This window comes from Protobothrops mucrosquamatus, unplaced genomic scaffold (assembly GCF_001527695.2).
Source record: "Protobothrops mucrosquamatus isolate PMUCROS unplaced genomic scaffold, P.Mucros_1.0 scaffold112, whole genome shotgun sequence".
Lineage (NCBI taxonomy): Eukaryota > Metazoa > Chordata > Lepidosauria > Squamata > Viperidae > Protobothrops > Protobothrops mucrosquamatus.
This window is the reverse complement of record NW_015386484.1, coordinates 40,116-112,204: the sequence shown is the minus strand read 5'-3', so window position 1 is coordinate 112,204 and position 72,089 is coordinate 40,116. Positions and strand designations below refer to the sequence as shown.

General features: G+C 42.0%; 3 protein-coding genes across 3 annotated transcripts; 1 reads left to right on the top strand and 2 right to left on the bottom strand.

Annotated features, from left to right (window-relative positions):
- The first annotated feature begins 37,611 nt into the window (after positions 1–37,611).
- On the top strand, positions 37,612–46,397 carry METTL27 (methyltransferase like 27). Its single transcript, XM_015812803.1, has 5 exons — positions 37,612–37,877; positions 39,777–39,905; positions 41,353–41,488; positions 41,633–41,725; positions 46,036–46,397. The coding sequence occupies exons 1-5, from the start codon at positions 37,755–37,757 to the stop codon at positions 46,248–46,250; spliced, it is 696 nt and encodes a 231-aa protein (XP_015668289.1). The 5' UTR covers positions 37,612–37,754; the 3' UTR covers positions 46,251–46,397.
- A 7,146-nt stretch (positions 46,398–53,543) lies between these two features.
- Positions 53,544–54,191, bottom strand: LOC107284714 (claudin-4-like). Its single transcript, XM_015812819.2, has one exon. It carries the CDS (start codon positions 54,189–54,191, stop codon positions 53,544–53,546), a length of 648 nt encoding a protein of 215 aa, XP_015668305.1.
- Positions 54,192–58,494: 4,303 nt separating this feature from the next.
- On the bottom strand, positions 58,495–61,091 carry CLDN4 (claudin 4). Its single transcript, XM_015812810.1, has one exon. It carries the CDS (start codon positions 61,029–61,031, stop codon positions 60,402–60,404), a length of 630 nt encoding a protein of 209 aa, XP_015668296.1. The 5' UTR covers positions 61,032–61,091; the 3' UTR covers positions 58,495–60,401.
- Between the last annotated feature and the right edge of the window lie 10,998 nt (positions 61,092–72,089).

The following is a 72,089-nucleotide window of genomic DNA, read 5'->3' as shown; positions in this document are numbered from 1 at the left end:
TGTGCTTCTGAAGACAGATCACCCTATTCTTTCAAATACCATCCGTGCACAGCCTTCACTAAAACAACAGGCATTTCTTAGCAGAATCTCAGAGATTATTCTGATGGCAGAAGATGATGTTTGGGGTGGGTGGGGGGGAGCCACCCAGCAAGGCGAGACGGTCTGTGCTGCATCAACAGGCCTTAAGCTCCAAGCAATCCAACCCGGGGAGGGAAATGTTATGACAAGCCAAAAGACTTGGGTGATGGCTCCGGCGTCTACAGAACAGGAAGGCTGAAACCCAAAGAAGTCTCTTGGCAAAGCAGCAGAAGGAAAGGCAGTGGGGACGGGGGTGGGAGGAAGGTCTCCTAACAGACCCAGTGCCAAGAATCAGGTAGACTATGCTCTCCAGGAATTCTTGCAACAAGCCAAGTTGTAGAGAAGCAGGCAATCATCCAGATGGATGGCTCTGAGCGCAACAAATTGTGCAGCTTTTCAATCTTTACCTTGTTACCAACAGAAAAAAAGTGGAAGATGGAAAAAGGCAAAGCAGAGGGTACATATGAATACAAGAGAGAGTTCCGAGTAAAAAATATCAGCTGACTCCCCTGTAAAATCCAATTCAGGAGACATTGATCACTGAAATCCCATTAAATCCCCATTAAGAGGCACCCCAGGGCTTTACCCTAAAGATTGGAACAATTCCAGTTAGGTTGAATCCAGCACCTGAAAAATGTAGAATTTGAGAAATCAGAGCAGATCTGAGGGGGAGGTGAGGAGTCAGGAGGAATTGGCGGGGTCCGATTCACAGTCCCACATGTACATTAATTTGACCCTAGCAAACTGTGCTGTCTAAATTCAAGATATATGCATGTATATTGAACAATTATTTATTATAAAGCAAATCATACTAGAAATTCTTCCCACAGTCTGCATGCGTTCTGACTAATTACAGAATATTTGTTTCTATGCTTTTCTTGCTACTGAGAAGTCATACTATTTGTTGCTTATTTTCTTATTTCATGGAAGAAGAAGGAAAAATGGCTCATGACCCTAATACCTAAACCAAATATCAACATTCAGGAGTAGTATAACACTCAAAACCAGTTGCTGTATTCACTTGTGATTTTGCCCGATACATCTGGCTGGCCACTGATAAAAACCAGATGGTAGACAAGATCAACTTGTGGTCCTATCGTGCCTTGGGGCTCTTCTTAGCATCTCTAAGTAGAAAGCAGACTTTTCTCTGCTACTCAAATCCCTGCTTTTCTGAATTTCTCACAGCATTTCAGAGACATTATTCTAGCTATTTGGCAAGAAAATAATAGAGCTGGGATCCAGAGAAGGATAGTGCAATTTTTTTGCAAAATTAAGAGAACCTCATGGACAGACTGAGGTCCCCCCAGGTGAGTTTGGTTATAAGGGATAGGGCTCTCGGAACTGGTTTCCTAAATAAATGTGCATGGATGGACCATATTATTCTCCTACTCAGCAAATTTTTTTATTTATTTACACCCAAGATAATCTTTATACCCAAAATACATCTGAAAACACTTTCTGCCTTGTTAGTGGCAGGAAGTCATAGAACCATAAAGTTGGATGGGCCATTTAGACCTTTCAGTCCAACTCTAGTTTGTGCAGGAATCTAAATTACAAATGACGGTCCAACATTTGAACAAATGAAGAAGAACTCATCACCTCTCTTGGTAACTTGTTCCATTCTTGAACTGTTCTTACTGTGAAGAAATTTTTCCTAATGTTCAATCAGAATCTGCTTTCCTACAAGGCGCAAACTATTACTCCATGTTTTGCATTCTGGAATGATAGAAAACAGATCTTGACTTGCATCAGTGGGTGACAATTTTTTCAGATGTTTGACATGCTTTTATACTCCCATTTGGTCTTCTCTAGGCTAAAGAAATTCAGTTCCTTATCCTTCCAGGAGAAGACAAATTGCAGGCATGTGGAGAAGTTTGTCATTGACTAAAGTGGCTATTTGCTGAGGAACGTCTGCTCAACAGTGTCCTGAGCTGACATTTTTCTTTCACCTTTGCCCTTGTGCTCTCACAAGTTATTTCTGTTCTCCTCCCTTAGCTTTCCCTGACCAGGAGCTAAGAGATCAGAATGTTTGGCTTGTCTTGAAAATGGCATTAAAATTTCACCCTAACTCTAATGCTGGCACCCAAGTCAGCTGGGTAGAACACTTTCCCACCATTTGCTTCCCAGAGTTCTACTCAAAAAATGAGCCAGATGATTGCTGCAGTCTTGACATTTCAAGTAAAATAAGATCACAGATCATACCACTTCAAGGAGACTATCAGAAGAGCCTCTTGATCTCACTCTTTTGCTGCATTGCAGGTGAAGGGCAGAAGACTGAAGAGCTTTGACAGAACAATTCACCAGAATTTTAGATGAGTGAATTCCAATGAGAATTCTTCTCATTGGAAAGATGGGTGACTCTATACAAACCCATCTCAGTTGAATGGCAGGGCCATCATTAACCTTCAACACATTGTATTAGCAAGAACAATTATTATTGTTTATTGAATCTTTGTGGAAAGAAGCAAAAAATGGGCTTATGCATGCGCCTCCTTCCTTTATTATGTAGGAGTGAGAGTCAGGTATGGCAGGAGAAACATACTGTAAAGGTACATTGAATGCAGTGGAAATAGGATAATTAAGGAGAGATATAATACAATAAGAAGTGATAGGCTCAAGGATGAATTGATGCTGCATGAATGTAGATTGAATAAAAATAAGAGAGTCCAGTATGAAATAAGAATATTGAAATAATTTAATCATCTAAACAGAATGAATGGGAATTGAAATAGAGTGAATGGGAAGACCGAGAGAGTTGTAATTAGGTGGAGTTGATTAAATCCTCAGACACACACAAAAAATGAAATTTATAGGATAGGCAATATATGGTGAGCATAAGAACGGTTTGCAAAGATCAAAAATTATAGCAAGATTTAGAGAATATTGCTTATGTAAATTAGAGTTAAATTTCCTTTAAACAGCACACAGAATAAGACACTAGTAGAAAAGAGGCTACATTTATTTATTTATTTATTCTTTTTTACTCTTTTAATATTTTACAATATTGATTGGTTGATTGATTGGTTAGTTGGTTGATTTGGTAGCACCAAGCTGGTATCAGCTCAACTGCAATGAGATTAATAGTAATGGTAATAGTAGTAGTAGTAGTAGTAGTAGTAGTAGTAGTAGTAGTAGTAGTAGTAATAATAATAATAATAATAATAATAATGATGATGATGATGATGATGATGATGATGATGATGTTGAAAGGGACCCTGGAGGTCATCTAGTCCAACCCCCTGCTGAAGCAGGAAACCCTATACCATTTCAGACAAAGTGCTGTCCAGTCTCTTCTTTAAAACTTCCGGTATTGGAGCATTCACAACTTCTGGAAGCAGGTTGTTCCACTGATTAATTGTTCTAACTGTCAGGAAATTTCTCCTTAGTTCTAGGTTGCTTCTCTGTTTGATTAGTTTCCATCCGTTGATTCTTGTCCTGCCTTCAAGTGCTTTGGAGAATAGCTTGACTCTCTCTTCTTTGTGGCAACCCCTGAGACATTGGAACACTGCTATCATGTCACCCCTAGTCCTTCTGTTCATTAAACTAGACATACCCAATTCCAGCAACCATTCCTTATATGTTTTAGCCTCCAGTCCCCTAATCGTATTTGTTGCTCTTCTCTGACCAGTTTCTAGAGTCTCAACATTCTTTTTACATCGTGGTGACCTGTTGAAAGAAAAATGTTCATCAGGGTCCAGTTCAAGCCGGGAATAAACAAAATGGAGACTGCTTTAGAAAGAAGGTTGTAGTTTATTGAAGAACAGAGCCAGACAGAGGGCTCTGAGAAAGCTGACCACATGTTGCTGGGAGTGGTGGGTTTTTATACCTTCTTGGGCTTTTGGGGTTGTTTCCTGTTCCCATGGCATGAACTTTGACCTGAGGTTTAGTGTGCCTTTCTGGTATTCTGATGGTGGTGGGTTAATCCTATTATGTCCCAAAGGTCACATCCTGCTTCTCTGGGGCTGGGGCTGAAGGCTTACTTCCTATGTTGGATTTCTTGGGTGAGGGGTTGTTGATTCTAGGGATTTTTGTCTTTCTAATCCCATCAGCTCCAAGCTTCCTGGCTCCAATCTTTCTGAAAGGATTATCACATCTGCATTTCTACAAACCTGGTTTCTGCTTGGGGCAGAGAGACTTGGAGGGGTTGGTTTCTGCCTAAGATTTTCCATTATTCCTTTGGGCAAATATAATATTCTGCCTTTTTAATATTCCCTAAAATATTTCTTTCTCTGGGGGGACTGACTTCCCACAGACCAAAACTGGATGCAGTATTCCAAGTGTGGCCTTACCAAGGCATTGCAAAGTGATATTAACACTTCACGTGATCTTGATTCTATCCCTCTGTTAACACAGCCTAGCACTGTGTTGGCTTTTTTGGCAGCTGCAGCACACTGTTGGCTCATATCTAAGTGCTTGTCCACTAGGACTCCGAGATCCCTCTCACAGTTACTACTATTGAGCAAGGTACCACCTATACCTATGCGTTTGGTTTTTCTTGCCGAAATGTAGAACCTTACTTTTTTCACCATTGAATTTCATTTTGTTAGGTAGCGCCCAATGTTCAAGTCTGTCAAGATTCTTCTGTATCTTAAGCCTATCTTCTGGAGTGTTGGCTATTCCTGCCAGCTTGGTGTCATCCTCAAATTTGATGAGTTCCCCATCTATCCCCTCATCCAAATCATTGATGAAGATGTTGAAGAGCACTGGGCCCAGAACAGAGCCCTGGGGTAGCCCACTACACACTTCCCTCCGTGTAAATGCAGTTCCATTGAGGACCACATGCTGAGTACGGCCAATCAGCCAGCTACAGATCCATCTGGTGGTGATGCTGTTTAACCCACATTTTTCTATCTTATCCAGTAGTAGGTTTATCAAATGCCTTACTGAAGTCCAAGTAAATTATATCCACAGCACTCCTCTGCTCCACTAATTTTGTCACCTGGTCAAAGAATGCAATAAGATTTGTCTGGCATGATCTGTTTTTGACAAACCCATGTTGGCTTTTGGTAATGACTTTGTTTGCCTCTAGGTGTTCGCTGAGTTGTTGCTTGATTACCTTTTCCAGAATCTTCCCAGGTATTGAGGTCAGGCTGATAGGTCTGTGGTTTCCTGGATCATTTTTTTCCTATTTTATAGATGGGAACTACATTAAAAGAAGAAGCAGACAGTAATGCAAATAATTAAAATATCATTAATAATAAACAGAAAACTTTAAGTGCACATTTAAATTAATCTAATAACCATATACCTGCTGGAAGTACACTGCTTTGACTACTTTTCAAAATGCCAGTCAGGTAGCAGTCACCTATAACTCCATCAAAATATTTTTCTGTAAATAGAAGTCATTGGTGACAAGGCTGCTATCTGTTTCACTTCCTTGCATATTTTGGGAGGAGGGGAGGTCTGCAAAAGATCAAATAGGCAGATTTTGGCAAAATTGGTTGCCTAACGTATCCTTGTGCTTAACTGGAAAGCACTTTAAAGGTGATCATTAGCACTATGAATTTGTTCTGTAAGATATTGTAATGACAATGAATTAATTTCAAAATAGGTATTTCCCCATCAGGTTTAGCTACTGCATTTTATATCAGCTGCAGCTTCTAATCATCTGCAAGGACAGCCCTACATTGAGTGTTATTAATTGGAAAAGTTGTTTCAGAGCTAGAACAAAACTTGGACCAACCTTCACTTATTGCTAATGATAAATATGTATGGAAACAATACTGTTTTCAACGGAAGTGTCTGTCTCCGGAAGTGTGTTTCTTCTAATGCAAAAGGCCTATTCCTGAGAAGGCCCTGTCAATCTATTAAACTTCAGCAAATACTGGGATACAGAACAGGACATCTCAATGTCCCTTTGATTCAATGAGGAGGTATCCATTATGGTCCCAGGACTATGCTTACTGGGTTTTGTAAGACAACATATGCTTCAGTGCCAGAGCTCTGTCGAGAAGACAGTAAGGCCTCCACTCCCCAGATTCTTGTCTAGACTCTGCATCTCTAGCTGTAGACACATCTGGAGGGCACTAAGTTGAGGAAGGCAGTTTGAGTGGCTTGGCTTTCTGCCCTTACCTGATCAACAAAGCAGCTCCAGAAAATGAACTCCAGGCCATATTCTGCATTCAGTACAGGACCTTGGCCTAGCTTTGGTAGCAGTCATACTAGCACTATTTGAGCCTGAGCTAGTAGCCAAGATGTCAGGCTTCTCTATCACTGCTGGACTTCAGGGGGGGGTGTATGTGTGTGTGTGTATGTATGTGTGTCTGTGTCTGTGTTTGTGTGTGCCGATTGAACCAGGTGTGTGGCACAGCTCGTGCTGACACAAAGCCATTCCGCTTTCTAAGCAGCTCTGAGGGCAGGAGATGTCAGCTGCCTTTCATTAGCACATCTCAACCCTGCCAGGAGTAGCGCCAGGGGCCTCATTTGTTCCTCAAGCCAGTGGCTACAATTTTAAAAAAAAATGGGGCTTGTTTCCAGCAATGGACATTGGCCAAGGCCACCCCCCAGCAGCTCCCTGCTACAACCTCTTTGGGCGTGAGGAGCAGCCATTTCCTCTGCACAATGAGGGGTCGCACTCAATAACCATAGAAATGGCAGCTGCTGCCTGCTTCTGTGGAAAGGCAAGGCAGAGTGCCAAGCTGGGCCTTTGCCCACAGAACTGCGCCAGGCTGAAAAGAGAGTGGAGAAATGTGGGGGACTGGAAGACTCAGAGACCCTGCAGCCTGTGGAAGAGCCAAGCTTGTCCCCAGAGCAGAAGCAGATGGCTAGGACAGCAGGGGGGGTTCTGGGTGCTGTGGCAGAAGCAAGCCATACCAAAGGGATGAAACCTGGGCTAGGAGAGGTGACCTTTGCTTTTGGGGATCATGCAATGCAACCTCTTGCGCTAGTTACATTTCAGCAAAGCATTGAGGCCTACTCAAATTTTGGTGCCATACAAGAGTAGCTGCAGAGAGTAGGTTAAAAAAAAAAAGCAAGATGGTGCCCACAAGCATATAATAAAAGCCCTGCCCTCTTTTTAGAGCATAGCAAGGGGCAAGCTTTAACTGAAGTTTGTGGCACCATCTTGACTTTTGTGACCTATTCTGTGCAGATACCACTGGCACCATAGAACTGCTGCATCAAGCTCTGCATGGAAAGTCAAAAATGCTATTGTGGAGGTCAAGTTTGGAAAAGAGCAGGCAACAGGAGGGACTTTGTCCTTATAAGACATTTCCAGAACAGAACATTAAAATAAAAAGAAATGTGCTGCAGAATTGATGATAGTTACTTAAGATGGGATTATACAAATCCATGGATGTCACTGCTCAGTTTTTGGCAAGAACAGCTAAACAGAGGCACTCTATTCAAAGTCTGTCTGCTATAGGATAATCTCACTTTTCAGAGATAGAGATGTTACAGTGCTAACAGCTCTTGCCCTTCATCTTTGCCCCTGCTCTCCCGGATGGCCAGGAGATCTTGAGATGTGGAGCTGGCTTCAAAAAAAAGGATTGGACCAATTCATGGAAGTCCTAAGGATGAATGGTTATTAGTTTCTAAAGGCCACCTGCAGGGAAACAAGGACGATTCCTTGTGAGATGGGCTCAGCAAGGCACTGCTGAAATTTTTAGACAAGACCTAGGATTTCCCAGGTTAGTTATTTTTGTCTCTCTTTCTCATGGAATTTTGGGAGTTTTTTGTTTTTGTTTTTCTGTTCTGTTAGCAGTGTAAATACAGCATCACTTCAAAGGTTTTCAAATCCCTCTCTTTCTCATTCTCTCATTTTTTGGATCACTTTCTTTTCTTTCTCTTCTTTCAAAGAACCCCCCCCCCCAAAAAAAAAATATAGAAATCACAAATTACAAATATTGGTTGGAAGTGTTTGCAGACTAATATAGAAGAAATTAAGAGAAAACAGAAACAATTCCACTGGAAAAAGTATCTCATTTTACGGGCATATTTCAGTTGGAGTGAAAAAAAATAAAGATGGTTTCATGAACGTTCAATACTTGCAAAACCAATATTTTGTTAGTTAAATGAAAATTTGGATTAGTTGAGAGGTTTATATTTATAATAATGTTTAATAATACTATATAATATTACGTGATCGTTATTAAAGAATTTAAATTTCAGGGTTTTTAAATTATTTCTTTTAAAATAATACAAACTTCAAATAGGACAGCAAATTATGTATAGAATTGTACTCCCTGTACAATTTTCCAGCTGTAGCTGAAATGAACATTAGATTTGTTTTCATTTATGAAGTTAATTTAGATATTGTTATGAACACACAGTTTAAGTTCCCATTTCCTCTACTGTAGGAATTAAGGGTGGTTTCCTATACAAACCTACACATACTTACTATGGGAAATATGGGCTCAAAAATATTCAGCTATCACTATATTGCTGGGATGATATATTTATTATTTAAAGTTCAATTAAACTTTAAAATGCCATTTTAAATGCTTTGCAAAACTCCTGGCATGCAATCCTACCTATAGGAGTAGTAGCCATCCATGGCAGATAGGTAAGAGAGGGAGGACAGGACCAAGGCTGTCAATTCTGCCAGAAGCTGAGGGAAACACAAGCCTGCTTCAGCCAGTTTGCTAAGGCTGATGCTAAGATAAGCCCTGGATTGACCATTGTTGAAAGCAAATGTTTGACTTGATCAGGAGTGTCCATAGAGCCTTGTTGAAAAAATCAAGATGACAGCTATGATGGTGCAATTAAAGTTCTAACTATATTTTTATGTGCCACCTTGTCATTGCAAAGGTAAAAAAGCAAATTAGAAAAGCAAAGCATGCAAGCTAGTACTACTTTTTACTATAAGGTTATAGTAATAGAAATCTTGCAAATTTGAATGTGCTTTTCCCACACACACACGCACACACACACACACACCACCACCACCACCCCTTTATCTTTGTGAGAACTAGGGAGGGTCATGCCGGAGACACTTAGCCAGGTTACAGATCTGGCCTAGACTCAAAAATGCTCAAATTTTAATCACATGACCATGGGAATGCTGTGATGGTTGTTAGTACAAGGACCAGTTATAATTCACTTTTTTCAGTTGCAATTTCAAACAGTCACTAAATAAAAGGTTGTAAGTCGACAATTACTTGTATTTAGTAACGGGATCCCATTCAGGTGACCCTAGCAGAAGAAACTAAATGGTGTAAATGTGTATTCCCTAATGGAAGGGCTCAGATTTGGTTTCATATTGAATCAGAAGTACTATCCTCTATGGGCTTGAAAGGAATTCTCCATCCCCATCCCACTTCTCCTCATCCATAGTAAGACTGGCATACTTGCAACATGTGGCTTGATCCAGTGTCTGTGTGATCTGAAACTCGCTGCTTTTATCACACAATGAGTTTGGGGAACAGTGAAGCGAATGAAGTACAATTGAAGCCAAAGGTGCTTTTTCGGACTTTCTTTGTTTTTCCTTGAAGATGTTTCACTTCTCATCCAAGAAGCTTCTTCAGTTCTGACTGAACTGAACCATTCTGATTTGGAAAACGAGGCATGGTTCAGCCAGGCTTGTGATTTGATTCATTTCCTCGAGTTCAAAACTGTTTCTAGATTTTGAATTTAAAATTGATGAGAGAAAATATTGACAAATGTTAAGAGAATAATAATACACAGTGATACTTCCTCACAGCTTCTCTTATCAGTAAGTGAGCCTCTTCCGCTTCCATTTATGCTAATCCCCCTTATGCAAAGAGCTGATCTCCTGAAGCAGATGTACGTCCAGATGTTTAATAAAATAGCCAGACATAAATTTTCTGGTCCATTTAATGTCAGAGGGTTTTCTTATTTACCTTTGAAAATATAAAATGGCAGTTTGGCTTGTCTTTATTTTGACGTAAAATATGCCGAAATATGCACTCTCATAGCAGCACAAGCCTCTTCTCCAAGACTAACTTTCCCTTGGAGCTCTGTACTCTTCTGAGGGGATATATAGCCAGTCTGAAATATCATCTGGCAAGCTGTGGTTGGCTCTCTCGAGAAACAAAACAGTAAAAGTATTATCAATAACCCAGAGGAGTAATCAAATACTGAACACACAGGTATGAGGGAAAGGTAAAAGAAGTCTCTATAGACACTTTAACATTAATGTGTTTTCTTATGGTGTAGTATGTTATGCAAGTGTACAGTAGCATTTATGAGTCAATATACTGCACAAACCCGTCAAGTGGGTTAACTCAATAAATAGGTGTGATTTGCAAACAAAACCATGTCCTCAATTTATAATCCCAGTTGGGACCGAAACTTACATTGCTTAGCAATTATACAACCTTTTTTTGCTACAGTTGTTAAGCAAAACAGCATGATTATTAAGTAAATCACCTAGTTGTTAAGCAAATCATTATGATTGTTNATTGTTAAGTGAATCATCTGGTTGTTAAATGAATCCAGCTTCTTGCATTGACTTTGCTTGTTGAAAACCCTCTGAGAAAGTTCCAAATGGTGATTATGTGACTCTGGAATGCTGTAACCTTTGGAAATACATCTTGCAGGTTGCCAAGCACCTAAATTTTGGTCACATGACCACAGGGGCTCTAGGACAATTGTAGGTACGAGGACTTGTAAGTCATTTTTTTCAGCTCCACTGTAATTTCAAATAGTCATTAAACAAATAGTTATAAGTCAAGGATTGTGTGTATTGCTTTAATGTCTTTAAGGAAACTTTTTCTACCAGAAATCTGCACCCTTCAGGGTCTTGTTTTGTTCATGCACACGCTAGTGCATATAGCTGCAGAGCTACTGTAATTCAGAATCAGTCACTGAAGCTTTGGGATCTATAGACATGAAAGAGGTTGGATCTTATCCAGTCTTCAGTTCCCATGAATAAGCAAACAGGAGAACCAGCCTGTGGCACAGCCTTTTAGGACAACATCCTGACATTTCTTTTGGAACAAAACATTTAAAGTTCACAGCAGATGGAGAGAGCCCCCTGCAGCTATGCAGGGGCTTGCTAGCTCAACATATCTGATGGCACCTTTTCCATTTTAAACTTCATGGGTGGATGTCAGTATTGTTCCCTTGTATCAGCTCAATTTTTTTGTTTCATTTCTACTGAAGTTGGTAGATTTGGGTAAGCTATTGTTTTTTAAAATGTGTAGGAAACTCTCCCCTGTCCACTGCAGAACTGAATAAAAATGTGTGCTAGTTGTCAGCATAGGGAGGATCATGTTGTATTTACCTGTCTTGAAACTTCTACAGATGAGAAATCTTGACGGAGACAGAAAAAGAAAACAAGGTGAGAATTTTCATAGAGCAACACAACATGCTTGCAGTACAGAACCCAAGCCCAAATTTTGATAAGCAAAATATTCCAAACCTTCTGCCTGGATAGGTACATGTATTTATTTTTATCTTTAAAAAAACAACCATTCAAATTTTGGCCCATTGATGAAGCAATTAAATTTGCAAACGGTCATGAAGTTCTTAGTATAAAACAAATAAAATCCTGATCCAGCCCTACATCCTAGCAATTATGGGCCACAGATGTATTGGGGTGCAAACAGTACCTTGGATCCCACCCAAGCTATCTTTCCCAACCTCTTTATCTGCCCCCCTGAGTGCAGGATCAGCAGACTTGGCCCACTTAGTGTCAGGCAGAGAGAATCAATCTATCATCAGCAAATATGGGACAGAGCTGGCCTGGGATTGTGTCTTTGGGCTGTTGCTGTGGAATTGATAGCCACTTGGCCTGCCAGAGAAGGAACAAGTGTGGGGCGCTGGCCGGTGCTGCCATGGACGCAATCTGTCTACAATGTTGTTTCTATGACTGGAAGAGATATTTATAGCCAGCCCCTTCTTTTTGTACAAAAGGAAATGGTTAGAATACTTACATACCTGCCCAAGGAGCCAAACAGGGCCAAGAACCAGACATATACAGATGGGATTTGGGCCAAGAATGCTCCAAGTCTCTCCAAGGCTTGGGAATGGGGTTAGGGCAATGTGCCACCACCTCTGGATCCCAGCTGGTTGCACAATCTCTTTCAGGCCTTAAGCACCTCATCACTGAATGCAATGCCTTGGTCATCCTCTCCTAGCAAATATGATTCTGTCTGTCCTTGTGTAGCCTGTATGTGATACTCCAAGAATAAAGCCCAGTCCAAGAATTATTTAAAAAAGAAAAAAGAAACATCTGGCTTTTTTATTGTTCATGGGGATGTCTGAGCTTGGTTGTTTTCTTGCAGATGTTTTATTACCCAAACTAGGTAACATCATCAGTGCCTCGTTTCAACCCTGAGCTACAAATATTCTCCTTTATCAGTATTATTTTGTTCAGTTGGGCAATTGTTTTCTGCTACAGGAGGGGCTGTGCCTTGTGGAACTTGAGAATCCCAAAGCATTAGAAACATGTTGGTTAGGGAACAATACCAGGCAAGTATTTGATAATATCAAGAGTCAAATTCTGCATAGAAAGTATATATTATTGAGCTTCTTACTGAAGTCTGGAAGAGTTAGCAATGAAAGGAAATCAGGTCGCCAAAGAACAAGGTGGCTGGACACCATCAAAGCTGACACCAGCCAGAACATAGAATAACTCAAAGAAGTAGTGCAACATGAAGACTTGGTCCATAGAATTGCTAAAAGCCAAACACAACTGAATGGATAACATCATCATTATCATTACTGAAGTCCTTTTTCCAGGATATTTTCATACTGAAGCTATCAATACTAGGTTTACAGGGCTAAGTTTTCGTCTGTTTGTATGACATATAAGGATCAGAAACCCTTAGAGCTGTTTCAGTATCTTCTCAGAAGTCATTGATGCACCATGCATTGTGATTTCAAGGAGGGAAGCCCAGAGCGTTAACTCATAGAGAAGCCAGTGGACAATCTTCAATGATAATGCTACATCATACCTTATCAGGGATATAACATCAACACGGAGATTCTTCTCCTACCTACGCTCACCAAATAAAACATGGAGTAGAAGAAGCAAGAGTTCAAAATGGTACAATTTATACTGAGCCACAGTGGACATCATCCTCTATGAATGGGGTTTTTTTTCCTAACAGCTATCTGTACCCAAATGTTTCAGAAGCGCTTTTCACACAGTATAAGATTGGGAAGCTAGATGGTCCAGTGCTTGGCCCAAGTTGTAAAGAAAGGTAAAGCTATAATTGATTTGACTGGATTGTATTTGCAAATCTATTCACTTCAGGACAGTGGTGGCGAACCTATGGCACGAGTGCCAGAGGCGGCACTCGGAGCCCTCTCTGTGGGCACGCACGCCATCACCCCAGCCCTGCCTCCCCCTGCAGCCCCCTCCTCACCAGCAGCCCCCCTGAAGGAAAGTCACCCCCGGGTGCGGCCCACACGGAGCAGCGCAGCCAAGCACATGGCAGCTAGGCAGCAGGTGATGCTGCGGGGCACGGGCGGAGGACGTGGCCACTATGGAGCTGCAGGGCAGCCTGGGTGATCTGCGGCAGGCCATTGATGGCCCTGAGGGCGGGCAGGGTGAGAGCGGAGCAGGGCGGGGGTGGGTGGGCGGAGCAGGGGTGGACCGGGCTGGGGCGGTTTTGGGGCACTCAGTCTCAGTGATGGTTTGCCATCACTGGTTTAGGACATCAAAGAAGTTCAGCAGGACCACAGCCCCCTGCCAGGCAGCAACAGATAGATAGCATTTACTGTTTTCTTCTCCCAATGCCACACCATCCCTTATGCTGTGTTCATCTTGTGATGTGGCATCATAAGTTCATCACTGTGTGGGTAAATCTTTCTTGAGGGCTGTTGGACCTCGCTCAGTCAATGGAAAGAGGATGAACCACTCCAAAGAGCCAGCAATTTTGAAGAAATAATGATTTTTATGGTGAATAATTAACATTGTGGTTGTTTTCTTGACACTTAGAGACTTTGGCTGAGATGTAGAGGGTTTGAATTCTTTCCTGGTCCTGGACAGAACTTACCGTGCGGGAGGTTTTTTTCATGCAAACTAGTCACCCAGTCCATGGGAGCAGAGCATAAGGACTTTCTGGCAAAGGGACAACAAAACGGCCCTGTAATACACTGCCCTGAAGCTCCACTCAGCACCATGAGCCCCTGGAGAAGCCTGGATAGCTGCCCACTTTCCCAGCTCATAAATCTAGACATTTCTGCCCATGCCTTCAGCCAGCTCAGCTGTCACTAAGGCATTCACACTGGCCCTGCAAACCCATGGCTCTTGACCAGGTAGCAAGCAAATCAGCACTAAATCAGCCCAAACTAGAGCAGTTCTGGCAGTTCATCAGATGAAAAGCCTTGCTTTCTCAGGCAATCCAAACTCCATCAAGTACCAGACACTCCAGGGGTGCATTCCTACGTATAGCTTCCTCCTAACTCCTCTGCAGTAGCAGACAGTGTCCTCTAAAGTCACATAGTGGTGTCCTTGTTCGTCCACTAGCAGGCTACACAAGAGATTGGGATAAGGAGTTTTGGATGACTTGTGGGCTAGTGTGTGCAGGCCTGAACTGCGCTGCAATCTGCAGCATGCTTATCTGAGAGTAAGAACCATTAAATACAATGGAAGCAGGTATTCGTATGCTTGTACTGACAAATAGCTGTGTAGAGTGTTCGCCAACAAATAAGCAAGACAAAAAGCGTGCTGTTGGAGACACAAAATGTTCCCTGAAAATCTGCTTTCCTTCAACTTGTTTGTTACTCTGTTCATAGCAATTACCTTACCTAATTGTAGCCTCGGTGCCATTTCCTTCCATGCATTTTCCTTCCCCGAAATCCCAGCATTGAGGGACCTTGCAGCATACATGCTTATATATAAATGAAATCACTGCTTCCTGATCTTCATGTAATGGTGAATCCTTATCAAATAAGAATGCCTTACTTTTTTCTAAGCACACAAGGAAAAAAAAGGAAATTGATGACTAGCCACTGAGTTTAAACTAAGGTACCATTTGTAGCAAGTTACTGTTTTCAGTCCATGAAAAGCCAGTTGGTTCTGCCAAGCTAGTGAACTAGAGAGTGGCTAGTTTACATCTGGGAACTGAGTGGCATCCTTGCACTCAGAGAAGGGATGGTAGGGTCAGACAAATTGATTTAATGAGGGAAGGGCAGGGAAGGGCAGGTGGTCACATCTTGGTGATGATGGGCAGAGGGAGAAGGCATACCCTCTGCCTTGTATCAATTCCATGTTTCAGCCTCTAGTTCCAAATCCTGGTCATCAGATCCTCAGTGGCTTTACTTTCAGGCTGTTGTTGCTTAGGGCCAGGTCAGCCTGAAATGAGGAGTTCCTTAGCATGATAACAGAGTCAACCTGGACTGTATTGCTGAGATCTGGATGGGCACTAGGTGGGGTACCTCTCGGTCCCACTAAGCAATCCAGACCAGGAAACTCCACCTGAAACCTAACACTACTTTTATTGAGATTGGCTATAAGAGAATCTTGCATATCTGATTGTTCTGTACCTCCTCCTTATGCTTAAGTGAAAGAGAAGTGTCTGCTCGAGCCACTTTGGAATGTTATCTTGTATTTCTGGACTTTAAAAATGTTTCAACACCTTTTCTTTAGGTAGCGATTGCTGCATATTTGCATCAAGGTCAACTTCCTTTCTACAGACAGGTGCTCGCCAACATTTGAATGTGGCATCAGCTATGACTAGGATAGAGTTAGGGTGTAGTTATTGGCATCATGGAGACAACTGCGACTTTCAAAGATGCCACTCTGCTCAGAACATGAAACTCTGTTTGTGAAGTAAGGAAGAAATTAGAATGCTGCTGCTGCTGTGCTAATTTCCCTTCTCTACAGCAGCTACTCTGCCTGAACTGCTGAATACCATGGCTTGGTTAATAGTGACAATTCTCAAACTTATTGTACTGGGAGACTTTAAACTGCCTCCCTTAGGGACAGAACTGAACTCTGAAGCAGTTTAGGAATCCATATCCATCATGGTGATAATGGACCTGACATAAGTCATCAAGGGACTGACAACACTGGAGGCTATACATTAGGTGTGAGTTTTTGTCTCAAAGCAGTGGCAATATGATCTGGAGTTGGGGATTATTACTCTCTGTCTGACAGGGCAGATTGCTCTTTGCACTGATATTCTTTATACCTGCTACCCACCACAAGAAAATAAGACCCTTTCAGATACTCCAACCCAAGTTCTGATTGATGGGTTTCATACGGTGCTTGGGAAACGTCTGGAGGATCTGATATATACAATAGATTCTGATAATGTGGACATAATCTTTGGAGATGTGAATTGGAGCTGTGAGTGCTGAAATCTGTTATTCAGATCCATATCCCTCTTGGTTGGTTAACACCTTCTGGGATGGGACATGTGGTTAGGTCTAAATAGTGGTGAATTTATCCTTGAGAGAGGGGATGTTTTGCCTGAGCTTAATGAGGCAGTGGCCTGCCTCCTTTACAAGAAGCTATTACTGGACCCACTGGTGTTGGACAATTTCTGACTACCTCCAATCTTCCCTTCTAGGGAAATTTGTTGAGAAAGTATCAGGCTACAGTTTCAGAGAACCCTGGAGGGAAAGGATTATTTGGATCCCTTCCAGTCAGATTTCAGGCTTGGGCACACAATACTGAGATAATATGGGCCATGCTTGTTGATGACCTATGTGGGACCAAAATAGGAGAAATGCATTTATCTTGGCAGTCTTCAGTATCATTGGTATCCTTGTGGACCAGTTCAGGAGGTTAGAAGTGGGAAATCCAGTTCACGCTGCTTTTTCTCTTTCTGCCAGAGCCAGCTCCAGTGTTGTTGATGCTATCCCTCAGCCTTTGCTTCAGGGTTCAATTTTCTCCTCAGTCCTGTTCAAATTCTACATGAGGCCACTGAGGGAAGTCATCCACCAGCATGTGTTTTATATTATCAATATGTTGATGATACCCGGTTATATATTTCAACCTTTGACTGGCTAGCCAAGCAATTCTATTGAGGTTGTTTCCATATTTATAGTCTGTGGCATTCTAAACAGAGAAGAAAAGGCCTTAGCAAGATTGAGTATAGATTTTAAGGCTCCCTGGAGCTGAAGATTTTCTATTTTTGGTTCTGGAGAGGGCCACATTGCCCCAAACATATCTATTGGGGTCCTCTTAGATTCCACCTTAAGAGCAAAGTGGCAACTGTAGCTCACAAATCTTTGCACAAATCCCTCTTATGTGCCAATTGTACTAATTTCCGGATTGGGGGTCCCTAATCCTAATCATTCATGCCTTGGTCACTTCTCATCTGGATTACTGCATGTACTGCAGTTTTTGTCACAGTATGTTTGTGTGTGTTTTTGTCACAGTATGTTTGTGTGTGTGTGTGTACAAGAGGGAGGGTTATATTTGCTTGATTTTAATTGTGTACACCACCCTGACTCCCATGTGGGAAGGAGGCATATAAATAACAATTAATAAATGCAGATGACATAACACAGAAGAAATCTGCCTATAGCATGCATGCCTGTCCTGAATTCACATTTCCTATATAAATCATAAAAGGTCTTCCTGGGTCATCTAATATCTCTCTGCTGACATTGGAGTCTCATGTCCAATAATGAGGTAAGTAGCTAGAAAGGCAGCAGTGAGCAGCAGCCGCCACCAGAGTGCTAATACAAGTGGAAATCACCACTGCATATTTTGGGAAAATAAATCTATATCAAGCTGGTGTTCCACCCTTTTCATATACTGTAGGTGAGGGGAGTCAGTGTAGATCAGTGTTTCTCAACCTTGACAATTTTAAGGCATGTGGACTTCAACTCCCAGAATTCCACAGCCAGCACATGCCTTAAAATTGTCAAGGTTGAGAAACACTGGTGTAGATGGAGTTGAGAAAATGGGATCTGCAATAGGGGCCGACATTAAGCCCCTTATACCTGGACACAGGTATACACAGACTTGAATAAGGTGTTCCTAATGCAATAATGGGGTGAATTAGAGAATCTTGGAAAGTGATAAGCAGGAGGTCTGCAAGGTGTCATCAAAGCTCTGTCCATTTTTCTGTGTGCATTGCACATAAAAGCTTTGAACTTTTAAAGAAGTGTGACTCATAAAAGCAAGCTTTGACATCCCTGTTGTGACCAGTCTAGACTTTTCTTCTCATGCCCTGCAAACACCTCTGATCCTAGGACAGGTGACTAGGACAAGCCCTAGAGACACCTTGTCTGCACCATCTATTAAATGCAAAGAGCGATGGCATTGACTCACCTTGCAGCATCCCCATAGCAAGTGACATTTCCCCCCCCTTAGGATTTTCTCTTTTTACCACACAAACACAACTCATAGTACAATCTAGCAGTGGCAGCACTTGTTCCACGGCTAATGGTGGGATTTGCCCAAACTTTGGCAAGGATCTTAGTTCAGTGGGAAGAGTCTCTCCTTGCCAAATTTTGAGCAAATGGGAGTCACCTCTCCCCCGTCCCACCATTAGCAGTAGAGATTTCCAGCCTCTCTTTATTCATAAGTTCATTCAGGTATTTATGTGAATGTTTTGATTTTTTTTTCTAGAGTTTTTGCAGCCTGGACTGAGATGCCATGTACGAAATAAGGGATTAATGAATTCCATCTCATCTCATTTTTAATGTTATTTTCCCAGCCTGCCCATGGGCCAGGTGGAGGTAAATGTCTGGTAGTAAGTCCCTTCCCTGGAGTTCAACTACTGAAACTTCTTTGCTCTTCTCCAGCTCCAGACCTTCTCCTGGTAAATCAGGACCCTAAGCAGAGTTCTTCTCCCCAAACCGTGGTTCTTCTTTAAGGCATCTGATAAGTCTAAATCATACCACAGAATGCTGCTGAGAGTTATTTCTGGGGCTGGGAGAACATGAAATCATTCCAATCTTATGGAATTCTTATGGTATTTTTGCCCTATACAAGTCTCCTTGGAGCTGTAAAGATTTGAGCCAATGCATGCCTTTTGGATAAAACAAAAAGTCCTTAGAAACTCTGTTACTAACCCAGAGCTCCTGTCTGGAGACTTTTCACCAAATCCTTATTGATGTTTGCAAGCCAGAGGCTCCCTCAGCTGAGGACAGGCTAAGGGCGAAAAGGATGGGAAGGAGTTGGAGAGGTGTGTTGTTTCTTATGGTTTGCTCACGCAAACACACATCTTTTTTTCTCATGTTTCCTATCAATCCAATGGATTCCAGACATGCAACCATCCGTATTCAGAATGAAAATGGGCTGAATGATTGCAATCAAAACCTCCAATCTCTCCTTCAGATCTCACAGCATCAGTTTTGCAGACCTTCTCTCCACCTAAACAAGCTTTAGAAGTTCCCCCAAAATGTCCCTGTTTTCTGGAGTGTTTGCTCTTCTTTTATTAGCAACATGAGCTGGGATAAGACACACTAGCCCTCTTTGTGGTTTCCATAATGAGACTCGTCTATTCGACCCTAGGATGGTACCTGCATGCAGCAATTATATTGTTTTAATCCAAGGTTAGGATTTAACATGTTGTACAAAATCAACCATTGAGCCACAAACTAAATAACTACATTGGGCTAGTGTGTCATGATATTCTATTGAGAATGGCATTCTATTATTCAAGGATTTTTGCAAATGTAGAAAACTGAGTCAGTTGATTAAATAATGGCTACGTCTAGATCTCACAATTGGTCTTTTAATTTAGCATTGTCAGTGTATTGGACCAGGACAGGAAGACCCAGGCTGCAATCTCTCATTTAGCCGTGGAGTTCAATGGGTGACTAGGATGTCTTACTATTTTCACACAATATGCTTAACTACCGTAGGTCAGTTAAAGATCTAACAGCTGCATTTGTGAAGTGTATTGTGTTTGATTAGTACTAACCATGGTTTAGATTTTTGCGGTTTAGTGCCTTGTGTATTTTCCACCCACTTGATTATGTCAAGTACCAGTATATTTTCTGAACCCCAAAAATGGTTTAATTCAATAAAGAGAGTGTTCTGTGAAAATAGTCACTATTTTTTTTTAGGTTTATTCATTTGACAGATAAAATGGGAGGGATATAAATGCAAATCTGAATTTTTAGAGCTGAGATGGGTTGTGATTACTTTAATGTAAAGTTCCATTTGATTGATCAGTTGGATTTTTATATCCATTTTTTTCCTGGCAGCTTAAACAGGCCCTCTCTAATTTTCTCCTCAAACAGCAATCTGTGAGGTAGATAGGGGTGAGAAAGAGTGACTGACCCTTGAGCTCCATAGCAGGCTGGGGACTTAAATTTGGTTCTCGGCCCACGGCAACACCTTAACTGTATATAACCCTGTTTGGAATCTCTACAGACTTTGGAAGAGATTGATTCAGGAAAGCCTATGACTTGCTTCTTCACAGCCTGCTGTTTGGGAAAGAGATGAAGCAGATGTCACAAACAAAGGGATGGAATAAAAAAACAAGAAATTATAATATGAGAAAGAAAAAGGACAGGTTCCCATCACTTCTAGCTGTAGCACTGACTGCTATAGTATTTGCTTCAGCCCTGCTCACCAGGTTGGTTATAAGCTCCCTTCCATGAAAAAGTCTTTGATTGAAAGAAGGTTGCCCATCCTCACCTTGAAAGAAAAGCAGGATATAAATACAATAAATAAAAGAGCACATTAAAATTCAACCTTAAAATTCTAAGTTGCATGTAATCTTGGTTTCTTTGTAGTTGTGCATAGTTTAGCATGTTGATGAACTCAGGCCATTTAATTAATGCATGGTTATAAATTTTGAAGCCAGGTAAGAGGCAGATAATATATCTGGGGAAAAAATGCTCATTATATTTAGGATAACTTTTAATCCCAACACTCTCTGGAAGACCATGTTTCATTGGGCCATCCAGGTTGCTCCCAACCAGTTTGCAATGCACCCATCCCAGATAAATTTGCTTGGCAGCTCTCCCTCTCTTGTACCTGACAGGCGATTAGCCAGGGTTTGCAGGTGCTACAAATGGAACAAGTGAACCCGCCGGCACCTCACCGGGGCATCTGAGACTTCAGCTTAGCTTTGCTTCCAGCTCCCCTCCCAGCACTGACCGAATCCCCAGCCAAATGGCATAGCGGAGCCAAGTGGAGCTGTTTGCACAGCTGTGGCCGCCTGAGCTGAGCGCCAGCCCCTGGGAACATGGTGTCTAGGAAAGCACCAGCTAATTTGAGAATTTCTCTGCAAAGACCCAGCCTGTCAGAGGGGCCAGTCCAGGAATGTCCGCTTGGGAGCTGAGCCAAGAGGCCAGGCCGGTCCAGTGAAGTGACAGATGCAGAAGGGTTGGGCTAGATGGCCTGCTCCCTGCTGTGTCTGTACTGCAAGAGGACTTGTGGCCTTGGTTAGCAATGGAAACAAAGTGAAACGTGTGAAACAGGCTATTAAAGAAATGGTTTTAGAACGCAGCTGAGATTTTGGCCTGGAGGATGATTGCACATTTCAGCATGATCCAAGACAGTGCTGGAAACCCGGCAGAGCTTAGCAGCGGGGTGGGGAAAGAGGACTCTTTTTTATCTCTCTGCCAGCTGCTAAAGTGACGTGGGAGCTGCAGCCTGCAAAAACTCCATCACTAACACGCTTCTGAAATAGAGAAAGCAATAGTGTCTCTTTTCCGTAGAGAAGAGCAATACCTCAAACCTGCAAAGATATACATAGACCACTAGGGGGAGCTGTGCTTCTTTAAACATGTCAATGCAGACGAATAGAATAGAATAGAATAGAATAGAATAGAATAGAATAGAACAGCTTTATTTGGCTATGATTAGACACACAAGGAATTTGTCTCCACTGCAAAAGCTCTCAGTGTACATGCAAAGCAACAGGGTAATGATAATCATAATAATGATACCAATAAGAGGGGTTAGTAGAGAAGATGAGAAGGGTAATAATAATACTATAGCCATACAACATGGGCAAATATATTTAGACATAAGACAGAACTGTGAGGATTAGGTGTTCAGCAGAATGATGGCACAGGGGAAAAACTGTCTTTGTGTCTAGTTTTGTCATGTACTGCAATACTCTAATAGCGGCATCCTAGGGGGAGGAGTTGAAACAATTTATGCCCAGGATGACAGGGGCCTGTAGTTATTTTCTCAGCCCTCTGTACTGAGGGGAATTGTGATATAGTTAACATTTTTTAACTTCCCTGAGCCCTTCATATAATAATGTCTTTTTAATAGCATTGGTTAAATATTCTTCAGATATTTTGTGATTTTGGCATTTTGCCACAACGGCAGAATCTCCATCTGCTTTCTTGTGAGCAAAATGTACGTTTTAGAAATTGGATTTGTTCAGGTATTAAAAGGGCCTGGTTGCAGAGTTTTATCTAAAAGGTATATTTCTACATCAATGTTTTGAGCCTTGTTTCTTCCAGCTGGGAAAGTAAACTCCCACAGTTTGTCTATTTTTCACCGTCCTGGCTGATATCAGAAACCTTTCAGAAAACCCACAAGTACAGTTTATTTCTAAAGTTTGACCCCAGAAACTAAGGTAATCTTGCTCAGAACAAGGAGGTTCAACTCATCATGATTTGGACCAGTGTCTCTCAACCTCAACAACTTTAAGAGGTATGGACCGCAGCATGTAGGCTGGGGAATTCTGGGAGTTGCAGTCCACATTTCTTAAAGTTGCTGAGGCTGAGAAAAACACTGATCTGGACTAACAAGGAGATGTGGCCCCTATTTGATCAGATGCATGACCTATCTCAAACAGAACAAAAATGAGGTCCCCAAAGACTTAGTCCATGTATCCCACAAGTAAGCCTGCGCAAAATGTTCTGTCATGAAATATTCCTATCCCAAAATGGGCTGCTCTTATCATTTATGGCATACTTATCATGCCTTGATTTGTGGTCGGTCACTTTTGGAGCATGTGGAATGTTTAAAACAGCCTTCAAAACCTTGGGAATTAAAACATTAATAAATGTCTTAGAATAGATCCAGAATCCTTTGCAACTTGTATGGCTTCCAGCTGCTTCAGGTCATATTCTGGCTTGGTCCCGTCTCCCTCAGAACCACCCAATATGGATCTGATCTTCACATTCCCATTGCATGGTTGCTTGATCTTCGGAACAGCAACTCTCAAGAGGGCTCCTCTCTTCTCCCTTGGGGACACTGTTCTTCGTCTATTTGAAGTTTGTTACTAAACACAAGAGAAAATTGAGGGTACGTATTATACATATGCATACGGTACTGTATAAGGAGGGCCAATGGGGGAAATGATGATCCTTTCTAAGGATTTACTGAAAGGAGGAACTTCTAGAGATATCTGGAATTGGTGGAAAAGGGTGCCCCCTTATGGCCAGCAAGCAAACTGTTGCTCTTTGAAACACTCCTTTGGGAAATGGAATTGTTAGAATACAGGTAGTCCTCAACTTGTGAGCCCAATTGAGCCCACAATTTCTGTTGCTAAGTGAGAAATTTGTTAAGTGAGCTGTGCCCCATTTTACGACTTTTCTCACCACATTTGTTAAAGCGAATCACTGCAATTCTTAAATTAGTAACAAGGGTTGTTAAGTGAATCTGGTTTCCCCATTGGCTTTGCTTGTCAAAAGGTCACAAAAGGGGATCACATAAACTACAAGCATTTGCAGATGACCTGGTATTTATCCTAGAAGAACCGTTGGAGACAACATCCAAATTATTGAAAAAGATAGAAACATTTGGAGAAATAGCAGGATTGAAAATAAACAGAGAAAAAACCAAAGTTATAGTTAAAAACCTTACAGCTAAGCAAAAAACACAATTGTCAGAAAAAATAGACTTACAAATAGTTAAGACAGTCAAATATTTGGGAACATACTTAACAGCAAGATGAGCAACGATAAAAGAAGATAATTATATAAAATTTCTAAATCAAATAAAAACAGATTTGGAAAAATGGAAAAACCTATAATTATCAGTGCTAGGAAGAATAGCTACTGTGAACATGAATATTTTACCAAAACTCCTTTGTTTATTCCAAACAGTACCTATAAAAATAGAAAAAAAAATTTTTGATGATTTGAATAGATTGATCATGAAATTTATCTGGCAAGGAAAGCCAGAATTAAACTGAAAATGCTACAAGAAGTCAAAGAAAATGGAGGATTTGGACTACCAGATTGGATCCTATACTACCAAGCATGCGCTCTAACAGGGTTAAAAGAATGGATAATCCTCATAAACAGAAGGTTGTTATATCTAGACTTACATGACTTACAACTTGGGTGGCATGCATTTTTATGGTATGAAAAGAATAAAACCCATAGATACTTCCAAAACCATTATATAAGAAACGCATTACTATCTGTATGGGAAAAGATAAAGCCAAAAATTTATACAAAAATCCCAGGATGGCTATCAATGATGGAAGCTTTCATTCACCCAAATTTAGTTAAATTTGAGAAAATTCTAACATATAAGGATATTCTGAATACAGGATGGGAAATTAAAATCTAAACAAGAGCTAGAAGACCAGGGCATTGACTGATCATGGTGGCCTCGATTACAAATGCAATTGAGGTATGATAAAGATGTTAAAATATACAGTTTTTATAAAGACTAGACAATGTTTGATCAGGTGTTGTTGACTTCTGATGAAAAAAATGATTAAAAAGCTGTAGAATTTTTTATTGAATATAAAAAATGGAAGACGAACAAGTGAAAGAAACAATGATAATATGGGCAAAAAATTTTGGATAGAATTAGAGAAATGGCAAAATCTCTGGGAAAGAAACTATAAACTGACAATGGCTACTTCGTATAAAGAAAACCTATATAAAATGTTCTATAGATGGCATTTTTCACCTGTTAGATTAGCAAAAATGTTTAAAAATATGTCTAGTAAATGTTGGAAATGTAATCAAAATCCTGGTACATATTATCACTTGTGGTGGACATGTGTTAAAGCAAAAAAAATTTGGGACAAAAATACATACTTGGTTAGAAAAGATGTTAGGGAAACACATAGACTTTAAACCTGAAATTTTCTTATTAGGCATAATTCCAGAAAAAAATGATAAACAAAATGTATATTTAACATTACATGTATTAACAGCAGCAAGGATTGTATTTGCGCAGCACTGGAAAAATGAGACAACACCATTTGATGAAGCAATAATTAAGAAAATACTGGACTGTGCTAAAATGGATAGACTCATATTAAGAATCAAAGAAAAAGAAGACACAGAATATTTTCAAACATGGAACTTATTTTATCAATGGCTGGAAAAACAAGATAGAGAGTAAGAACTTAACTTTTATGACTAAGCAAAAAGCAACCTAGACCAGGGCTTTTCAACCTTTTCATCTATTGTACCACTTTTAGGATATGGCAGTATCTGAGTACCACCAGTCGCCTAGCAAAGTGTCAAAAACTTGATGACCCAAAAAAAAGGAAAAAACTGATGAAGTACAGATAGTCCTCGACTTACAACAGTTCACTTCGTGACTGTTCGAAGTTATAATGACACTGAAAAAAGTGCCCCCCTAGCCACAGTCGAGCAAGACACCTGCCTGCCCACCCGGCGGCGCTCTTCCTTCTGTCTGAGATTTTCATTGTTGTGAGCATTTCTGTTGAGGATTGGCAGCGGGGGTGGAGTGGGGAGGTGTTTTGTTTTTATTCCCTCCATCTGCTGGGTGGTTGCAGCAGGTTTTGGTTACTTCACATGACCCTGGGACACTGACCGTCATAAATATGAATCCGTTGCCAAGCATCTGAATGTAAATCACAAGACCCTGGAGATGCTGCAACATTCCAGCTGATTGGTGCTTCTTCTGGGCTCAACAGAAGTGCCAGGATCAGCGTGGTCGAAGTCGACCTCGGACCACGACTAGGACTATGAAGGTGACTCGGGACTGTCAGGGCTTCTTCGCGACTAGGACCGCGAAGGCGACTCGGGACTGTCGGGACGTCGAGGTCGGTAGAGAACGAGTCCGAACACGCCACGACGGTGACCAAGTTGAGTAAGGGGAGGGGGTGATGGTGAAAAGATCCTACCAGTGCAACCACCTGCCAGATGCCAATGTACCACAGGTGGTACCCGTACCACTGGTTGAAAAGCCTTGACCTAGACAACACGTTGTTCACTAAGCACTAATGAATTGTAACGATAGAAAATTAATAAAATACTTTTTTAAAAAAAAAGGTCGCAAAAGGGGATCACATCAGTTCGGGACAGTGCAACCGTCATAAATGTGAGTCAGTTGTCAAGCATCCAAATGTAAATCACGTAACCATGGGGATGCTGCAACAGCCATAAGTGTGAAAAACGGTCATAAGTCACTTTTTTTAGTGCCGTTGTAACTTTGAGTGGTCACTAAATGAACTGTTGTAAGTCAAGGACTACCTGTATATCAACCCAATTTTTTTGTAAATGGCAGCAGCAGCTTGGGTCCAGAATGTCCCATGGCTTGTCACACTTATGATACTCCTCCATGTGAAAGTACTAGTTTCAGTAGTAGGTTACAACTGGCTTTCTCTATCAGCATAGAGCAAGGCAGTGGTAGTGATGCTGAATTAAAGCCTCCTCCCCTGAAATCCTTCATCATTGGCCATGCTTCCTGGAATTGCAATCAAGTGACATCTCCATAACCTAGACTAGAACATTCTGAATGGTCTTTAAAGATTTTGAAGAGCAATGTGGTAGACAACAATGTAAATTAATTCCGAAGTGGAGCAAGTAGCACCATTCCTCCATAAAAATTTGCTGGGGGGAAAAAAAAACCAAACTTCCAGAAAGAGCGAAATGGGAATTGTCTGTCTTTAGAAGAAACTGGATTTTTTTGTGAAGGGCTATTGGAGGAAACACAGTGGCAGAACATGTGTTATCAATGATAGTGCAAAATTATGACACTTCTAATCTTGTATAACAGCCTTGGCAGATTGCAAAATGAGCAGCAACAAAGGTGAAAAATAAAAATTAAAAGCAGTAAAAATGTTAATAAATAGCACAGGAAAGATATGCTCAAACATGTGATAACCACGATACCAGAATAGTGTTGGCACCTAAAACAAACTTTTCAAAATGCTTGGAAGAACATAGAACATAGAATAATAGAGTTGGAAGGGCCCATCTAGTTCAGCCCCCTGCTCAAGCAGGACACCCTATACCAGGGGTAAGCAACCTTGGCTCTTTTATGACTGGTGGACTTCAACTCCCAGAATTCCTGAGCCAGCATGGCTCAGCTTGGAAACCTCTCCCTTTTCCCTCAGCATGGCTGGCTCAGGAATTCTGGGAGTTGAAGTCCACCAGTCATAAAAGAGCCAAGGTTGCCCACCCCTGCCCTATACCATATCAGATAAATGGTTATCCAGTCTCTTTTTGAAAGCCTCCAGTAATGGAGCACCCTGAACTTCTGAAGACAAGCTGTTCCACTGGTTGATTGCTGCCACTGTTAGGAAATTTCTCCTTATTTCTAGGTTGCTTATTTCCTTAGTTAGTTTCAATCCATTGTTTCTCATCTTGTTTTTTGGTGCTTTGGAAAATAGGTTGATCTCTTTGTCTTTGTATTGGAATACTGGAACACTGTTATCATGTCTCCTCTAGTCCTTCTAGACATACCCAATTCCTGTAACCATTCTTCATATGTTTTAGCCTTCAGCCCACTAATCTATCTTGTTGCTCTTCTCTGTACTCTTTCCAGAGTTTCAACATCTTTTTTTTTATATTGTGATGACCAGAACTGCATCCAGAATTCTCTGATCAATTGAAAGATAAAAAGGACAAGTATAGAAAGTGGAAAGAGGGACACATAACTAAGTCAGAATATCAGCAAATAGCCCGAGCCTGCAAAGATGAAGTGAGGAAAGCTAAGGCTCAAAATGAACTAAGGCTTGCGACCAAAGTCAAAAATAACAAAAAAAAGCTTCTTTCAACATGTAAAAAACAAGAAAAAAGTGAAGGAAACGATTGGTCCATTAGTGGGTGAAAGTGGCAAGAAGGTGACAAGCAACAGGGAGAAAGCAGAACTATTTAACTCGTTTTTCACATCTGTCTTTACACAAAGGGAAAAAGCAGACCAACCTATCAAAAATAGTGCCATAAAAAACAGAATAGAAACACAAGTTAAGATAGGCACAAAAATGGTGAGCACCTGTCCAGCCTAGACGAGTTCAAATCACCAGGACCAGATGGATTACATCCCAAGGTTCTCAAGGAACTGGCAGATGTGATCTCAGAACCACTGAACTATATTTTTCAAAGATCCTGGAGCACTGGGGAACTACCAGAGGACTGGAAAAGAGCTGATGTAGTGGTCTTCCTAAGGCAAGGGTATTCAAATGTGGCCCTTTCCTGGCTGAGGAATTCTGGGAGTTGAAGTCCACAAGTCATAAAAGGGCCAAGTCTGCAGACCCCTGTCCTAAGGCTTTGTAAAGTGGTACTAGAACTTCACATGATCTTGATTCTATCTCTCTATTAATGCAGCCTAGGACAATGATGGCGAACCTTTTAGAGACCCAGTGCCCAAACTGCAACCCAAAACCCACTTATGCATCGTTGAGTGCCGGGTGGGTGTGGCCCATTGGCTGGGTGTGGCCCATTGGGTGGGCGTGGCTGTGGTGGTAACGGCAGACTGGGTGGGACTAAAAAGTTCAATCAATCAATTCCAACTTTGCAATATCTTTTTTTTCCCCGCGAGAAGTTGAAATTGACTGATTGATTGAACCTTTTTTTTTTTTGTACACGGCGGCGGAGGCCTAAAGAGAAAAGGTTTTCTAAAACCCAGCTGAAGGCCTAGGACTGGGGCGACAGCGCGCGTGCCCACAGAGAGGGCTCTGAGTGCCGCCTCTGGCACCCGTGCCATAGGTTCGCCACCACTGGCCTAGAAGGTTGACATGGATTAGATACGGCCCTTCCTGGACAAAGAAACCTTGGCAACTGCCACTCAGGTGACCATTGCCATGCACTCCATTTGAAGCTACCTTTGAAGGCAATTCATAAACTATAGTTGGCAGAGGACATAGCAGCCAGGCAAATGCTGGGTGTAAACCTGATGCCACAGCATAACATCAATAATTTTATCGCACTAGTTGCCCAGAGGCTTCTGAATACAATTCAAAATATCCTCACTGCACAGCTCTGGGTTATTTTAGGGTTCATCTTCTCCAAATTGTGAAATTCTGTAGACGAGCTATGCTCAGGATCCTGCTCTCTTGAGAAATGAAGAGGGCCAGAGCCTGAAGGCAGCCCTTCTCTGTGGTGACCCCTTCCCTCTGAAGCAGTATTGCTCAATTCTGGTAAGTTTACGATGTGTGGACTTCAGCCCCCAGAATTTCCCAGCCAGCATGGAGGTACACCAATTGCTTCCCTATTAGACTTTGGTAAAGACCTTTTTTTTTTAAATGGGACTTTAATGGCTGAGTTTTGTGGTGGCAACAGCTGCTAGAATTGCTATGATTTTATCTGATTTTATTGGGGATTAGTTTCATGGATATGTTAGTTTATTTGATTTTAGAACTTTTTGCATATGAAGTTGTGAATCATCTAGAGCAGTGTTTCTCAACCTTGACAACTTTATGAGGTGTGTACTTCAACTCCCAGAATTCCCCAGCCAGACATGCTGGCTAGGGAATTCTGGGAGCTGAAGTCCACGCATCTTAAAGTTGCCAAGGTTGAGAAACACTGATCTAGAGTCTTAGGGCACAGTAGTATATAAATAATTGTAATAAATAAAATAATAGTACCATATACTGAATTGATTAGACCACACCCTGAGTATTCTGAGCATCACATTTTAAGAAGCGTGCAGGCAAACCAGTGTTGATGGTCAGAAGATGGAAAACTAAGGCTTATGAAGAAACCAAGAGAACTGGGAGAAGCCTGAGGAGTGATATCATAGTATTCTCCAAGTATCTGAAGAGGTATCATATAGGAAAAAAAAAAAAGTTAAAGCCAGTTCTCCTTTACCCCAGAATTCAGGACATTAAAAAATTATCTTAATTTTCAAGAATCTGGATGAATGTTAGGAAAACTTTCTGAGAATTAGAAGTGATTGATAGTGGAACAAATTGCTGAGAAAAGGCTCAGCTTTCTTTCAATGAATACCTTCAACAGAGGCAAGCTATCCATCCACCAATGACATTTTATTTAGATGCCTGCATCATGTTGGTGGTAGGACTCGGTGACTCAACTGTTCTTTCCCCACTTGCATCTAATCCCAGTATAAACATCCCCTAGTCCTCGCTGACAGCTTTGTTCTGCCACATCCCATGACTCTGGCTTCATCTCATATAAAGATGAGACCACATATGAAATAACCTTAAGCCATCCATACGTAGCTGCAGTGGTGTTAAAGTGATAGCAACCGATGGTACTTTTCAGAATAAATACAGCCTGCCAGCCTGTCACTTGTTGAATAATGACGGCTGGTACTCTGTGTATTTCCTCTCTTCAAGTCCAAGGTACTTTTTGGGGAAGGAAAAATGGAGCACAGCTACCACCTGCCATAGTGTTGGCAGGTTTCTCTGGTTGCCAGCCACCTATTCAACAGGATGTGGGAGCTTTATAGTAAAGACTCCTATGTAGGAGTAGTTCTCTGCCATTTGCTGAGAAGACTTGTTTGGAGTGCTGAGTGGTGGAATCAGCTGTTGGGAAGCTTGCTCTGAGTGCAAGTCTAGCACTCTGTCAAAACAATGCTAAATCCACCCAAAACATGTCTGCCAGTTGATTAGTGGATTAGGGGACATTTCTATTAAAGTTTTCCCTAGATAATTGTTCAACGGCTTAAGGAAGTATCAACCTTTGACCAATGGCTAATCCCATTAATCAACTGTCAATCCTACCCACCAATCACAACAGTGCTATAATTGGATGAGTTCCCACCAAATGGTATCTTCCAGAATGGATGGCAGGTAAGTCAGAGGGCTTAACCAATGGCTTTATTTAACCCACACTGAGCCCCTGAAATCAGGACAGCATCACATGGTGTAAAGGCAAAATTGGGGCTACACTGTAAAGTCAGGGTAGGGATTGGCAATGGAGACGGCAAAGTTTATACGAGTGTGATTTCCTACTGGTTCAAGGATGGGGAGAATGACCCATGGGGCAAGATTTGATGGCTCCTCCTTCCTGTACTATAATTTGATGACTTCTATGCTTGTGAACGAGTTATGAATCTAGGTCTCCCTGCTCACAGTCCAGTACCGAAAACACCCTACCACATTGACTGTACAACAGAATAACAGAGTTGGAAGGGATCTTGGAGGTCTTCTAGTCCAATCCTCCTGGTCACACCCTTTAGCAGTGGCAGTTCCAGTTGCTGTCGTTGGGTGAGGATCTTCTGTTTCTCCTGTCCTGCTGCACTTGCCTCTGCTTCAAGCCCTCCCCCCAAATCTCTGCTCTTTTGGCTGTTTTGCATTCTACTGCCATCCACCTCTGATCCCCCCAGCTGAGCATCACTGCTTTTTTCCCTCCTCCTGCTGACAAAATGTGTCAGGCTTAGGCAGCTGCTAGCCCTTTGTAAGGCCAAAAGGGCACTTGTGTGCCAATGTTTGAGAATTAATTTGGACTCCTCCACTACTTCCCAAATTCATGAAAAGCTTGGACTGAGTGTATCAACCTATTGTGAGTTATTTTTGCTTCACGTTGGAATTCTTCTTTTTCTCTTTAAATGCTTAAAAAGCAAGAAAAACAAGCATATTTTTCAATATACTTCAATCCTACAAAGCCATGTGATAAATGCGAGATTTAGAATAGAAAACAAATTTCATGAGAATTCATAACTATAGGCAGAAGTCAAGAATGTATGCATCAATTGCCTGAAATTCCTACATGTTGCTCTTACTGATATTATAAGTGAGAATCAATTTACAAAACATATTAAGAAAATATGTGAAGGCAATATGAATGGATCAAGAGGTAGGGGAAGACTAAGGCTGTAGCTGGAATGGATATCTCCAGAGAGATCGAAGAGAAAGTTTAAGAACAAAACTCAATGGATGAAGCTATATAGAGATACAGTATAGTGGAAGGTCGGTTTGCTGGTGAACAATATTGGTACAAACTAAAGTCAGCTATCAAAGCACAGGTTTTAATTCCTTTGGCTTACTATTTCTTCTTCCCTTACAATGGGTTGCATAATGTTACCTACTCTGAAAGGAAATAGCATAATGGAAGAGGAAACAAGGAGAAAAGCAAAATTGTGGTTGTCAGCTGCTTGTCTGCCAGGTTCGAAGAGGCATTGCTACAAGTTGATTCAAGAATTGGAAAAGATGCTTTAGGTTAGGGCACTGAAATCAAACCCCAAATGCATCACACTATGCACACTGCTGAAGCCACCTATCCTATCTCACTCTGACCCCAGAAAAAAAAAATGCACAATGCTCTTAAGATATCCTCCAGCAATGTTTAGTGAATGCCAGCTAGATCAGCAATTCCTGCCTTGCGAGAAGAGCTGAATGAGGGGTCATCATGAGTGGCCCTGCTGTTTCCTTTTTGTCTTCTTCAGTCTGGTCTCTGGCCATCTGGGCAGCCTGCTTGTAGCTGGTTTCCAGGGCCTGAACAATGCAGGACACAATCCAGGTGAAGCAACTAACTGAGGTCCAAGTTAAGTGAATTAGGAGGTTCTCCAGAGTCCAGTAGCAGCTTTTCAGTAGTGAAACCCTCTGGGCGAGCTGCTTTTCCAGGACCTGGCAAGCAAAAACAAGCAAGAACGTGTCAGGGTGTGTGGAAGGAATGGCTTAAATGGTGGAATTTTGGAAAGGGGAAAGGCCCAAGGACTCTCTGCACCCCCTTCATCCTAGAGCACTCCATTATCTGGGTTCAGACAATCTTCCTCCCCTTGAATAGCTTTGGAAAGTGACTCAATACATTGATGGCGGGCAGGCAAATTGAAAACTATCAGGCTTGACAGTGTGCCCCAATCTGCACACTTTCCAGCTTTTGATCCCCTGCTTCTGTGCCCTAGAAGGACTTTATCACTCTGTGTCTCTCACCAGCCTTTGTAGGAATGATCTCCAGCCATATTCCTTGGCTCCACTGTGAATTTGCCATGCTAACAGCAGGAGCATCATGGAAGCTAGGAGGACATTTTGTGCCCAACAGAAGAAGAAATCTATGGTTAGCTCCAAGGAAGCGTGGATCCAGCACAGGAGGTCCCACTGAATCTGCTTCAGACATAAATACCAACTCAGAATCCCCTCTTGCAGTGAGAGAAGATGCAGGTACAGGGTTCTCAGCCCCCCTCGAACTGCGCCCTGTAGGTTTTTCCCCATAGTTGGAAGCGAGGATCCTGACTCAGGAAATTTGCTAGAAGGATGTGTCTTGGACTCCATGGGGAAGCACTGTTTGGCAAGAGATGGCACAACACGTAACACTCTTCACAGATCTGTGAATGAAGACAGCCTCGTACTATCAACAAAAATAATAATAATGCTGTACTAAATTACATATCCTGTTGTTCTTTTTGATATTCTGTTTAGTCTATGAACTAAACTTTTACTCTTTCCTCCCCCTAACAATCCTGTAAAATTGCTTAAATAAAAAAATGGCTAAATAATTTGAGAATAGCTACTAAACATGCTAAACTATAAATCAAAATACATAAACAGTGACTAAACTAACATTTAGTTCAGGGATCTTCAAACTTGGCCCTTTTATGACTTGTGGACTTCAACTCCCAGAATTCCTCAGCCAGGCCCGCTGGCTGAGGAATTCTGCGAGTTGAAGTCCACAAGTCATAAAAGGGCCAAGTTTGAAGACCCCTGATTTAGTTAGTTATAAAGTAAATATTATACAGGTACACATAAGTGAACCAAACATGCTACGATATGCAACATGCTAAGCCACAAAATTAATCAAGCTTAACATGCCTTTACTGCCACAAAATCTTTGATTGAATTATATACATAAAAACAGTGGCTGTGTTTGCCCAACAAAAACCCATTGAATTTGTTCAATCATTTCAGCTTGTAAGCAGCCCTCCATAGCTGGGAAGCTGTCACTTTCTCTTCTAGCTCCCTTTTATAATTTTTCACTGGAATACTTTCACTTGTAACCATTGGAATATTCCCTCTCATCCATTCCTGTCAATAAATCCAAATCCATGAACTGGACATCTATTTTAATCCTGATCATCAAGCATCTGACTCTATTTCTTTGCTGCCTTCTGTTAAGTCCCTTGTGTCAAAATTTTTAGAATTCATTAAGAACGGATTCCTTAGTCATGCTGCTTTCTTTTCCCCCATTCATCTTTTTTCCTTTGGAACTATTTCTTCACAGGTGGGAAGAGGGAGGGCCCTTGGAGATGTCCCCCTTTCGCTCTCTGCACTTGGGAAAGAGCAGAATCAGATTTCCCTATCTGGACACGTACAGTTCCAAGGTCCTGAGAATTTTCAAAGAGACAAAGACTTGTCCACAACTTTCCTTCTGCTCCACTCTCAAGCAACTGTTAAGCAGGTTCCAGTTAAATATCTTGGCTTTGTGACATAGCAGTGATGTCATGGCAGAGGGCCCTCAGTGTGAAATCATGAAAGTTGGCCCAGCTGTGACCGTACACTAGGGCTGGCTTTACACAATGCAGTATACCAGGGGTGTCAAAACTGCCAGCCCATGGGGCGGATGCGTCACATCAAAACCGCGCCCACCCCATTGCCGACAATGGGAAAAAAGTCACAATACGTCACGACACGTCACATAACATCGCGAGTGTGACACCCGTGCACTATACCTTACACCCAGGTTAATACACCACAACCACTATTTGCAAAATGAAGTTATATTACTATTTCACATAATGGCTGAGATTGCACAGTATTCTGAACCACAAACTTTCAATCCCCAGGGTTGACTAGATCAACATTTTGTGGAATTCAAGGAAATGTATTATGATTGGTAATTATGCTTGGCAAAGTTCACTTAAATGTAAGGGGACAGCAACAGAAAAAGGGAGGGGAGCATCCAAAAGCTTACTCGGGTCTCTTTGGAAAAGCTAGACATTGATAAAAATTGATCATGATGGAGACCTTTTTTCCATCCAGTCGTCAGGATCAAATCCATCTTGATAGCCTTTTATTAGCATGCTGTGCACTCAGCTGATCAAGGACCAATAAAAGTTCTGGCCACACACTTAACAAAGGCAAAGAAACTGATACATGTAATGAGGACTATCAGATTAGAAACTCAATCCTATGAAGGCTATGAAGACTATGAAGACAAGTTCAGGATCCAAAAAGATCTTGACAGATTTGAACAATGGGCCCTATCCAACAAAATGAAATGTAATGTGGAGAAAAGCAAGGTTTTACATTTAGGCAGGAAAAATCAAAAGGTACAAGTACAAATTAGGAGAAAACTGGCTCAAAAATGGTAACTGAGAGAGGGACCTTGGAGTTTTAGTGGATGATCACTTAAAATGAGCCAGCAGTTTGTGGTAGCAGCCAAAAAACCTAATGTATAAACAGAGGCATAGAATCAAAATCACATGATATTAGTACTGTTTTATAAAGCCTTAGTAAGGCCACACCTGGAATACTGCATCCAGTTTTGGTCACATTACAAAAAAGATGTTGAGACTTCAGAAAAAGTGCAAAGAAAAGCAACTAAGATGATTAAAGGCCTAGAGACTAAAACATATGGAGAACAGCTGTAGGACTTGGATTTGGCTAGTCTAGAGAAAAGAAGGACTGGGGGGGGGGGGCATGATAGCTGTATTCCAGTATTTGAGAGGTTGCAACAAAAAGAAGGGGGTCAACTTTTTTTCCAAAGCACCAGAGGGCAGAACAAAAAACAATAGATGGAAATTAATCAAGGAGAGAAGCAACCTGGAATTAAGAAGAAACTTCCTAACAGTGAGGACAATTAACCAGTGGGTCAGCTTGCCTTCAGAAGTTGTGGGTGCTTTATTACTAGAGGTTTTTAAGAAGCGACCGGACAGTCACTTGTCTGAAATTGTATAGGGCCTCTTGCTTGAGCAAGGGGTTGGACTAGAAGACCTCCAAGGTCCCTTCCAACTCTAATTGATCAATTGAAGACTGAAAGAGCATGCCATGTTCAACCTTGAGAACAACAAGCAGGGACTCTGGCAGCATTCTTTGCTTCCCCTCCCTGAAAGTAGAACTAAGCTTGCACTAAACTGCACAGGCTCAGGAAAATATTACTTTTTCAAGAGCTTTTAATAGTTCCAATGAAGGAGCTCCACTATGGTAGATCTAAAGCCCCCTGTCTTCTTCAAAACACTGCATGTCTCTGCTTCAAAGGATGTCACATGCAAGGTTAAAGGGATTATTTATTTTGAAGAGTGTTCCTCAGTTCAGCAACTTTTAAGGTGTGTGGACTTCAACTCACAGAATTGCCCAGCTGAGGTGGCAAAACGCTACTTTAAAACCTCTCCTAAGCCACAGATCCCTGGATAGACTTGAACACTGGGTACTATCTAACAAAATGAAATTCAATGGTGAAAAAAGTAAGGTTCTACATTTAGGCAAGAAAATGTACAGGTATAGTATAGGGGGTACCTTGCTCAATAGTAATAACTGCGAGAGGGACCTCGGAGTCCTAGTGGACAATCATTTAAATATGAGCCAGCAGTGTGCTGCAGCTGCCAAAAAGGCCAACACAGTGCTGGGCTGCATTAACAGAGGGATAGAATCAAGATCACGTGAAGTATTAATACTTTACAATGCCTTGGTAAGGCCACACTTGGAATACTGCATCCAGTTTTGGTCACCACGATGTAAAAAAGATGTTGAGACTCTAGAAAGAGTACAGAGAAGAGCAACAAAGATGATTAGGGGACTGGAGGCTAAAACATATAAAGAATAGTTGCTGGAATTGGGTATGTCTAGTTTAATGAAGAGAAGGACGAGGGGGGACATGATAGCAGTCTTCCAATATCTCAGGGGCTGCCACAAAGAAGAGGGAGTCAAGCTATTCTCCAAAGCACCTGAAGGCAGGACAAGAAGCAATGGATGGAAACTAACCAAAGAGAGAAGCAACCTAGAACTAAGGAGAAACTTCCTGACAGTTAGAACAATTAACCAGTGGAACAACCTGCCTCCAGAAGCGGTGAATGCGGCAACACTGGAAGTTTTTAAGAAGAAACTGGACAGCCATTTGTCCGAAATGGTATAGGGTTTCCTGCCTGAGCAGGAGGTTGGACTAGATGACCTCCGAGGTCCCTTCCAACTTTATCATTATTATTATTATAAACTGGACAGCCAGTTGTCCAAAACGGTATAGGGTTTCCTGCCTGAGCAGGGGGTTGGACTAGATGACCTCCAAGGTCCCTTCCAACTTTATCATCATCATTATTATTATTACAAACTGAATTGGGATGGAATATCCTGTTTGGGTGTCTCAGAGCAAGTCCTTGCTTGCTGCTCCCACCAAGATAACTTAAAGTTGAGGTCTTGTCTTTTTTTAAAAAAATAAAATAAATCAAAGGAATAATTATTGAGTGTCCTTGAACTTCTAGTTCCCCTTGGCCTGTACTCAACACTTCCCCAGCTTCCGGACTGATAGATAAAGGCAGCGATAGGGCATGTTTATACAAAAGAAGCAATCCACACCTGCCCTTTAGATATTGTTTCTTTGTCTCCTTAATAACATCCTTGTAATCTACTTTTTTTAAAAAAAAACACCTCTCTGGAGCCAACTTGTCTGCCCTTCCTGGGCGTTCCCAGATTCCACCCGCAGCAGCTACCGATCCCTCTCCCTTTGTCTTGTTGAAGAAACAGGAGGAGTAGCCTATTTTCCCAGATAGTCCTTCTATCGAGCGGCTCCCCAAAAGAGAGCAACCCCGCCGCCAGGAAAAGCGCTCAGGTAGCGTCATAAGCGGGTGGGCCAATAGGAGGGAAGGCGCCGCCTGCTTCCAGATAGCCATGGCCGCTCTCTCCAGCCGCCCCCTGGCCGAAGTGCAGCGCCGCGTGACCGAGGTGCATCACCAAAGAGATCTGCAGCAGCAGCTGCGCTTCTACAACGGCTGGGCCAAAGACTATGACCAGGTGCGGCTCCCCTTCCCTCCCCACCTCGCTTAGGGAAGAATCTCGCTTCCTGCATCCGGAAGGAATGCTTATAAAGGAGAATGTAGTTCAGGGTTGAAATAAGGGATCCTGGGTGCTCTCATATGAGCTTGTTTTCTTACAGACGTTTCATTACCCAAACTAGGTAATATCATCAGTGGTATTGCTTAAAGCATTTATCCTCCTGAGCATGTGCAGACCGCGTTTACCTTGGTGTCAACTGTTGACGGGATTCCACTGTTGTCTTCCGCGCCACTGGCTTGGCTGGGGTCTGGTGAGGGCTAAATAAAAGGAAGGGGTTTGAGAAATTCTTGGCTTTCCTGCGGTAATACCTACACCGAGCCTGGAGCGCAGAGATGCTTTCATACAGATAGTCCACAACAGTTCATTTAGTGATTGTTCAAAGTTACAAGCCCTGAAAAAATTGGCTTATGACCGTTTTTCACACTTACAACCATTGCAGCATCCCCAAAATTAAGATGCTTGGCAACTGACTCATACTTATGACCGTTGCAGTGTCCCAGGGACATGCAAAGTCAATGGGAAAGCCAGCTTCACTTAAAAAACCATGTTATTAACTTAACAACTGCAGTGATTCACTTAACAACTGTAGCAAGAAAGGAGCCAAAATTCACTTAACAGTTTTGCTTAGCAACAGAAATGTAGGGCTCAAGTGTCATAAGTGGAGGACTGTAGTTAGACTGAATTGGCAGTGTATTTCTGAATTCTTAATATAAGTATTAAGAGTTACATATCCCTTTTCCATAGTGTAGTGGACCAAAAATATGTCTTTAAGAGATCTAGCCCCCCCATTCCTAAACCAACCAAAGGTTAATCTATAAACAAGTAGCTGATCTGCACTAATAAAAATTATTAAGCAATAAAAATAATCTTATCAGAATAATTTACTCTCCATAATTTGAAACATGCCAAAAGAATGTTTTTGAAGCATCCTGTACTTATGTCCTGGCTTATCTCTAAGAGTTCCACGCAACTTCCGTGGGGATCTCCCTTTATTTTATTTCGGTGAGATAGGATAGGCTCCAAGGTTTATTGGCCCAAAGTCACATTATCAGTTTCCATGGTTGAGGGTAGATGTGAAGTCAGTCTCTCTAATCCTTGACTTACGACCATAATGGAGCCAGACCATTACAGTCATAAGGTGGGTCACCCACATGTCCAATCCAATTTTACAATCTTTTTTGCAGCAGTCATTAAGCAAACACATTTGTAAAGTGAACATCACTGTTGTAAAGCAAACCCATTGATTGCTATGGGCTGTTTATGATTAAAAAAAACCATTATAAAATGCTGGCACCCGACAACGGGATGCTGCAAATGTCTGTAAATGCAGACCAGTTACTGAGCAGCTGACATGCAGTCACATGATTGCAGGAGATAGTGGCTTGTCAGAACTTTGAAACCAGGCACAAGTAGCCCTGTGGGGGTCTGTTGTAACTTTGAACAGTCGATTAGTGACTGATCATAACTCGAGGACTATTTATATTCCAAATTCTTAAGCACCACAGCTCAGAGACTTCTTAGTACTCTCTCATCCAGGTACTAACCAAGCCTGGCCAAGTTTCAGGTTATCTTCCTAGGCAAGGGTCTCTGGGCCTCAGATAAATAAGACTGGTCCAGCACATCTGGAATGGAGCCACAAAACAAAACTGCAGAACGTTCTGTTTGGACAAAGAACAAAGTTTAATTCTTTGCACAGTCATGAAATTCTACAGATGGCCTTCAGCAAATCTTAGCCTTATTTTCAGGAGCTGATACTGTCTTTTATTAGATGCAATTATTTTAACCACCCTATAGATAAACATGCAAACCTTGGAGCTCCCCCATTCTTGGAGTGATTAGAACTCTTTTCTCTTGTAGGATGTGGCAGTGTTGCAATACCAAGCCCCAAGTCTGGCTGCTGCTTTCTTGGCCTCCATTTTCCAGGGTTCACCAGAGAATGCATTAGTGCTGGATGTGGCCTGTGGCACAGGACTTGTGGCACAGGAGGTAACTGAGATCAGAGTCGTGCTTCAGCCAGAGACATTAGGCTGGCTCCACCAGGTTTTGAAAACTATCATCTTATAATTGTCCCTCTGATGTGATTTGCAAACTCATCACTGAGGGAAGCTCTGTTTTCTTAATGCTGCCCTACAGATGACGTGCAGGCCTTCAACCCTCTTTTTGCTTTGTGCCATTGCCATTTGGGGTACCCTATTCATTCAATTTTTTTCCCCCTTGAACTAAAGTTAATGAGAGGGTTGCTATCATTGGCGCTGTTTTCAAATGATGTTTAAGGCTGGTGCTAATACAGAATTTGCATGTAGCAGGTGACGTTTTTAAGAGGTTTTTACCGATTTGGAGCCCAGCAGAAGCCCTGACCTACAAACAAGAGCATCATCATTCATTTCTGTAACTATGAGGGTACATAGGGAGAGGTAACAATGCATGTCTTGACATCATTGTGTGAATAATACTTTGATGTAATTTCTGTCATTGGCATGATGACATTATTTTACTGTCATTGTGGTTTCTAAGAGATACTTGGATATGCTGCTTAGAGTGGATGAAGTAGTTCAAAACATAGAGAACACAGTATTTGGAGGAAACTTTTAAAAAATGTGTTCTCTTTTGCAGAAGTAATGCTTCCTGATGAGTGTGTTCTGCTTTCAAATACTAGATGCTTTAATAAGCCCAGGGTTCATTAAATTAGGAGTAGTTATATTAATAGCAATAATTTATTAATAAATAGGTATGAAAAGAATAGCTTTACTTTGTCAGATTGCATTCTTATTACCATCCTAGAAGATGCCTTCCCTTTCGTGTCACACACATAAAGAAGAGAATGCCTCTTCCAAGTCTGTTTCAGCCTCCCTTGGTTTTGGTAAATAGTTTTAAAATAATTGGATGAATTGAGAGCACCGTTTGGATCTCATCAAAACATAGTCATCTGTTACAAGCTACAATGACACCGAAATAATGACACCTGCACTGTGACATCATCGTGCAAATGACTCAATTATGTATGCTCATGCACAAAAGCATTTAAGCATTAAAGAGCACTCTTGTTTCCTGGCATAAGAAGTGACAGTGCCAGCCATTGGCATCCCCGGTTAACTGCTGGGATCCCAAAATTGGGAGCTGCCCAGAGTTAGCTAGAAGATTGGCAGCTATATAAATGTTTTAAATAAATAAATGATGAAATGTGTCATGATGCCATTTTGTCTTTCCATATCGGCAATGCAGCATGGCATTCAACTACATAAGGATCATCATCATCCACATTTCATCACTTCCATGGATGATCATGGCAGCACTTCATTGCCACTGAAGGTCCCCCTACTGATTCGGCCTTGGCCAGACCCCAGTTGGCTTGCAGCATTCATTTAACTGTTGGCAAACAAGAACTGACTGTCTTTCTGGCTGGGCTCCTCTGACTTATGCTTTGTGTTCTAAGCTTCAAGCAAAAGGTTTTCGCCATTTCCATGGCCTGGATGGCAGCCAGGAGATGTTGGAACATGCACAGCACAAAGGACTGTACGAGGATTTGAAGTTGTGCTTGCTAGGCCAGGGAACCTTACCAGCTCCTGAAGGTAACAATGGGAACAGTTATCCTCAGCAATGGACTGAATAGATTAGAGAAAGGGAAGGTGCTGGCATGCATGGAGATTTCTAGAGAACAATGCCCATCTCCTTCCTTGATACTACCTGTTACTCCTTCATCTTCTCCTCTGCAGGCTCCTACGATGCTACTGTGATTGTGGGTGCACTCAGTGAGGGACATGTACCCTCTGGTGTCATTCCTCAGCTTCTTCTGGTCACCAAACCAGGTAAGCCTTTGCAAAAGAGACTCAGATGTAGTTTCAGAGGACTTATAACAGGGATGAGCAACTTTTTCTAGTGTCTGAGCACCATGTTATATTGCACCGATGAATGCAAAACCATGAAAATGAAAAATTATTTACATTGACTGAAGTTGTCAAATTTCATATAATATTTTACCTATTCCCCAGTGAGAATATCAAGCATTGCTGAGATCTGGCCTTTCAAAATAGTTAATTAGTTCATTAATTATAAAGTAATTTTAGCATTCTGTAATTATGGCCGACTGGGGAATTCTGGGAGTTGAAGTCCAGGCATCTTAAAGTTCCCAAGATTGGAAAACCCTAAAGATCAAGTGACAAAAAGTCTGACCCCTTTTAGACCCGCAACTTGAGGCACGTAAAATTTCAACGATCTAAACTTTTTGTCACTAGATCCCAATACCATCCACTCCACGTTATTCGTCAGTATACCGTCCCTTTCAGTAACCCAAACTCGTGACTGGTCGTAACACGTTGACAAGGTAGAATGGAAGGAATTATCTAAAGCTCTGGTAAGAAAAAAACGGTGGAAAAAATACAGGAAGATTATATCATGTTTTCTGCATTCCTCATAAAATTTTGTGGATTAGGCAAGAAAATTGCACACTAAACGCCTTGTACAGAAATACAATCACGACTGCCCTGAGGAACATCAAGTAACTGGAAATCTTGGATTTGTTAGGTTGAACCCCAGTTCCCTAGCCACTGATGGAGAGAAGGACATCCCCCCCCCAAGTGGCTTTTGTTCTATGCTGCAGCTCTAAGCTGATCAGAATTGACCCAGAATGCTGAAGTCTGCCAAATGCTTCAGATCAATCCAGACTTTTACTAAAAAGCCGATACAATAGTTTTAAGAGCAAGCATTTATGAGGAAATTGATGCAGAAATGAGACCAGACTGATTTTGGCCAGTATAATTGAAAATACATAATTGAAAATATGTCTGAAGCATCATGAATGAAGCAAATACTTCTCCTCCAATCTTCCAAAGAAGATTCAGTCCTGTGAATGGAGACAGGAGTAAGATTTTATCTTACAGTACATATTATGGACAAAATTATCCTAGCCAGATGCTCTGATGAGGGCAGAATCATTCTTATCAAAGGTAGCAACAACCGTTAATTGAGACCAAAGTTTTGTAGGTAACAAGGAAAGTGCTATGTTTACCAATTTCTTTTTCAAGGGCATATCAAAATATGCAATTAGGTCATGGGTCAAGCAGATTAGATGAGTTGGTAGTGTATGATTGTCTGTAATCGGTGGCACTTTAACTGAATTTTTCATTGCTGAAACTATAAAGAATGGGATGTTCTTAACACTGTATCAGTCCCCAGTGGGAAGTTCATTGTACATATAATGTTGCTTAATGCTTTATGGGAGCTTAAGAGAACAAATGGATTTATGACACTTTAGGGACTAGAAGCATTGTTGGTGAATATTTGCTTCATCAGGTATTAAAATCAGACTGCGAACATAGATGGATATCTGGAGGTGGAAAGGACCATAGCTTGTGATGCAGGAGTTACAGATTTGGAAAAGATCCAAATCTAGGAAGCTGCTGTCAGTAATAATAATAATAATAATAATAATAATAATAATAATAATAATAATAATAATAATAATAATAATAATAATAATAATAATACAGTTGGAAGGGACCTTGGAGGTCATCTAGTCCAACCCCCTACTCAGGCAGGAAACCCTATACCATTTCAGACAAATGGCTGTCCAGTCTCTTCTTAAAAACTTCCAGTGTTGGAGCATTCACAACTTCTGGAGGCAGATTGTTCCACTGGTTAATTGTTCTAACTGTCAGGAAGTTTCTCCTTAGTTCTAGGTTGCTTCTCTCCTTGTTTAGTTTCCATCCATTGCTTCTTGTCCTGCCTTCAGGCAATTAATGATTGTGGCAATTAATAATTCCAAGCTAGGTGGGTTGGTGATCTGATTTAGTGTGAGACTGTTCTGAGGTCTTACATACAATAATTGAATCCCCTTTGGCATTTGGGGGATTAAAATAGGCAAGATGGGGGCTGCAGTGTTGGATCACAACTTCTCCTCCTTTTATACAGTACAAAGGGGGTAGGGCTTGGACTGCAAAGATACCCCCGTCCTCTTGTTTTTTTGACTCACCCAACTGACACTGATTCATTCCCCAGAGATTATGGTGTTTGGATTTGTGATGCTTTTCATTAGAACTGGCCCAGTGCAGGTTAAGAAGGATGCACGGTTTATTTGAATGCACCTTAGCTTGAGCTTCCTCCAAGGCACCTGAAAATCTTCTCCAGAAATTGTATAAGCAGCTGGATCTCAGGCTGATCTTGTGAAACTGGGTGATGATTAAAACAAGAAGGAGAAAGGACTTTCACACAAAGTACAAGTAATTTCTGAAATGCCCTATGGCAGTGATGGCAAACCTTTTAGAGACCGAGTGCCCAAAAAGTTGCCCTGCCCCACTCCACCCCCTGCCCCGCCCCCACCCCACCTGCCCGCAGGGCCACTCACCGCCTCCAGGGCCCGCCACAGATTGCCCAGCAGCGCCATGATGGCCACACCCTCTGCCCGCGCCCCGCAGCATCAACTGTGCACGATGGGGCATGAGGGCAGAGTCTTGTCTACTCTGTCTGGCTGCCATAACCTTGGCTGCACTGCTCCGTGTGGGCCACGCTCAGGGGCGACTCTCCTCCAGGGTGGCTGCTGGTGAGGAGGGAGTCACCTGGCAGGGCTGGGGCAATGGCACGTGTGCCCACAGAGAAAGCTCCAAGTGCCGCCTCTGGCACCCGTGCCATAGGTTCGCCACCACTGCCCTATGGCAAGATGCAGTCATAGTTGTGCATCTTTTTAAAAAGAGGTCAGACAAAATGCATGGATTGGAGATGGGAAAGAAATGTAACTGGGATTGCTAAATGCTAAACCCCACATTCAGAGGCTGTTGACTTTTAAATAGCTGGTAACTAACCATAAGAGAAACCTTTTGGGGTTTTAATGCCTTCAGAGTTTCCCAAAGAGACTAAATCAGCCCCTTTTGGACATAGGATGTGGGACTGGCTTTGATGAAAAACTCATAACCACCAGATGGTGCTGCTATCTTGCAACAGTTCGTACACAGACCAGGGAGCCAGATCCTTGCATTTCATGTAGCTCTCAGGAGTGTGCAGGGCTGAAAGAAATACCATTTAAAATGTATTTCGATCAGAGTCTTGTAGAACCACAGAACTTTCTTCAGATTGCCTATATTTGTGTGTGTGTGTGTGTGCGCGCACCTATGTGTGTATCCTGGCATCAGACATGTTCTTTCTCAGAAATTTAGTTTTAGTGATCGCTTGCCTCTTCTTTTTTGATCTCCTTACATGCATTTGGCAGGGGTTTTATTTGTTATTTAATTTCTCTCCCCTGTATGAAGATGTGATGAATAAACTTGCCACAAACTTGCTTTTTGGTCATCTCTGCCCTCTAAGTTACTTGGTGAATAGGATGAGATTTGGATAGGTTCACACAACATGCTTAACCTAAACCTGGATTAACAATGCTAAGTCCTGTATCCCGAGAATATGCTATTATTGCCTGCACAAATAAATCCATGCTATAGTTTCATGTAATAGCTTAGTTCCCACAGTCTTAAGTCAGGGCTCTTCAAACTTGGCCCTTTTATGACTTGTGGACTTCAACTCCCAGAATTCCTCAGCCAGCATGGCTGGCTGAGGAATTCTAGGAGTTGAAGTCCATACGTCATAAAAGGGCCAAGTTTGAAGAGCCCTGGTCTAAGTTATAGCTGAGTTATAGCTCAACCGCATTTTATCTTAGTCTAGCATTTATGGAAACTCACCCATTCAGTTTCATCAGTAACAGAGAGACTTCTCATCTTGTCCTCCTCTTTCTTTTATTTTCATTTCATTACCTGATTGTAAGGGGCAGAATATTCCTGTACGATAATATTAGTGCATCTAATAACAGTTACATCTCTTTAAAAAGGACTAGGTGTTTCTGGATTTTCTGCCACAGAGGGGCATTCTGTGGTTGACCTTTTCTGGGTTTTAAAGTTAAGCAGGTTCAAGCTTTAACCTGTAAGGAACAGGTTAAAACAGCTGATATGACAGCCCAAATTATATGGTTATGGTTGCTGTCTTTTTTTTTTTTAAATAAAAAAAAAATGTTTAAAGAAGGTATAACACTGGACGAGGTATTCTAAAATTGAAATAGACCAAAGATCCTAATAGTTCTGAAAGGATTGATAAATTTGACTTTACAACACTAGAACGTGTTGTCCACCGATACACACAGACTGGTGTGCTTGGTTGAGTTCGTTGAATGCTATGTGCTACCTTAACGTCGTCAACCTGAATGACCTGGAGCAGCAAGGATTGTGGGAAAAGGTTGGGATGCAGGAAGTTGAAAAATGGGAGAGAGCAACATCACATCAGGAATCCGATCAGGGGTCGGACTATATCTCTGGCGTGGTCTACATATATCGAAAAAAAATAAAAAGTCTGGTTTAAACTCTTCATTCCTCTTCATGTTGGAAGACCCTTCTAGGCAAATTCTGGAGCCCCCTCATGAAAGGCTTAGCCTCACCCTAACTAGCTTCAAGATCTGTACTTTTTAAAAACAAAATGTGAAGCGGTAATAAAGCAGGCTGGACCATGGCTTGGCTGCAGAGTATTTTTTCTTTTCCACTTAAGGAGCTGCCATCAATATTCAGTGTGTTCCAGACCAATTTAGATTCTTCCATAATTTCATGTTTTTGCATAAAATGTTCCCAGCTTCCACTCTTCCAACAGTCTTCACTTGTGAAGTCTTCGTGGAGTTTTCACTTCTGAATGTAGAATTTCCTTCATCTTAGTAGTCAACACTGCCGAATATTTGCAATACTGTAATACAGTGCATCGTCTAAGAAAGTGTGTGTGTTGCTTCATGGCTATCTCCCCCCACCAATCACTCTCCTGACCCAGGGGACTAACCCCTTTGTAAATTCCAGCCAGCACAGCCTTTTGTTCTCTGAGCTGGGAATTACGGTGCTTATAGCTCATCATTTCTCAAAGGTCTGGGTAGGGGAAGGGCAGCATGGGTAATATGGCTGCTTGTGCATTGAACCTTTGCAGAGACCCGAAAGCTCATGAAAATTCCTGAGAGGATGAAGGGAATTCTAAAGAAGAAATCAGAATCTCCAAATGCCTTCCTTTTCCTTTTATATGCCCTCCAAGTCAATAATTCTCTCTCCAGAGATGTGGTCTATAAATGGCAGGTAAAATCAATCAGAACCAGAAAACACCAAGGTTTTGGGTAAAATGTTTGTTTATGCAGGAAGATAAGGCAGGGAAAACAGAGGAGAGACATATAAAATAATGCACAAAAAGCAGTAACAAATCAATTTGTTCATGGGAATCAATCAGCAGTGTGTGCAGGACAGAGAGTGCTAGATACAATCAGGTTCCAAAAACAATTTATATTTCTTTGGGGCCAAAAATGCTAGTGGCAATGATGGCCAATGCTAGGATGGCTTTAAAGAGGACTTGGAGGAAGAAGAAATGCATGCGATGAGTAACACCTAGCAATTAGAACTCTATGGAATCTCCCTGTTGAGAAACAGTCTGCTTTTTGACGTCATTTGCTGGAGTTCCAAGGAAAGAAGATGGCCATCCTTGTCACCGCTGGAAGCAGGATGCTGGCCTAGACCTTTTCAGCCTGCTGGGTGCTTATATTCACACCTCAACTGGAATGAGTGGTTTGGACACATTCCTTTGAGAGGCGTTCCAGGGGCCATATTCATAGAAGTGGGCGAGGCCAGGACAAAGAAGCACGTAGGGACTGAACAATTTAAATTCAAATGAGGTTAAATCAATTAAATGCTGCTATGGTGAATACTCCCCACATAGTTAATAATTTCCATCCTCTGTCTCACTAAAAATTACAATTGCACTGTGGCTCTGGGAGGAGGTCTGGAGCCTTTTGGGAACCACACAGGGCTTAGGCTGCGTACCTGTAGACTACACCTTGCAACTCCCTTGAATGTCATTCCCATCTTTGAAAGGGATCCAGGGATGTGAAGTTGCTCTGAATGGTTTAACATCTCTGATCCTTCCACAGAACATATGTGGATGGGGATGAGTGAACATGAAAACAAAATTTCAGGGAATGAGTGGCCATGAGAACATCTTTAAACACCACCAGCCTATCAAGGATTTAAAAGGTAAGGGCTGGTCAGCACAAGCAAACGACAGCACAAGCTAATGACTTAAAAGCCAGTCATCAACACACCCCAATCAACATCTAAAAAGCCACTTACAACAGGCACTATAAATAAAAACTCTGTTGAAGATGTTATCTAGCCTGGTAACGAAATGTTCAGAAACCAACCCACAAGCTCAGAGAATGAACCTTCACCCTCACTATAAATACCACACACAGAACAGCACACACTCTGCTAGAGGGAAGTTCCCTGAAGATGGGCTGCAGCACGAGTCCAAAAGCTCGGAAGACTAAACTTCTGGTCCCGGTGACTGACCCAGATTGGATCCTGCAACATCCTGGGACACGTATATTCGCCTTCATTCATTTAAACACTTATAGCTGCCCCCAATTTGGCAGCATCATTTGAAGGAGGTCTCTCATTTCTCAAGAGTAATAATAGAGCAGGGGTCCCCAACCCTTAGGCCGCGGCCCACTGTTGGGCTGTGGCCCGTTTGGAACCGGGCCACAGAAGTGGTGAATGGGCGCACGTGTGCACACACGCAAAGCTACATTTGTGAAAGTCCCCTCTCTCCGCAATGCCGTTACCACCATCTCCGCTGGTCTACCGAGCTGGAAAGGTTGGAGACCAATGTTGTTGTGATTCCTCGCCAGCCGGTGGACCCAACAGCTGAGTCTGAGGAATCAGAGGAGGAGGAGGAGGGGCCTGGAGTGACATCAGAGTCAGAGGAAGGCTCTGAGGAGCTCCAAGACTTACAGTCTGACAAGGAGCCTGGCCCCTTTACTCGCGCTCAGGCTGAGACACAGCTGTGCTGAGAGTCTGAGTTGGACAGTGATGAATCACAGCTGGGAGATATCCAGGATGCACGAAAACGGGAAGAAAAGAGAGCAGGACAGAGGAATGCAATGGGGCGGCTCCAAAGGCAAAGGAGAAGACATTAGGAAGCCACGCCTTGGCTGCATAATAAAAGGGAAGGTGTGGGAGGTGCTGGTTGTCAAAGGCAACTGTTCATGTTGAGGATTGAGTTTCTGTGGACTATGTTTGCCTTGGACATTGACTCAGGTCTGTGAATAATAAAAGGGGATTGGTTTTTTCCTGCAGTTCCAGCCTGCTTGTTGGAAGAGGGGTTTCTCCTTGTGAGCTTAACAAGGACTCACGTAGGCTGGGACAGAATAGTTGTTTAGTACTGTAGTAATAGTAGTAGAGGTAGCCCTTTACTTACAACCATTAGTTTAATGACCGTTCAAAGTTACAATGGCACTGAAAAAAGTTACTTATGACCAGTTTTCAAATTTAACACCATTGTAGCATCCCTGTGGCCACGTAATCAAAATCTGGGCATTTGACAATTGACATGTATTTATGACAGTGGAATTGTCCTGGGATCCTGGGATCACCACTTGTAACCTTCCCAGCTGGTTTCCGACAGGCAAAGTCAATGGGGGAAGCCAGATTTGCTTAATGACTGCATGATTCACTTAACTGCAGTGATTTGCATAAAAACTGTAGCAAAATGGCCGTAAAATGGGGCACAACTCATTCAATGTGTCTTGCTTAGCAACATAAATTTTGGGGTCGTAAATCGAGGATTACCTGTATGATTTTTGCAATGGAGATCATCGTCCTCATAGGTGGAATGGAAAACATGAATCACAAGTAAATGTGGTTTGGAGTGTCCCCTCCCCACCAAACAAGTTGTAACAAGGACTATAAAAATTGAGAGTGCTTGTCAAAAATGGTTTTGCTATCTTTGAAATGTGGAGAGCTCTAAGCTGCCAGGCTGGTTTCTCCCTCCAGGAGGCAAAAGAATTTATGGGGAGGCAGACCAACAGGAGAGGGAGGAAAAGATGGCTCAAGTGCTGAGCTGCCTTCAATAAAAAGTTTGGACTTGTGGACAATGGACCATCAAACTAATCATGGAGGTTTAGATGGATATACCTACAGCCTTGTTCACACAAAAGGTGCAACCCAGTTAATGCCAGCTGCATTCATGCAGTCGCGCACTTGGGCAAAGTTGGCTCAAGTTAACCTTAGGTTTGAGAGTCTTTTAGAGAAGCGGTCCCCAACCTTTCTGGCTTGGCGGCCTGGCGGGGAAGGAGGGAATGGTTCTGTATGAATGGCAGGCGCACATGCAAGCACGTGCAGCTCCATTTGTACGGGAGGGGGGCGCGTGCCTGCCACTTGCACAAATGGAGCTCATAGTTTCGAACAGGCTGCAGTCGGGTAGTGGGCTGCGGCCTGGGGGTTGGGGGTTGGGGACCCCTGTTTTAGAGGGTAGCATTTGTGTGAATCATTCTACCTATCTAGTAATTTGTGATTCATCATGTGGTACCACTAGTCACGCTGTGACCCATTGGGTCATCACTTCAAAGAAATTTCCTCATCAGATTTCGCAATGCATTGAATAATGGCCAAGTTTCTAGTGTACTGGAAAAGTATTTTAAAAATCAGGGTAAAGATGTACAGGTAATCCTCGATTTACGACCATAATTGAGCCCCAAAGTTCTGTTGCTAAGCAAGACAATTGTTAAGTGAATTTTGCCCCATTTTACGACCTTTCTTGCCACATTTGTTAAGCCTATCACTGCAGTTGTTAATTTACAAACACGGTTGTTAAGTGAATCTGGCTGCCCCATTGACTTTGCTAGTCAGAAGGTCGCAAAAGGGGATCACATGACCCAGGGACACTGCAACCATCATAAACATGAGTCAGTTGCCAAGCATCTGAATTTTGATCACATGACCAGTCTCAAGTCACTCTTTCAATGCTGTTGTAACTTTGAACCTCACTAAATGCACTGTTGTCAGTCGAGCTGTACTTGCCTTGAAAGTATTCCATGTTGACTGTGCGATAGTCAAGCATCCAAAGTGGACCACAGAAGAATTTTATGACATTTTGTATTGTGTGCTAAAATGCTTTATGACATTTTTATGTCACAAAACGTTTTGTAAAATTTGCCAAATTTTAGTTCCATGGATGTCATGGATCCCAGATTTCGGATGCATTCTGTAAGTTGCTCCATTTGAGGTGCCTCTGGTTCAAAAGGTTTTGCCCTATGATGCATCATTTCACCCGGTTAAAACTATGAGAATTTTCGTAGGGTACAGATTTCAGAAAATGGGTCAATTCAGTAACTGCAATCAAAATGTTTGTCAAATAGAGTCTAATATACAAATTTAAGGCACTGCAAACTTCAAGTTGTTGCCAAAACGATGGGACTGGAGAGAGTATTAAATACAAGGAAAGTACAATTTGATTAATCACTTTTTAAATTAACATTCAATCTAATTTAATTTTTGTCCTGGCCTTCGCCATGTTTCAACATGCATTCCTTCCCTTCCTGCACATTCTGCTTACAGGCCAAGGGTGGCCTTCAGTCTCATAAAGGCACACCCCCTTATGTACAGTACAGATGTCCTGCTTTCTGCCAACAGAACTTGACTTCCACAGAACAATGGACAGACACTTTTAACGAAGGTCTGGATAAATATAGCCTTTCTCACATAAACAATTGGAATTGCTTGTGCAACTGGATGAAAATTCCTTTAAGGAAGTTCTTAGCCAGTTGAACTCCCCTCTAGAAACGGTTTCCTCCTCTTGAGACAATATTACTTCAACGTTGGTTTCATTTAAAAAGTAACCGTCATTCTAGCTTCAGTTTGTGCCTACTTTATGAGGCATTTAAACTTCCGCTTGTTCTTTTCCATTCGCAACTGTTTGTTTTAAAATATCAAAGTGCACAAGGTAGATCACACGTCCCTTTGATGCACAGCGAACCTAACTGAGGAGGCAAAGAAACGGATTTTATGCAAATCTTGTTGGATTCTGGCAATAAGGGGACATCCGCAAAACAGCAACTCCTGATCAGAAGAAAGATTTGACGCGATGTACACAAGAAGAGCAGAACAGAAGGACGACTAGGATGGGAGATTCTGAATTGGGTGGATGGGTTGCTCTCACAACAAATTATTTGATAAGTCATATTTGTTTTAAATGAAAACAGATGCTATCCTACCATAGATAGACCTTTGCTCTGATCCAATAACACTTTTCAATATCATCCTTTCTCCACTAGATTTTTTTTTTTTACACTTCAGCAGCTTTTTCCATAGTGAGATCATTTTCTACTTGCATCTAACCCGTGGGGCAAATATACCCCAACAACCCCTTTTTTCTGCCATAACCTCACGATATTGTCTTCAGCTCATTCCCCAAACCATACCTGGGCAGCTTTAAATTTGCTTTTAGCTGTCCCTTTTCCTCTTAGTCAGGCCGCAACCTGTGGCTATTTTGATACAGGTAATCCTCAATGTATGATCCCAATTGGAGCCAGAACTTCCATTGCTGAGTGAGTCAGCTGTAAAATAAGTCAAACTCACTTTCATGATCTTATTTGCTGTAGACTTTAAGCAAATCTGGCTTCCCTGTTGACTTTGCTTGCCAGAAACTCCCTTGCAAAAGGTTGAAAAAGGTGATCACGTGACCCTGGGATGCTGCAACTGCATAAATGCCAGTGCCTGAATTTTGATCAAGTGACTTCAGGGCGGCTGCGACAATCATAGTTGTGAGAACTGCTTGTAAATCCCTTTCTTTTAGCACAGTTGCTAAACCAATGGTTGTAAATTGAGGACTACTTGTAGGTGCGATCTGCTTTGCTTCAATAACCATTTTGCCATTGGCACAATCAGGTGACCCCTAAGGGGCTGCTGTGATCATGCCCTTTCCTTACAGGTCTCTGGTGCTATTTTCCAGTTTGGGCCGGGAGTAATTCCAGTTATTTCAAATGAGGTTCTTACTTTTGCACACTTTGGAGGGCTGATTTTGAACGTGTGATCCTATATCAGCTATTGGGAGATGGTTGGCAGTTCTAAAAATTGGCTAGATCTATTTTCAATGTCTCTTCAACATCACATCGGTTAGGTGGGGTTAGGAGCGGGCTGAGTGCTTCTTCAAAGAAGCCCATCTAAAACTGAACAAAGAGATGAGGGGAACTATGTGACCAAGTAGAATAGCTCTCTGTCTGTCCCTCCCAACTTCAAAATGCCCCCCCTTTCAGATATTAGGTTTATTTTGACCTCACTCATGCAAAACATTTGTGTAAAACTAGGAACATTTTTTGACTGATAGCTAAATCCCCCAGTCTAGACATCCATCAAAACTCCCTCCTCCTCAAGTCTCTTCCCCATCTCACATTAAGGAGAATGGCTGGTGGACGTTACCTCATGCTCTTAAATTTATGCCTACTGGACCAAAAAAATGTTGCCAAAGCCGGAGTTAACTCATCTTTCTGATACAATTCTTGGCATGTCATCAAACCACAGCTTTTAGCACTCACTTGAGCAAACTGTCACATATCACAAAAAAATAATGCTTCTTTGTCAAATAAAAATCTTACAAATGGCTAGAGTGAACTTTCTCTTGGTGTCATATGTCATGTCAACGTGTTCTCCATGTAGACAGGCCTGACAGGCGTTTGGCATCGCAAGATTTATATTCTGTGGCATTATTGCATCAGGTGAGTTCTTTTCGCCAGCCGATTCTTCTTTCTCAAGGCTTGAAGTAAGGTGTATGTGGGGGGGGGGGGTAGCTTTTCCAGCAGGGTCACACATAGTCTTTGCGGGCATAGCTGCTTGAGGAAGGGTGTCTTCCTGCCCAGTATCTCATTGGATAGGATTTATTGTCCTCCTTCGGAGGAACGAAGCAACAGAATGTGCCTCCACCAAGGATCAGGAAGGCACTAGCTGCCCAACCTATGTAAAGTGAAATACCCAGCTCTCTCTTCAGGGCCTCGGGAACAAGTGGGTTATAGAAGTTGCTCACAATGTTCCTTGCTGACCAGGAGACAGGAAAGAGGAGCGCCACTCCAGCTAGGATGAACACCACACCAGCTATCATCAAAACTTTGCCCTTGGTACTTGGGTCTTCTATGAAGCGGGTACAACTTGCTCCAGAGATGGCAATAAGGAGAGCCAGGAAAGACATGGCGATGGAGACCACCGCCAAGGCACGGGCGGTTTGTAGGTCTGCTGGTAGGTCAAGTAGTGAGTCATAGACCTTACACTGCATCTGACCAGTGCTTTCATAAACACAGTTCATCCACAGCCCCTCCCAGAAGACCTGTGCCACAATGATGTTGGATCCGATGAAAGCTGTCATCTTCCACATGGGTAAAGCACAGGCCAAAATAGAGCCCAGCCAGCCCAGGATAGATAGTGCCAGCCCAATCAGCTGCAGGGCCAGGGCTGCCATCACGCTCCCACCTGCTGGAAACAGAACCCTGATTGATTAGGGTGAAAGCAACACCAATTAGCTAGGAGATATGCAGGTAACCCACAAAAAGGATCCTGGTCATATACAAGGACGGGGAGGGAAAGTACACATTCCTCTGTTCAAAGAGCTAATATTTACAGATACATGAATCAAGATACATTTTCAGAGAATTCATTTTGTGCATATACATTCAACAGTTTTGAAGTTTCTGAGAAAGTGAAATTGACCTGAACAAAGGACCAGATCCTAAAACCTTTCTTTTTTGTAATTCAAGTAGAGCACTTATTGAGCCAGGTTTTATCAAGAGTGCCCATAATGCAAGGCAGCTCTACAACATTGATTATAGATGGATATACAGTCGGAACCTGGGTTTTTCTATTTTTTGGAGTTGCTGGGCCACGATGAATTTGATTATAAACTTTAGGACATTGTGCAAAAAAACAAACAAACTGGAAAAAACAAAATACAAACAACTTGTTCCTACAGTTGGTTATGATGCAGAGGGGTAGTAAAGCCTCAAAGCAAACCCCACGCCCCGGGAACCAATCCCCCCATCCCCCACCCACCCCATCACACACACTTTACTTGCTCATTCAAAAATCTTCGGCAGTTTGACACCCCTGGTCTATGGAGATTCTCAGTCATCCAGGCAGTGGTGGGATTCAAATATGTGAACAACCAGTTCTCTGTGTGGATGCCGCTTCCGGAAGTCCATTCTGGGCCTGGGCAACAAAAAATTAGCTACCGGTTCTGCCAAACTGGTGCGAACCGCCTGAATCCCACCACTGCCTTTCTCCTGTCTTTATGCTCCCAGCGGGCAAGATTAACTCACTCCAGTTACTCATTCCTCTCTTTCAAGAAAAACCTGAAAGAAAAAAAAATCCCCTCACCCACACTCCCCAATACATCAAACGCCTTCTGATTCCTTCTCCCTCTCATCTGGCTTTCTAGACTTCACTAATACTGTAGAGCAGGGCTTTCAATAGGCTCTATTCAACTCTATTCAATAGAAACTACACCTGCTCACTCCAATTTCCCCTTGCCTCCTTCTCTCCAGTGTTTCTTTTTTTTCCAAACTTGGCAACTTGACAACAAAGTGGGCTTCAGCATCCCAGGTCATGTGATTGACATTTGTGACCTTCCCAGCCAGCTTCCAACAAGCAAAGTCAATGGGGGAAGCTGGATTTGCTCAATGACCATGTAATTGACTTAACTGCACTGATTCACTTAACAACTGCAGCAAAAAAAGTTCATAAAATAAGGTGTGACTCACTTAATCGCCTTGCTTAGCAACAGAAATTCTGATCCCAGTTGTGTTTGTAAGTCAAGGATTAACTGTACTGTTTTGTGTAGCCTCCAGGGGCATCCACAGCATATGCAGGACCAATCCAAGCTCCCCTCATCCCTACATCTAATGCACCATTATGGCCCCCATCCTGGCAGTGCCTGCTTTTTTTCTCCCACTCTATCAATCCATCAAATCTTACTCAACCTCTCCCAAAAGCCTCCCTCTTGCTGAGAAAATGAAGGAGAGGCAAGTTCAACTTTGGAGGGTGGAGGGGGGGGGAAATCAAGGGCAAATGGGTCAGTCTTGTAATAAAATGCTGGCCTCACATCTACCTTCCTGCCCCCTTCAAAAGCAGCTGGTAAGGAATAAAGTTGGCCAGGAAGCCATTCCTTACAGTACAAATGCCCATGTAACAAAAATATGGAATAAAATGACATATAAAATAATAAAATAACTAATCACAGGTAGCCAGAAGACCTTGTGGGTGCAGAGCAGTATATCTCTAGGGCAGGAGGTCAAATACAGTAGGCAACTTATATAACTCCCATTCAATAGTTTGTTAACACATTGGACTGGCTCTCTCTTTTACCCCAAAACAAGACTCAGTGCAGAAAGTGCAGAACTGGGTAGAACTTAACTATCTCGGTCTAGATGATCTTCCATTAAGATTAATTCAATGCAACATTTTGGGATGCAGACGGGGTGTGTGTGTGTGTGTGTGGAATGAGGCAATTGGGCTGGTTAATTTGCTTCTTGTTTAGTGTTTGGCTCTGGGATGCTGTGTAAACACTGACCAGGAAATCAGAAGCCTGTTTTTCCAGTGGCCCCACCCGCCCAGCTGCTATGTCTTCCTTTTCAACAGCTCCATACTACGATGGAGATGTTTTCTTACCCAACACCTTCAATGTTGTGATGCTCCTGCAGCCAGAAGGGGGGGGGAAGTCACCCTCCCTGCCTTGCTTGTTTCCCATTCATAATCTGAGCTACAGATTTCTCTGCTGTGCATTATGAAGAAAATCCCGGGGCAGGTATGCTCTCCTCATCCCAGCCCTCCACCTCCATTACTGAGGTGAAAAGACTGACCTCCCACTTCATTTTGGAGCTCAGTTTTGTGGGTTTTCTCTCTGTGTTCAAACACACTTTGGAGTGTGGACTTGTGTTGTATATACATACCAATGTCCCTGGATTAGAACCATCCAGATGTGCTAAGACTAAAAGATTTTTAGAACTCCCAACCACTTTTCCCTCAGAATGTTCAGAGCTGTGCCAAGGTATACACCATTGTTGTATCATCTTATATGCTTTGCTATTCTTTTTTTAAATATTTTTTTACTATTTTACTATTTGATATTATTGTTTTGGTATGTAAATATATTTTAAAATTAGTATGCTGCCCAGAGATACGTGCCATGGCATTCATAAGTATTTTTAACAACCAATTAATTATTCTCCTCAGTTTTCAAATTCCAAATAGTTTCTCCCTCTGCTGTAGCCATAACTTCAGAATACAATGACTCACCTCTTCTTATGGCACAGTATACTGATTAGCATTTGGAGTTTTGTAGCAAAACAATGACTGTGTTTTTACAATATGCTTAACTTAATTAATTCTGGCTATAAACTAGCCAAAGAGGCTGGGTTTGTACAAATTGCTAACCCATCAAGGATACTAAGCTTGCTTTAAACTAAGCAAGCTTTGCATACGATGCAAAGATAGTCTACAATGGGGGTGTCAAACTCGCAACATCACGTGACGTGTCGCAATCTATCGTGACTTTTTTTCCATTACTGGCAATGAGGTGGGTGCAGATTTGACATGACGCATCCGGCCCGCAGGCTGGCAGTTTGACACCCCTGATCTACAAAGAGTGTCCAACCCACGGCCCATGGGCCACATGCAGCCCTGAACTGCTAGTAATGTGGCTTCATATGATTGTGAACGTTTAACATTATTATGTGATTTTATATTATAAAACTATATTATATATATTTATATGCAGCCCAAGACAATTCCTTTTCATTCAAAATGGTCCAGGAAAGCCGAAATGTTGGACACCCATGGTTTGCAATCTTTGACTGGTTGGGTTAAACATGTAGTGTGAATCACCCCCAAACCGAAAGTCTAGACATGTTTATCTGGAAGTAAGTCCCTTTGAGTTAATTAGCCAGATAATATACCTAACCCAACTTAATAAAACACAATTACTATTGACAATATAGCATGATACATTTCAACACAGGCATTTTATGTTTTAATTTGGTGGAGTGGTTTATACAACACATTAAAGTAATTAATAGCTGCCCCATACCATATTTAATAACAAATTGCCTTTCCTATTTTAGTTCATCTAGCATGTTGTGCAAACTAATCTAATGTGTACAATTCTTCTCTTAACTGTAGATGGACAGATAGCATGATAGAAAGTGATTGACAATCAATTCCTAGCTGGACAACTTCAGATGTTTATTGTACATCATACATAAATTGTGTATGGATCTCATTTCTACTAGAAATAGTGGCCATCGGATCTGATTTACAAAATTCTGGAGAGACCACTAGATGACAGCTTGTTGCTCCAAATCATGAGATCTGGAATTTTGGAGCCTGAATCTTGGTTACCTTGATTTTCAAGTTTTATAAAGAGAAATGATCAAAAGACCAATGGAAGGATGAGGTTACCAGTGGCTATTAACCAAGATATCAAAAAAGAACATCTGGTTGTAGAGGAAATCAGTTCTAAATTATGGGTGATGGAGAGTTCTTGTTGAGAAGTGCTGTTGTGCTCATGATCTGCTTTGGAGTTTCTGTGCAAGATCCTGACTGGCCCAATAGGGAACCAGTGTGGTGGAATCAGTAGATCTTTTCTCTGATCCAGCAAACAGCTTTAAGCACCATAGCCAGTTTATTTTTACTTACCATTCAGGCAACTTATCACCCAGCAGAAATCCATTTCAAAGGAATCAGTAATGGACAGTAGTAAAAAAAATAATCAGCTGACAGAACAGATGATTCCCTTCCTTCTCCAATGCATAATTAACAACCCAATGTTTCAGCCACAAGAACCAAGCATCTGATAATTTCACTAACCAAATGCACAGGAAAATGTCTCTGAATGATAACAAAGAACAGGTGCAAAATAAATGTGCACTGTACTGTATAGATACATTAAGTTCAAGGAAAGACAAGAGAGGCACACATGAAAAATTCCAAGGTTTTTTTTTTTGTGCTTATAATTAAAATATTTATAGGGTACTTTTACACAAGCTCAAAATAATTGACAAACAATAACATCTCACAAATAAAATATGAAAAAAGCAGTTCTAATAACGTAAGAATTGACTTTCCTTTCTTCCTTCAGCATCTCTGCAAGGAAGGAACAAGTTTGTAACACCTCTGGGCTCTGCAAATAGTGCATTTGTCAAAGGAGAGCTACGCATTCATCTGGAAACCTTGACAAAATCTTATTTTGGAGAGTAATTCATTCTAAATGATAGTCTGACACTCGATTAAATAATAAGAACAATAATAAAACCTGACTTCTGTCTATGCCCATAGACATTTTTTTCTTTATTTGATAAGCACCTGGATAGAGCCCTGCTGTTCAAAATTAGTTGAGGTTAACCTTCCAAAGAGTCTGCTAAAAATCCAGCCCTGAATGGAAGAAAGGTGGAAATACATCATTTTTAATACACTTGGTCCTGTTTAACATCAGTCCATCATTCCCAAATTGCCAATTGGAATTGGAGACACTCAGTGCAATTTCAACAGAATTTAAACAGTATTTTATACATGAACAGAAATACCATCTTGGTAGCCAATCTCAAAATGGTTTTTTTTAATAATCCCTCCCTCAGATTAGATTTACAACTGCATTCAGGCATTCAAAACTGGTTTAACTCTGAGTTTAAATTAAACCGTGCAAGACATTAAAAAGGTACATTGTTGTTATTCAATCTCTTCCCTGTATTGCAGAGTTCAAATTTCCTATCACATCTCTGAAGATCTTCTACTTCTCCTTTCTCCACTCATTGTCTGACAGCCCAGAAACTTATTATTCCACAGTTTGAGCTTCCTCTTCCTAGACCTCCACAACCCACAAACCTAGATGTAGTCCTGCTTAATCATTGCATCCTTTTTAAATAGTTTACAGCAATTTGATCCTATCACTTTACCATATAAGTAGCATGCTCAGTTTTAGGAAGGTAAGTGAATGGGGACCTTCCCAGAGAGCTTCCTGTTTCAGCAGGTATCAAAACACCCATAAGAGTGATTGCAAATAATGGAACACAGAGTTATGGAAAGAGAGCCAGAAACCAAACTTGAAGGACATTAAGACTCTTTGCCACCCAGATTTCCAAATACGAAGAGACAGCCAGCAATTAGAGGGGACTTACACCCATGCTCTCCACCTCCACCAATGACTGTTCTTGCCACTATTATACACCAGGTCTATGTCCACCATCAAATTCTTCTAGCCAAATTTCAAACGTGTCCGGAAGTCCAGCAAGCTCCCACCCCACTCCAAGCTTCCCTGTTGCTGCTGCATTCCATGTGGGCCTCCACGTCAGCAATTATTCCCCAACTGTTCAGTTGAGCTGAGATCTTGGTGAGTTTGAAGGTGACTAGTCTTCCATTAGTCTCACAGAAGCCAGTTTTCAGTACAGTTTGGATAGGAACAGCTGTCACTCTGGTTCTTGAGAGATGTTTGTTCAAACAGGTGAATGCAAGAAATTAATCCTTGCTTTCCGAATCTGGATGAGGTATGCCAGGTTTCCTGCTGCTACGCTGAGTCCAAAGGAGGGAAAAAGAGGGTCCCTCCTCACACTGAAGTCCATTTAGTCCCTAACTGTCTCCTCCATGATACGAAGTCCCCAAGACAGATGGGGGAGGAAAAAATGTCTTAGACATAGTTGCTGGCTGGCATCGATTGAGCTGCTGAGTATTTTGTCGAATAGGGCTTCTCATGTTTGGGTGGGCAGTTGCAACACAGTAGTGCTCCTCCAATGAACAGCAGGCCACAGGAGGCCCAGCCAATATAGAGAGAAGCCCCCAACTCCCGCTTTCGGCTCTCTGGGACCATGGGGTTGTAGAAGTCCCGTATGATGTTGTTTGCCGTCCAGCAGAGTGGAATCAGAAGCATGATGCTGGAGATGAGGAAAATAATTCCAGAAAAGATCATCACCTTGGCTTTTGTAGCTTCATCTTCCACACAGTTAGTACACTTTCCTCCAATGATGGAGAAGAAGATGCCAATGATGGCCAGCACAATGGCAATGACTACCAGAGCCCGAGCAGCTTGCATGTCCTGCGCCAGTGCCAACATAGATTCGTAGACCTTGCATTGCATCTGTCCCGTGCTCTGGACCACACAGTCCATCCATAGGCCCTCCCAAATAATTTGGGCCACCACAATATTGTTGCCCATAAAGGCTGTCACCCTCCACATCGGCAACCCACAACAAAGGATGGTACCTAGCCAGCCGATCACCGACAAGGCAATTCCCAAGACTTGCATCCCCATCGAAGCCATGGTTGTTCTTCTCCTGCCTCTTGGAGCGGCTACAGCTAAGGAGGCAAAAATTTATTTAAAAAACCCCAAACTGGAAGACTACAACAAGAGACAGTGCAATAATTCTGAAATGCGGGTGGCAAAATTGGGGAAGTTATAGGCTGCGGTGATGGGTGGAGTTTTACAGAAGCCATCCAGTCTGAACAGACAGGGAGGCTCAAACCTGTTCCCCAGGATTCTTCTCCTCCTCCTCTTCTTCAAAGAGGGGTTGTTATCCTGGCAGAAGCAAGTTTCTCCGATCCTGACTCACCAATAAATCCCAGCCAGAAAAGGAAGATACAGCATGAGATAAGAAGCAAAGGGTCAGAACAGAAGGTTTCTCCACCTCGTTCTTTGCTGAAATCTTTGTAGGCTGATCCAAATGTTTCATTCTTACTAAGAGCATAGAAATTGTTTAGCAAGTCTAACCCAACATTCTTTCTAGCTCACTGTTCTATTTCTATCAGTGATCATCCAGATGCTTCAGGACAATCTAGAAGGCGGTCTTGCATTGATGACATTAAAGGATCCACTGCTTCTGGTTAAAGAGATTCCAGTCAATTATCATATCTTAGTGGTCATCAATATCAATTCTCTTTGCAAATTGTGCTTCTGCTACAGATCATATTATCACAAACTGTAGCAACGAGGATTTGCTCACCTTTCTGTAGGAGCACAAGGCTATTCACAAATAAATTTTCCCACAATAACTTTTTGAGGTAGATTGGAATGGGTGGAACTAGCCCAGTGTCACTTAGTGATCTTCATGGTCCCGAGGTTACTTGGTTCTCCTTAATTTATGCCTAGCATCTATTACCCTAGTGTTTGTCTTTAGAACTCTCGAAGTGAAGAATTGCTGTCTTAGTCTCCACCCAGTATAATGCATTCTTCCCTTCCCACACCCTTCTTTGCAATTCAGATAGGACTGTCCTGCTCCAGGGCCTGCTTCTAGTCCAACTGCTGTGAGGGCATCATAGATGATCACCTCACCCTCAGAGGATGTGATGACCACAGGCAGCAGGCTACACCCCTGAGAGCACCAAACTGGTTGAACAGCAAAGGTTGCAACATCCTTTGGAAATAGAGGGGAAGAAACTACAGGCAAGTTTCAATACACCACAACATCTCTTCTCTCACAAATATCTTTAGGGTGATAATCAGAGTCTTTGTAAGAATCTTTTGTGGGAATTAACTTCAACTTTAATGAAGTGCAAGAGTCACTGTGAGGTAGATGGGAAATGTCATAGGAAAATGTTTTTAAAATGTTTTGTTATATCAATAAGGGGAATAGAGTATTGTAGTATTTGATTGTGCTTAATTGTGCCTAAAATCCATGTAACCTGTGTGCCAATTCTAAAGAGACAACCTTTTACAAGAAGTGCCAACTAAAAGTCACAGATGGTGTAAGATATTACCGCCTAGGGAGGTGAGGCAAGATAAGCCTCACCTGTATGAACTTCTTCTTTTCTTCTGTGTGGTCTCTAGACATGAACTTCTCCGTTTAGTTTGTTAAAGGTAGATAAGAAGTCATCCATTGGGTTAGGCGTGGGTGGCAAGCTGTATAAGAATGACACGCTGGAAATAGCCCAGTGTTCAGAATCTGTCATGCTAATGCTCCAAACCATTGTGCACAAGTAAACCTGTCTTCTCCAACCCTTCGTGGTCTTGTCTTCTGATGTAAGTATCGTGGTTTTTTCCTCAACAACTGGAGATTTTAAAGAAGGGATTGGTCAATCATTTGTCTGAAATAGAATAGGGTTTCCTGCTTGAGCAGGGGGTTGAACTAGAAGACTTCCAAAGTCCCTTCCAACTCTATTATTCTGTATTTCCAAGCAGATTTCACAAAAGGAACATAGTCATGGTGTCAATGCTTGTGAGTAGTACAAACAAGGTGAAATGAACAGATTTCTCAACAGCATGCATGGAAAGTTTCAGCAAGAACTGATCAAGGTGATATAACATTGCTGTTCTTTTGTCAACATGTGCTTCAGGCATTTTGTCTTGGGAAAAGGTGTGGAGACTAAACTGATAGGATCCCATGATGTAGCCATCTGTAAAGCCCTCTGCCTTTTTTTTTACATGCTGTATGTCATGCATATGACACACATAAAACAAGTGGGGCTTTGATCGTGTTGTCGTGGTCATCCTCTTGACTTTTTTGATTCCACCTTGCAGACATCTCTGTGCTATCCAGATAAGAGTTTTAAAGAGACCAGTTTACTTCTATGTAGTTTTCAAAAAGAATCTGTCCCTTTAGCTGAAATACCCAATCACTTTAAAATTGGGTACTATTGTTTACATAATTATGGGGCTATCAAGGACCTGCATCTCTTTGGGCCAGGAATAACTCTGGATTATCTCAGAGCCAAAGTACTCACAACTATAGTGGGAAATTTGTAGAATGTAGAATTACAGCGTTCCGTGAAAAAAATAATAGCTTAGGAATCAAATTAAGTAAAGCAGATAAGTGGCCCAGGTCTGTGAGTGCTGGGGGGGAGATATTGACTATCCCATACACCAAGATTGTTTCCCAGTCAGATCTTGAGGCTGTATTTAATGTTGTTGGTGAGTTATAAGATCAGGAAATCAGCAGAAGTATCTTCTCAGACATAATTTGTATTTTGATTCTCAGCTTCCATTCTTTTCCTGCAAGCAGGAATGATCTTCGTGGTCTTTTCCAATCTTTCTTTCAATGAGTCTTTGATTTTAGCCAAAAGAGCAAGAAGTGATATACCAACAGCTTTCATGTTATCAAACTAATGGGTGAAAGTAACTTTAAACCAAGAATACCTGACAGGGTGCCCACGAACAAAATTTACTGCCAGACTTGCTGCCCTCTGGTTAAAAAAAAAAAGCAAAATATAGCTTATTATTTAATTACAATTAAATGAGACATCATTTAATAAGACAAATTTAGGAAAAATTGCTGGTGTCCAATAATGAATACCTCTAGGCCTCATATAACCTACTAGAGACATTCCAGGAAAATAAAAATGGATGGGTGGTAGTTGTAACCCAGAGCTTTGCTTGAAAATGTGCCCACCAATGCAGGAAAAAGTCAAAGGCTATATTCACACAAGATACTTAATCAGGCAGTTAAAGACTAGTGGCTGAATTCCTGCAACATACAAAGCTTGGTTGGCATTAACTTTTTCTCTGTGCAAGCTTAGCATGTTTTGTAAAATCAGCCCATTTGATAAGTTTAGAATTCAGTTCCTGAACCTATCCTCGTGAGTTATGCCATAACTAGGTTAAACATGTTGCAGACTGAGAATTTGCAGTCACAGTTCCTAGTGACTGTTTTCCCCTTTATGGATGTCATTCTTGTAACCAAGCAAGCCTCCCAGTCACCCTCTCAGCTTTTATAAAGCAGCGTGTAACTGCTGTCAAAATTTGAAGTGTGTCTCCCTGTTCAAGAAAACTGCCTACTCCAACTTAAAACATTCTTTCAACTTCATAGTCTGGAGTCCCAAATGAACGTGACCTTTTACAGGTAAGGATGACCAGAAGATGACTAAGGTCAAATGCATCTTGACATCATTTATATGATGAGCTTGACCATCATAGCTTCTACCAAACATCTAGGCCAGCATGTCTCAACCTCAGCAATTTAAACAGTGTGGATTTCAGCTCCCAGAATTTCCCAGCCAGTATGCTGGCTGAAGAATTCTGGCAATTGAAGTCCAAACTGCTAAAGTTGCTGAGGTTGAGAAATGCTGATCTAGATAACTAAGCATCATAATCCACAGTGAGAAGAGTTTGACTCTTGGTTTATCAATGTTCTCAGATGTAAATGATAGAGGACCACAATGGTTTGAGTCCTCTTCATTCTTCTTCGCCAAATGCAGCCATTCAGAGTAGCCCAAGAGTTGAAAGACAGCTAGGAAGAAAATTTAACTCCTTATGCATGGTATGAGATAGCAGTTAATAGCTCAGACTAAGGAGTGGAGGAGATGATAGTTTAAGTTCAGCTCATGAGTTTGCAGGGGTTCTATAACTGAATATCCTGTCTGGGGAATTCTAGAAGTCCATACTGTCATGAAAGCAGAAGAAATTCCTCCTCGGCAGCCTTGGGGGTGCTCCTTCATTGGGGAATCTCCTCGGAGCAGCCAAGTTCTCTGAGGGTCAGGATCCCTTCTTGCTGTCCCAACTTCTCAGGTGGAATGGTGAGGATTCTCAGTCAAACTCCAGCCGTAGGAGCTCAGCTCTCCGCTTGAACTGTAGCCTGTGCTCCGGCAGCCGGAGCCGTGTTGAGGCTAGTGGTCAATTCTCCCTTCTTCTCCATCTTGGCTTCTTCCCCGAGTCTTTGCTGTCCTCTCAAAAGTAATGGGTAGGCGACTGGGGCTCAGGACCCCAAGGCAAAAGACTTTATGAGATTTGGTTTAATGTCAAGGTTTCAATAGAAGAGACCAGATAAATCAGAACTCCGAGGCTAGAGGCTTCCTCAAAGAAAATGTTCATTAGCTACAAAGTATGGGCATGATCAAAAGTGAAACCAAGTCTGAAATTCCCTCCTAAGAGCTACAGTATTACGAAGTTAAACTTCCCACCCCAGTACTATGCAATCAACTATGTTTCCCAATGAAATAGTTCAGTGGGCTTTCTAACAGAATGCTCAGCCATTCTAATTGGCAGAAATGACCTTGGTTCCCATGGGACAGAAAATTGTTTAGACTAGCATAAAACCTCTGCTTTCCCCTCCCATTCAAGTGGCAACCTAGAATGAGCAAAAGATATTTTAGTCCAATTCCCCCACACAGGGCAAGAGTCCCCAGTTCATCACAGGAAAATTGGGAATCAAAGCACTATTCAACTCTAAAAAAAAATCTAATGGCAAGAACAGACAATGACCCAAAGAGCTGGTGGACATACAGGTAGTCCTTGACTTATAACCACAACCGGGACCAGAACTTCTGTTGCTAAGCAATGTGGTCATTATGTGAGTTGGACCTGATTTTATGATCTTTTTTGCCTCAGTCATTAAGTGAATCCAACTGCCCCCTGATAGACAAATCTGGCCCTAGGTTCTGCCTCAGTTTACTTTCCCAATAAGCAACCGAGTCAGAAAATCATTTAAAAGCAGTTTATTAGGGTACCCTGATAAAGTGGGATCTCTCTATGAAAAGGGAGAACCACAAGACCCAACTTATATTCCTTTCTATAGTTAACACAACAAAGAAAATGCGAGAGGAAAGATGATTGGACAGAATAAAAGTAACCTCCCCTTTGCATAGGAAATCAGTTACACATAGTCAAACATGTTACATATTTGCCTCACATAAGATCACACATGTTGATTAAAATAAGGTCTGACACCAGAAGGAGTATAAATTGTAAGGAAAAGGGTTGTTTAGAGTTCACAAAAGAGATAAACCAGACTCCAATTTGTACTCACAAACTTTTTCTTATCTGGAATTAGTCTCCAGCCAGTTTATATTTTCAGTTAGGAATGTTAAAAACTATTGCTACATTCCACTCTGTAATGAGCCTGAACATCATTTTAAAAGAAAATATAAATCAAATTAAAATACAAAGTATGTTATTTAACAAGTTACAAAATCCATGTCATGTGCCCCTCATCCCATTGGCTACTCTTCTTAAAGTTGCCAAGGTTGAAAAACTCTGATCTGGGATCAATGGACAAAGTGAAAAGACAAAGCATTTGAGCACCAAGTTAAGCTATCGACCATGGACCTACTATGAGCCAAAATAAAATGAGCATTTTAGCTTATTGTTTGCTGCTCTCTAGTAGAAACCAAACAAAACCAGTTGCATGTTTGGGACCCTTATCTGAAATAGCAAATATACTGCATTCATTTCAGGAATGTAGAATGGCAGTTGTTCCTGGCATGATAGGTATCAGACTTCAGGATAGGAATGTGAAGTACAAGCAGGTCACTCGCCGATCCCTCCTACCTCCCAAGCAGGGAAAGGCAGAAAAAGACTGTCTATGGCAGGGGTGTCAAACTTGCAATGTCACGTGACATGTCGCAACGTATCACAACTTTCTTTCCATTGCCGGCAATGGGGTGGGCACGGTTTTGCCATGACGCATCCGGCCCGTGGGCCGGCAGTTTGACACCCCTGGTCTATGGAGATTCTCAATCATCCAGGCAGTGGTGGGATTCAAATATGTGAACAACCAGTTCTCTGTGTGGATGCCGCTTCCGGAAGTCCATTCTGGGCCTGGGCAACAAAAAATTAGCTACCGGTTCTGCTGAACTGGTGCGAACTGGCTGAATCCCACCATTGCATCCAGGTCATGGTTGTCCCAAATGATGAGAAGCGAAATGTCTTCAAAGGGAAAAAAGAAAGTTTAGTTGCCTCGTGAAAAAGCACCTTTCAGACAGAAAAAGACTGGTTCCTCTTTGTCCTTTATCTTTCACCAAAATGCCAGGAAAGATTGGCACAGGCCATTTCCAATCAGGGTCCTGCTTCTAAGGCATGCTGGCTGAGGAATTCTGGGAGTTAAAGTCCACAAGTCTTAAAGTTGCCGAGTTTGGAAACCCTGTTCTAAGGAGTGTATGATGGTTAATGGGCTTCTCTGTAATTGAGTGATTGTACTTCCCCACCCTTGTTTCCACCACTCCACTTTTCTTCCTTTTATGCTACCATATCCATGTGGATTTGTTTTAACCTGGAATTAGGAGAAACTTCCAACAGTGAGGACAATTAACAGCTTGTTTTCAGAAGTTGTAGGTGCTCCATCACTGGAGGTTTTTAAGAAGAGACTAGACAGTCACTTGTCTGAAATGGTATAGGTTCTCCTGCTTGAGCAGGGGGTTGGACTAGAAGACCTCCAAGGTCCCTTCCAGCTCTATTCTGATTGATTGAAAAAAAATCTATCCTTTTTCTCTTGCTGATGTCCTAATAGGGCAGATTTTATTATTCATTCTAGAAAGTCCCAATCAGCAAGCTGCATGCATACGTCAAACATCATAGGAAAAACAAAACAAAACTTATAATATTTTAATATGGATTTTATTTACTTTGTATTTGTATAATTACTTTAATTGCACTGGTTTTAATGCTCTTTTCTTTTGGTGCTAACTGCCTTGAGCATCCTTGTCAGACAGAAAGGCATAATAGGCTTCTAAAGAATGATTACAACAGCAATTTGATGTTTAGCCTTGAGAACATGGAATTTCAGAAGGAGGGCCCTTCAAGCCACTCCTAAGTTCATTTGGCGTTAACCATAAGCAGCACTTCAGGGTGACTCTGACTTCATATTTTCCAGCAACAAAAACAGGGAATGCAACTTCTACCCAACAGTTCAAGGACTGCAACAGGTATCGTGCAGTATGTTCCAGCTGCACCCCAAAGTGAGTACAGACAGGCCAGGGCTATGTTGAGGAGCTTCTGACAGTGTGAAAAAGGTCAAAATGGCATCTGCAATAATATTATTGATCCCTCAAAAATGACCATTGCCAACCAGTTAAACCAAACAAACACAATTCTGAATATTTTAGCCCTGTTCATTCTTAGAGCCTTAGATCAGTGTTTTTCAAATTTAGCAACTTTATGATGTATGAACATCAACTCCCAGAATTCCCCGGGCAGTATTTTGGGAGTTGAAGTGTACACATCTTAGAATTGCCAAGCTTGAAAAACACTGCCTTAGACAGAGTTCCTGAAGCTGGTATATGGTTTGAAGGCTGCCAGTTGTTTAGGTTAGCACATTGCATGAACCCAGCCATATTTGGTTTACAGTATTCAAAGCCTGGTTAAACCAAAATGGTTTAACTGCTAAATCTGATATGTATATTTACAGACATTGGCATGCCTGCAAGGACTCTTTTGCAGCCTCTGCAGTCTCCAAAAATCACACGAAAGCACACGCACACATCCCATTCTTGCACGACCTTTGGGAGTTCCAGAGGCCACACGAAAACATGGCTTTCTTGTACAACATCTGGAGGCCATGTGAGGGCACATCCCTTTCTCACTATGCTCAGTAAAAATTGCACAAGATCATGGCACGCTTTTGAGAATAGTTGTCCTCGGGGGTTGGTGAATGCTGGTGTATCACCCAAAATTTTGTGGTGCGTCACTTTAGACGTGTGTGTCATGGGTTAGCCATCACTAGGCTAAATAGTCATCACTGAATCATGTGGTCTGCATGCAGTTGAATCCCTTAGGTCATTTCTAACTTTATGATTCTATGTCAGGGCAACACAGATCTCATATAAGTTCCCTCACATTACATCATATCCTAAGGAGTACAGACTATTGAATAATAGTTTCACAATCATCAAGGTAAGTCAGTAGAGAGTGTCATCTTTTGGGGGAGGAGCCCTGGCTTGGAAAAGAGAAGTCACAACAGATTGGTCATAGCTTACCAAAGGTAACAGAGAGCCAGTAAATTACCCTTCTATGTTATTGGAACAGTATGACTCTTCCTGTTTTCTAAATAAGGGGAAACCCGAAAGAGTTTATTACTTTTCTCCTTCTGTTGGGAGCATCTGATATTGTATGTGCTTCAAAACTTCCTTTGGGCACAGGAAAGTTTTTATAGTATACAATAAAAAAAAATAAGGGTCTTACCAAAGCATGAAGTTTTGCTACGTACCTGGCAATTTGACCTTGCTTGCGCATAAGGTGAGGAGTAAGCTGCCTTGTAAAGGAAGGAGTTTTATGTAGGGTTGTCACATATTGCAACTTTCTAAGTTCTACATGATTTTACAAAATTGATTGGGTAACCTTATAATACGATACTACGACACTAGTGTTCCCTCTGGTGAAGCTTTCAAAACATTAAATGTCCCTCTAATCCCAAAAAGGTTCCTACTGCTACCTTCAATGGTTTATTTTTATTTAATTTTATCCCTTTTGTTTTTACCTTTATTCCCACCTGTAGTTGTATTTTCCTTAAGTCATACATTATTCTATGGTGTACCTTTTAGGTTAATGGTGTTCTATAACTAACAATGGATTTTATATTTAACATTTAAAGGATCCTGAACAGAATTTCAAGCTCCATCAAGTCTCTGGACAACCATTTATCATTAAGTAAATCCTGCTTCCCCCATTGATTTTGCTTATCAGAATCCCACTGGGAAGATCGCAGATCGTGATTACGGGACCACTGACACTGCAACTGTCATAAATACATGCCAGTTGCCAAGTGCTCAAATTTGGATCATGTGACTATAGGAATAGAATAATAACTTTATTGTCACTTTGAACCCTGCAACGATTCATACTTGTGAGGACTGGTGATAGGTCATACAATAATAATAATAATAATAATAATAATGATAATGATGATGATGATGATGATGATGATGATGATGATGATGATGATGATGATGATGATGATGTTGGAAGGGACCTTGGAGGTCATCTAGTCCAACCACCTGCTCAGGCAGGAAACCCTATACCATTTCAGACAAATGGCTATCCAGTCTCTTCTTAAAAACTTCCAGTGTTGGAGCATTCACAGCTTCTGGAGGCAGGTTGTTCCACTGATTAACTGTTCTGTCAGGAAATTTCTCCTTAGTTCTAGGTTGCTTCTCTCTTTGGTAAGTTTCCATCCCTTGCTTCTTGTCCTGCCATCAGGCGCTTTGGAGAATAGCTTGACTCCCTCTTCTTTGTGGCAGCCCCTGAGATATTGGAACACTGCTATCGTGTCACCCCTCGTCCTTCTCTTCATTAAACTAGACATACCCAATTCCAGCAACCGTTCCTTACGTGTTTTAGCCTCCAGTCCCCTAATCATCTTTGTTGCTCTTCTCTGTACTCTTTCTAGAGTCTCAACATCTTTTTTACATTGTGGTGACCAAAACTGGATGCAGTATTCCAAGTTTGGCCTTACGAAGGCATTGTAAAGTGGCATTAACACTTTATTTTATTTATTTATTTTATTATTTAAATTTATATACCACCCTATCTCCCTTACGGGACTCAGGGCAGTGAACAGGCGATAATAAAAATCACAATAAATATTAAATAAAAGGCCTGCTCTAAAATACCCCATATAAAAGCCCCTACCAAAACACAATCAAAACTACGCCAGGCCGGCCGCATGGAATAGATGGGTTTTCAAGGCTCGGCGAAAGAGGCACAGATCCGCAGTTGTACGTAGGTTGGGGGGTAGGTCATTCCAGAGGGCAGGAGCTGCCACAGAGAAGGCTCTCCCCCTGGGGGTCGCCAGCCGGCATTGACTGGCCGACGGCACCCTAAGGAGGCCCTCTCTGTGGGAGCGGACTGGTCGAAGGGAGGTATTTGGTAGGAGGCAGTCTTGCAAATACCTAGGTCCATTGCCATGGAGCACTTTAAAGGTTGTTACTAACACTTTGAAGCGCACCCGGAAGGCCACAGGCAGCCAGTGCAGCTCGCACAGGAGAGGTGTTACATGGGAGTATCTAGAGGCCCCCAAAATCCCCCGCGCGGCCGCATTCTGAACTAGCTGGAGACTCCAGGTGCACCTCAAGGGGAGCCCCATGTAGAGAGCGTTGCAATAGTCCAGGCGGGAAACAACGAGGGCTTGAGTGACCGTGCGTAGAGCATCACGATCCAGAAAGGGGCGCAACTGGCGTATCAGGCGAGCCTGATGAAAAGCCCCCCTGGCCACGGCCGTCACATGATCGTCTAAAGACAGCCGAGCATCCAGGAGGACGCCCAGGTTGCAGGCCGTCTCCGCGGGGGCTAATGACTCGCCCCCGATAGCCAGAGATGGAGCCAACTGGCTATGTCGTGACGCCGGAAACTACAGCCACTCGGTCTTGGACAGATTGAGTCGAAGCCTGTTCCTCCCCATCCAGACTCGCACGGCCTCCAGGCACTGGGACATCACTTCCGCGGCATCGTTGGGTGGTCCGGGGTAGAGATGTACAGCTGGGTGTCATCTGCGTACTGATGAAACACCAACCCGAAACCACGGATGATCTCACCCAGTGGCTTCATATAAATGTTGAACAGGAGAGGTGCCTCGAGGTCGACCTCTGCCCCCCTGCCAACACAAATTGCGACCGGTCCGAGAGGTAGGAGGAGAACCACCGTAAAACGGTGCCTCCCAACCCCAACCCCCCTAACCGGTGC

Excerpts from the sequence above, each read along its gene's own strand:
- CLDN4 (XM_015812810.1), bottom strand. The coding sequence starts at position 61,031 with ATGGCTTCGATGGGGATGCAAGTCTTGGGAATTGCCTTGTCGGTGATC.
- LOC107284714 (XM_015812819.2), bottom strand. The coding sequence starts at position 54,191 with ATGGCAGCCCTGGCCCTGCAGCTGATTGGGCTGGCACTATCTATCCTG.
- METTL27 (XM_015812803.1), top strand. The coding sequence starts at position 37,755 with ATGGCCGCTCTCTCCAGCCGCCCCCTGGCCGAAGTGCAGCGCCGCGTG. Across the intron at positions 37,878-39,776 it reads GGGCCAAAGACTATGACCAG|GATGTGGCAGTGTTGCAATA; the intron begins GTGCGGCTCCCC and ends TTTCTCTTGTAG. Across the intron at positions 41,726-46,035 it reads TCTTCTGGTCACCAAACCAG|ACTGGTGTGCTTGGTTGAGT; the intron begins GTAAGCCTTTGC and ends CGATACACACAG.